The sequence below is a fragment of the Lactuca sativa genome, chromosome 7 (assembly GCF_002870075.4).
Source record: "Lactuca sativa cultivar Salinas chromosome 7, Lsat_Salinas_v11, whole genome shotgun sequence".
NCBI classification, from domain to species: domain Eukaryota; kingdom Viridiplantae; phylum Streptophyta; class Magnoliopsida; order Asterales; family Asteraceae; genus Lactuca; species Lactuca sativa.
In genome coordinates, this window is record NC_056629.2 from 202,618,485 (window position 1) to 202,690,573 (window position 72,089).

At 41.6% G+C, this 72,089-nt stretch overlaps 1 protein-coding gene across 1 annotated transcript; it reads left to right on the forward strand.

The window, feature by feature from the left end:
• The first annotated feature begins 4,149 nt into the window (after positions 1-4,149).
• LOC128127409 (uncharacterized) lies at positions 4,150-32,758 on the forward strand. The gene is made up of 2 exons (XM_052765894.1): positions 4,150-4,609; positions 32,484-32,758. Exons 1-2 carry the CDS (start codon positions 4,150-4,152, stop codon positions 32,756-32,758), a joined length of 735 nt encoding a protein of 244 aa, XP_052621854.1.
• The last annotated feature ends 39,331 nt before the right edge of the window (positions 32,759-72,089 follow it).

Consider the following 72,089-nt stretch of genomic DNA (forward strand, 5'->3'; position numbering starts at 1 on the left):
CCTTTCCCTCGCCCTGGCGATCATGGACTCCAGGGTAGGGCAAGCTGAAAAGCTGACATGCTCCCGGATGTCAGCCCGTAGCATATCATGATAACGGGTCCTCCTCATATCCTCGTCACCCGCATACTGGGGTACCAACAAGGCCCTCTCCCGGAACTTGGCGGTGATCTCCGTCACAGTCTCCGTCGTCTGCCTCATATCCAAAAACTCCCTGGCCAGCTGCTGAAGCTCGACAGCCGGCGCAAACTCTGCCCTGAACCTGGTCACAAATTCCGACCAGGTCATAGCCTCGATAGCTCAGGCTCCCAACGAGTCACCCACTGACTCCCACCAATCCCGGGCTCGGTCTCGTAAGCACCCTACTGCATACCTCACCTTCGACCCCTCGGGGCAGAAGCTAGTCAACTGTGCAGACTTGATGTCTGCAATCCATCGCCTGGCAGCAATGGGGTCTTTCACCCCGTGGAAATCCGGCGCACCACTGCCCCTGAAGTCCTTAAAGGACAGTGTGCGAGATCCTGACTGGCCAGATGCCATATCGCTCCTGAACGCCCTGAGGCGATCCTCCATCAACTCGATGATCCCTTCCTTGATCGACCCGAAGATAATGGGAGTCGACTCAAGGATACCCCTGGTGATCTCTGACGCGATGAACTCGCGTAGTCCCTCGTCTACCAGCTCGGAACCTGATCCCTCTCTTGAACCGCCATCTATCGGCCTCGATCGAAGTACCACCATTCTGCAATACATAATAACACACATTAGTGATACTGATATTTCCTGAGGGATCACAACTACTTACAAGTTCCCTGGTCTTATCTTGGCCTTCCTTGGTTCGGGTACGGATCCTCTGCTTTCAGTAGTACGGGCCCATACTACCTTCCACATCTATCCGTACCTTCTTCAAGGACTGCCTCGACTCCACCAGGTCCCTTCCACTGCGGCTGGTCACTACTATACTCATCATAGGCTTGCCCTAGGGAAATCTCAGACTCCACCCTACTAGGTCCTCAGCTGCTGAAGGCCTCTTAGTAGTGCCAATTAACCATTACCTAAACACCATCACATGCGGTTAGGCTCGTATAATCCTTCGAGTAACAGGTTCACCCCTACAACGGTTAGACTCAAACGAGAGCTGCACAATAGGGCCAAATCCAGCACTCTAAGATTATTCAACCCTGATCACATGTGACGTGACGTATTCACCTAATCGCTAACTCCCACCACTCAGAGTCCCACAAAGCACAAAGCAAGCAGCATTCGAACTAAGGGAACAATCTCGTTCAACTCTATCGGCTTACAAGAACTGTACTAGCATATAATGTTAAGCCCATACCATCAGGCATAACCTAATCAGGCTATCCTACTTGCTGTCTACTCAATACTAGCATGCAATTATCATACAACTGAAACACATAAGGCAGGCAAATAAGGCATCACTCCTAGATCCTTAGTCCTACTCTAGCATGTTGTTCTACAAAAGCTGATAAACATAAGATAAACTTGTATGGGTACCTTGGGGAATCCTTACTCGAGCTCGGCCGGTCGCGCACATCACACACTTCGTTCTTTCTCAAAACTCTTTTCTCAATATTTGAAAACATTTTCTTTTAGAAAATCTTTTAATCCCTCGATTTGAGTTTAGACACCCCTGAAGGTGTGTCCGAATCCCTCAAACCAGGGCTCTGATACCAACTTGTAACGACCTAAAATTTCACGTCCAAAAATTTCGTTTATAAAACATTACATAGAAAACGTTAACAATTAAAACATTGTTTAGTTGAACCACTTCACATCGAAAACCAAATTAAAAACCACAACATTCGATCGATCAAAATATCAGAGTATCAATCCCAGAATAAACTCGTAACTACGGAACCAAGAGAGTGTGTGTGACATGTTGCTACCGCACTGGCTCCTTTCCCCTAGCTGAGGAGGTACCTGAAACCAAAACTGAAAACCGTAAGCACGAAGCTTAGTGAGTCCCCCCATAATACCTCATACCATGCAAGCATATAACAAACAACGTTCAGCTAGGAGTTACGGGCCCCGCCCACACTCGGGAAGATACGGGCCCTGCCCACACTTCGCTAGCCGGGAGATACGGGCCTCGCCCACACTTGTGAAGATACGGGCCCTGACCACACTTCGCTAGCCGGGAGATATGGGCCTCGCCCACACTCTAATATCTGGGAGATACGGGCCTAGCCGACACTCCAACCTCGGAGAGATACGGCCCCTGCCCACACTCAACTACTAACCCATAATATACAAGTATCACACAGACAATAAGTATAAGAAACTCTATCATATTGACACATATATCATACTCGACTAAACCCAGAGATACGGGCTTGGCCCACACTCTCGTACTAACATCTCGTCTACACGGGTCGGCCTTGGTGCCTTAGACCCGTTTCTACTGAAAAGGAAACTCACCTCGAAATAGCTGCTAATCTGGTCGAGAACTGATTGCCTATTGCTGCTCTGGAAATCCTCCGGCTGCAAATCCCACAACATACTCAGTCAATCACTGCTAACTGCCCATTGGGTAAAATGACCATTTTACCCTTGATCATGTCATAAGTCAAAGTCAGAGTCAACTTTTAGTTGACCCGACTCGCCGAGTTAGCTCTCCAACTCGTCGAGTCCCTAACCAAACGATTGTCCTGGATCGCGACCCTACTCGTCGAGTTAGGCGTTGCCTCGACGAGTTCTTCTTCTTAACTGAGGTTCAAGTCCTTCATCCTACTCGCCGAGTTGTATGAACAACTCGCCGAGTTCATCTTCATCCGAAGAACATTTTATGCTGTGACTCGCCGAGTTGTATGAACAACTCGCCGAGTCTGTTCTTAATCTAAGGAGATTGCCTTGAACTCGCCGAGTCCGGGCATGGACTCATCGATTTCTTCCATGGATGAGTTTGGCTTCCATCTCACTGATTCACACCCCATGACTCACTACACCCACTCGGCACAACGAAAAGGGGACAACTCGGAGACTCGCGAGCAGACTCACCGAGTCTGATGAACGACTCGCCGAGTCGTCGCCATGCATTCACTATATATGCGATTTTGCTCGATTCCAGTCCATGCCATTTACAGATCTGGGTTCCTAGAGCATGAACTTTACGTGTCGATACTCACCAATGAGGGATTTAGGGCTCAAAATGCCTCAAAAGGGTAGATCTAGGGTGAACAAGCAACATGGGTCCATAAAGGTAACAGATCTGAGCTCCTGGAGCTCAATCTTGCCTAGATCTAAAGGCCAATCAACTTATTACGACTTATTTTGCACATATAAGCTTGGGGATTGGCTCAAGAATGACTTAAATAAAGTAATAAGCATATAAACAGGGGGAAAACGGTTTATACCTCAAAGGAACTGCTGAGAGAGCACAAAGATGCTTGGATTCCTTCCCTTCCTCTTGATCTACTCCCCTTTTACTTCAAAACCTTCAAGAACACACAACAATTTCTTCAAACTCTTAATGAACAAGCTTAGAACGAGGGTTGGGAGCTCTGAGGGTGAATGGGGGCTGGCCTGGGGCGGATAAGACGTTTAAATAGGGTGCAAACCCATGAAACTTAGGGTTTCATCCAACAGCGGTGACTCGCCGAGTCGCCAACTTAAACGTGTCCCGGGTCCCGTATCTACTCGGCGAGTCGGACCTATGACTCGCCGAGTCCAAGGCTACAAAAAAGAATACTCGAATAAGATTTACGTACTAGGAACCAGGTGCTACAAGGGATGTAGGTCAAACCTTCGAGAACATACTTCCACTCTATAGGTGAACGGTCGAAATACATCTAGGTTCAATGATAGCCCTTACTAGGAATTCTTGTTCATCAAGAAGGATTAGTAAGAATGTTATTTGTTATGATTTCCTCACTTATACATTCCCCAGTTATATATAACGAAGACCTGGTAGACAATAGAGTGTGAGATTTCTAACTTAGTTTCTTTTCCTCGTTGGGATGTGAAACTGAAGTAGAATCACACATTTTACTATCCGCCTAGTCTTGGTTATATCATAATGTGTATAAGCTAAGTTTTCATGTATAATAACTTATCTCTTAGTCAAAATCAAAATAATACAGAGCCAACCTTAGTCACTCACAAACTCCTTGTCTTTCGTGTTGCAGAATCATGTCATCATCCGGAAATAGTCAGCCGAACAATGAAGCCCCTATCCTTCATATCGACGCTGCTACATTTCAAGCCGCGGTAACAGTTGTTGTGGCAGCTGTCCTTACAAATCTCAACACTGGCAACGCAATCACGACTGACAAAGGAATTGAAAATTTCGATTGTTGTATCAATCCAGGAAGCCAACAAAGGGCAACAGTCATGGAAGTACAAAGTCGTAAAACCAAGAAGAGGAAACGATATCGCCAAGCTCGAAGGGAGCGTCAACGATCCCAAAGACTTGTCATGCAACAGCAACAAGTGGCAACTCCTGCCCCTTCAGCACCGGCACAACCAATTTCTCAAGCCCCCGACATCGGGACAAACTCTGCACACAAAGGTGGTGGTAAAACCGGACCCCATAAAAGGAAAGTTTCGAAGTGGATGAACGAGGATGTCACAACTAGAAATTTTGTGTCATGTAATTTGTACACTCAAGTACTACAAATAGTCATCAAACAATTGGAAACCCTAGAAGTTCTTGTTTAGGTCCACTTTGGACTAGGACTTCCTTATTGGGCCCAAATGGACCAATAAGCTTCCAATTTGACTATCATGGGCTTAGAACCCTAATTGGGCTCTAATTGGACCCACAGTCATTTATTTTAACATTTTGGGCCATTGTGGGCCTAGAATGAAATGAATTAAAAGCTTTGATCCATAATTAACCTAATCTAGCTTAATGAAGCATAAAAGTCACAATTTTATTTTAAAAGGTCAATGATCACCCAAACTAACTTTAATATTGGGCCTAGAGGCAAAAAGCCCAAAAATCTTTCCTTCCCTCTCTATTTTCGGCCCAAGCCCAAGGATAAAGGAGGAGTTGACTTTGGATTGCCACCTCATTTTTATTCATTGGATATCCATGCATGGAACTCATACTTCCAAGCACCTATCTCATCAAGGATCACTTCTCTTCTTTTCCCTCCCTCACTCTCGGCCGAAACACACACACACACATACACAAATATCTCTCAAACTCTCTCTAGAATACTCAAGAACACATCCTCCCTCTCCACTCAAAGTTCTCGAAATTTAGGAAGCTTTCAAGAGAATATTTCCACAAATTCTTCATCTAAGGTAAGATTATGCTTGGATCTATGACTTAGATTCTTTTTGTTATCAAAATCTTTTCCTAATCCATGCAAAAATCGTGATCTTACATCCTAGAAGCACATCAAACTCGAGATCTTCAAGAAAAGGGTGCTAAGGCCAAAAATCACTAAGTTTTCTTCCATCTTTTCTTCAAAAACCGAAATCACACCCTAAGGTGAGCTTCATACCCCCTATTTTCTGTTTTTACGAGTTTTGTGGGGGGGTGGGAATACAAGTGAAAGTGTAGATCTATATGTGTTTTGTATGCCTTGTATGATTTCTATGCTTATGTGGGTGTTTTTGTGTGTTTATGATGTTGGATCTAGCCATAAACCTCAAAAAAATCGAGATATACTTTATGTTAAATGATACTAGCATCAAATATATTTCTACATACAAAGTGTTCCAAGAAAAATAGCTAAATGGCTTAATAACATTTTCTTTGGGCTAAAAACTCAATTTTTGGACATAAAATGTTAAAAATATAAAGTTAAAGGGCCCAAAATGAAATATTTCGAAATCTGATGGGTGAGATGAGCCAAAACGGTTTCCATAATGTATTTTCTGAAAATATACTTTTTTGGAGGATTAAAAACATAAATTTCAAGCTTAATGGGCTAAAAATGGCATTTTCGGCCCAATAGGGCCCAATATGCGAAAATGTCGGTTTTGGAGGACCAAAACTGTGTTTTTTTGTAAAACAGTGGACTACTAGTGTTCCAAGTACTTTTCAAAGGTTTAAAATGCTTTTCAAATTTAAAAAGGACCAAAATTGCAAAAATTTTCCAATTTGGGCCAAAATTGTAAAAACTGCGAAAAAGAGGGGTTATAACCGAGAAAACTGTATTTTCAGGGACTCAAACTGTTTTCCACCTAAAATATGCTGAAAAATATCAATTTCAATAAGTTTTGGTGTTAAAATGTCAAGAAAAATGGTTTAAGGACCAAACCGGAAATTTATTTAATTAAAGGGTTGAAAAAGTAAATTTACAAAATAAAGAGGGGCTGAAAACAGAAATTTTTCAAGGCTAATTCAATACACCCAACGTGATCAAATATTGGCACCGCGACTACCGACGAACTACAATACACAACAATACCAAAAATCGTTGTTAAACGAATTGATTCGGTCTCGAATCAATAACAACCCGAAACTACTAACACGGCGATAACTCGATTCACACAAGTAACATTTGGGAATTTAATACACACGTGAGAGTGCACAGACGTCTACGCACCATCTTTGGGCCCCAAAGTGTAAAATCTTGTTTGTTGGGCCTAGCTAGCCCAATGACCTGATCTTAAGGCCCGAAGACTTCTACCTTACGAGTTGTTGGGTCTTACATGATCTAACACAGCGTAAAAGGACTTTCAATGGCTTTTATACTATTGGTCCCCAAGGGTCCTATGGTATTGCTAGTAAAGTCGGTATTTTATGCGAGGCGGGTCAAGGGCCCCTCGTACCTTTTTTTATCCCCTACCGGTTAATGGAGTCATCGGGGTCTTCGTGTCCTCTTTCTCTTCGGATGTGGGATTACTCGAAGTCAGGGCGGTTGGATAACGTGATTAGTACGGACGACGCCTATGGGATCGTTAGTAAAGTTATAAACAGGTCGTTAGTGTAACGCGTGTTTATAGCAATTAATCATGCGCAAAAATAATCCGACGTCGCCTGGAATTAATGACTTCACGCGCTGCAATGGTTTTATTTTTAACTTCATGGAATTCAAAGAATTAGGAAAACATCGGGTTTTCCTAGGGTTTTTCAATACACACGGTTTTCAAAAATGTACAAAATTTTGATGAACATTTTTCTTACAACTATAGAAACAAGCAAGCATACTTATGGATCTTCACAAATGTTTTCAAAAGCTCTTTTCAGAAAATATCGGATTTTCTGGTGGTTTTCAAAATGATACAAAACATTGCCTTTCAAATACCGCTTATGAACTCACCAACACTTCACATGTTGACGTTTTTCAAAATACTTGTATTCTCAGGTAACCAGTGAATCAAAGGAAAATGTACTCAGTGATGGCTTGCAGTTTAACTTATTAACGAATCGAACAATTTATTTTGGGAATGTAATGTTTAAACAACGTACTTCATGTAAACTTTATCGGTTGTACTATATTAATGCATGGTGACGAATGTTGTTACGTTTCATATATATTCAATGTTATGGTATTCAATTAAGTCACGACAGCCCTCGGACGTTTCCGCCGTCTGGTTCGGGGGTGTGACAGAGGAAGGCACCCGTGTCCACGTAACTCTGACTAAACACCTCACTTCCACCACCAATGCCAGTGCAAGCCAGATATGTCACCAATGTGGCGAGAGTGGACACCTCAGAAAGGACTGTCCAATCATAAAGAACTCTGGCGCAGACGGGAGGATACTAAGGATCACTGCCGCAGGAGAAACTACTCCGGACCTCGTTAAAAATATCTAAAGCATTCGTTGTATCGGACTCATAAACTGCTTAAAACTAGTGCAACTAGAGTCTTATCTTTTGCGAGACCCCGTCAGTGAAGGGACCCTCGTGCTGCGTATACTTGTCTTTTGTAGTATACCTAGTTCGCAGCAATAGTCTTGTAGTAAATCTATAGTGCTATAACTCTGTTAAAAGTTGCACAGTGGTGTCTTGTCTGTAACGCCTTTATGATCAAATCTAGTGCCTTTATTACCAAGTGACTTCGATTTTTTTTTATCATACGACTAGAATGCCAACCAAGGACCTGGATTCACTTGAGAGCGTGAGAATCAATCGATTAAGAAGTATCCCCACTTTTTGGCTCGATTATTCATGCCTACTCCTTGTCTAAATTCAAATTTCGGGACGAAATTCCCTCTAACGGGGGGATGATGTGACAAACGTCAATTTCCGATCAAGTCAAAGTCAACTGAAGTCAACAAGTCAAACCAGTCAACTCAACTAACCCTTGTGTACTAGGGCTTACGTTATGTAATTACTAAACAACTCGCTATTCTAATAAGGAATCATAAATCGAAAAGTACGTACATCTAGATCTCCTTAACCTAAAACTGTGGTGAGTGACGAGCCAAACCGATAATACAATGTTGCATACTCATCGGGAGTGTGTAAGATCCTTAAGCAAGGCTTAACGGGGTTTACGGACCTTGCATTGCGAAGCCGGACACTCAAAAAGGTCACAAATGAAACCTCTTTCAATCGTTTCCACTCTATCTCTTCTTATCGAGAGTCTCTCCCAAATCTCTCTAAGTATGTGGAATCTCTCCCAAATATCTCTTTGTATGTGAAATCTATCCAAGAATGTCAAATCCCTCCCAAATCTCTCTAAGTATGTGAAATCTCTCCCAAATATCTCTTGGTATGAGAAATCTCTGCAAGCATGTCAAATCTCTCCCAAATCTCTCTAAGTATGTGAAATCTCTCCCAAGTATCTCTTTGTATGAGAAATCTCTCCAAGCATGTCAAATCTCTCCCAAATCTCTCTAAGTATGTGAAATCTCTCCTAAATATCTCTTTGTATGAGAAATCTCTCCAAGCATGTCAAATCTCTCCCAAATCTCTCTAACTATGTGAAATCTCTCCCAAATCTCTCTCAAAAGTTTACGTAACTTTTTGAAGTCATTCGGGTCATTCCGACCCTTAACCGGTCAAAAACGGCTTAAAACGGACAAAAAGGGCTTAAGGACCCGAAACCTCTCTTAGGACCCGAAGCCTCTCTTAGGACCCGAAAGTCCTCTTAGGGACCGAAACCAAGAAGACCCGAACCCGAAGGTCCTCTTAGGGCCGAACCTCGCTCAAGGGAACCGAACCCGAAGGGTCCTCTCGGGCCTGAACCTTGCATGCCACACCCGAACCCGAACCTTCGGTCCATTTCGGATTCTGATGCCTTCGGACCTAGCCTTCGCTTCTCGCTTCCTCGCCTCCCTTCGTTTCGGACCTAGCCTCAGGAGGACCGAACCTCCGACCCCTTTCCGAGAAGCCTCGCAGGAAGTGCTTTTCTTCCCGGTTTTCGACTACGACTTCATTTTAGCTTCGTTTTTAATTGTTTTAACGCGAGATTTTCACCCAAAACTTTATTTTAACATATAAGGACCCGTAATTAATTATTTATCATGTTTTTCAGGACAAAACCTTATCCAAAAAGAGTTGGTGAAGTACAAGAGGTGGAGTGTTGACTTTCCTTTATTTTATGACACAAGCAACCTCCCATACCCACTCCATGTCACTATTCCCCATCAGCCCTTACCTAGTCACTTCATTGTACTTTCCCCACCTTTTTCCAACCACACAATTGGTCAACGGCTAGAAAAGTCTCCTCTCTCCTCACTTCTCTCATTTTCTCTCTTTTCACCAAAAAGATCAAACTCTTTTCTCTCTCACTTCCTCTCTCTAGAATTCTAGAATTCGAGATTCAAGGGCTGATCTTGGATTTTTCCTCCACATTTGGTAAGCAAAATCCATTCTCCTTATGATTATTTCACTTCTTTCTACTCAAATCATGGATATCTTACACAAACTCCATCATAATTGTGTTAGATCTTCGAATCTTCAAGTGTTCTTGGGTTGAACACTTCTCTTCTTCAACACTCATCTTCTGAAATCACTCAAGGTGAGTTCATACCCCTACATTTTCATGTTTTCTCAAGTTTTTAGGGGGGGGGGGGGGGGGAATACAAGTTAAAACACCAAGATCATAACTAAACTTTTCTAACAGCCTTCATCAGAAAAGTTCAACTCTATTCACGGACTGTTTTGGACCACTTAAACATTTTTGTTTTCAAAACTGTTTTAGGTGTAAGTAGTTCCAGTTCTTAGCTTTAAAATGACTACTTGCACATCTCCATACGATTTTTTTACAATTTATGGTGATTTTTACAAAACTGTCTATCATTGCAAACATCAATCTGGACCAGTCTGTGATTATGGACTTTTTCATACAAGTAAGAGGTCATTAAAATTTATAATAAAAATTATGAACAAACTAGACTCATTTTCCAAACTCTCAGAATTTACGGATTCTGATATGCACCTTTAGTTATTTTTCTATGAATTTTCGAAAAACAGAATAGAAATGGCAATACTAGAAAAATGTTTTCAATTTCATATACACCTTGTAACTTGTTGAGCAAGGTGTGTACCTTCATGTGATGATATGCTATTACCATATATGTCATCTTATCTTATTATATGGACATACATCAGAAAACAAATGGATTCTTACCTCCATAAGTATGGTAAATATATAAATGATATTACAAGGCTATATCCATTAAAATATAAACATTGGTAAACTATGACAAGTAACCCAAACAAAGTGATAAACTATAATAGGTATAGTTTAGGGTTCTTTTACATAAAAAACACACTATTAAAGGTGTTACACATACAAAAGAGTTATTACCACTATGAATAATTATGATAAACTATAATAAGTATAGTTAAGCCATTGTACCCCCCCCCCCCAACCGGACACGCTAGTTATAATCGGTATAGTTATGGCATTCATATATTACAAACAAAGTGATAAACTATAATAGGTATAGTTTATGTTTCATCTACACTACGAACTTAATTACAAGAAAGGAATTCACCATCACCACCACTTTTGATAAGCTATAATATGCATAGTTCATGTTCACTACCACTATCACTATTTGATGAACTATGATATGTATAGGTTATATTCACCATCACCACCACTTTTGGTAAACTATAATATGCATAGTTCATGTTCACTAGTTAGTATCACTGTCCGATGAACTATGATATGTATAGTTTATGTTCACAGTCACTATTACTATTTCGTACACTACACTAGGGTTTGGTTCCGGTTTTTGGATTTAAGTCCACATTCAATTTTCGCATTGTTAGACTTCAACTATAATCGTTGAGTGTATATAATTGAGTCATATAAGAATTTAGTCTTGATTGGCTTAGAATTGGTGGTGCCCGCCTCATCTCCTGTTCCTCGTTGGGTTGTGGACATAGGGCAGACCCACTATATTCAACGTTTTATCTAACCTAAATCTTATATAACTCATATACGTTGGACGATTATAGGGGAAATCTACGGGTCATTCTAGGGTTCATTAACGCATCATATAGAAATATTCTATTCATACTTAACTATGAAAATATTGGATTTTCTGGAAATCAAACTCTATCGATTTTACAAGGAAAATGGTTTCTACTTCAAACAAAACTCTTATGAACTCACCAACTTAATTGTTGACACTTTTTCAAAACTACTTGTATTCTCAGGAAATCAGTGAAATAGGAAAACTTCAGCGCTTTGAGGATGGGACGTTAAACCGTCAACAATTTATTTTTGTCATCATAATGTAATTGATTTTGAAACATGTAAACATATACTTTGGTGTAACTTTTTCAATTATATTTATGATGGTTGTATCTACTTTGAGCACTATTATACACGTTGTTGTGATACTGTACATGAAGTCCTCCACCCCCGGACGTTTCCGCCATCCTTGGTTTGGGGGTGTGACATAACAGAATTATGAGATTCTTTTACATGTTTTACATTTGGATTCTTATCTAGAAGTGAAATATATTATGATTTTTTGTATTTCATATTCTTGGAATTGAATATCCTTTTATTGTCTCTAGAATATAAGAGTCATCCATGTTTGCCCCAATCACTTTAGATGGTCCTTCCTAATTTGGGCCTAACTGTCCCATATTGATAACTCTATTTGACTTATGTAACCTCTAGAACTTTAGGTATAAATTTTGAGTCGTGCAACTTTGAATTTTTGGAGATATCCCGACTGCATGGTGTGGTGGAGTGTCTACCACATCACAAAATTCATTAAACCCCTGCGGCGCGGAATACCTTCCACCACGACACGGTGAAGGTTGGGGTTCAAATCATAGAGCTTGATCCTTAAGCCTTATTTAAAGGCTCTAACTTCTAGGGTTTCCTCATTTGGCAACCCCAACCTCTGAAAATGTTATCCTCAGAAATCCTAGCCTCTATACTTGCGTTTTAAGTTTATCCTCTTGGTTTTGTGAAGCTTAAGGATAAAGGAAGTACTTTGTGGTGCAAGGAAACGAGTAACAAGCCTAGATCCATCGTGTATTCCATATATCTGAGTTATTTGAGGTATAAAGTTCATCCCTTGACCATTATATTTCTAGATCTATGTTTGTGTTCATTTTTGTGTTGTTTTGAGTCCTTTTCTTGATTATCTTTGGAGTTAAGCAACTCTTTGGCCTTTAAGTGGCCCAAAAAGGGCTTTTGGACCTAATTGTGAGATGAAATTTTCAATTTGCATGTGTTCTCTTGAAGTTATCTAGTGCTTGGTTTATTTGAAAGTTAGGTCGGTGGTTAGCCCCGGTGTGGTGGCTGACTGATGACCTGATTTTTGACTTTAACCATTGATCACTGACTTTTTGACTAGGTTGACTTTTAGTTAAAATGATAGTTTTGGTTGGTAGACTAAGGCTTCACCCTCTATGTTTCATTAAGTGGTGTGTAATACCATTTTTTTTGTCTTTGTAAGTTGTGATTTAGTCTACTCTGATTAGCGCAGTGAGTCTTCTCACTATACTGTGAAGAATGTTAGATTGTTTTTGTGACTCTTGCATGTATGTTGGGCAGGGCCAGTTATGTATGTTGGGTAGGACCAGTTATGTATGTTGGGTGTCTCCCATTATGCATGTTGGGTAGGGCTCATTATATATGTTGAGCGGGGCCAGTTATGTATACCAGGCAAGGCATGTTATGTATGTTGGGCACATCCTGTATTGGTATGTGGTATTTTGGGAAACTCACTAAGATTCATACTTACGATTTAAAGTTTAATTGATTTAGGTACTTCAATTAGCAAGGGAACGGATCCGGTTTGATTATATTTTATCCACCAATGGTTTTCCATACCTTATGATCTTGGGATTACTTTGATTTCTCACAAAATTGTAAACTCATGTTTTGGATTTCTCGATTTATGGTATTATGGAATGGTTTTTAGTGCTTTAAAAATGAAATTTTTTCTTAATGTTTTAGGGATGTTTCAAGTTGGTATTAGAGACTTGTTTTAAGTGATTTGGGCTATCTCGCAGTGCGTTCGGACTTAAACTAAGGAATTGTGAAACTTGTTTACAAGAAAATGATTTAAAAAAAAGGATTTTCAAGAGAAAAGGGGTGTAATGCATGCAATCAACCATGGATCAAGTAAGTTTTCCTAGAATACCTATATGTTAATGTTAAGTATGTTTTTATATTAATTGCATGTTAGAAGTTAGGCTAGGGATCTACTCAGGTTGAATCCTAGGATGCCATCTTAGGAGACATGCATTTCTGCTTGCTATGTGTTTAGATGCATAAGTTTATGTTGATTATGAAAGATTATTCGATGAATGAGCTAGGGTGCTACATATTTTGACTAAATATCCATAGAATGGTTGTGTAGAACCTGGCTCCAGGTACGTACTCCTTGTTATTAATATTTTAATTTTATGCATTTTTTCTTTGGACTCGGCGAGTCGAAGGACCAACTCGCCGATTAGGAGCGGGATAAGGCACGAGGTTTGAACTTTGTACTCGGCGAGTCGGTCGCTGGACTCGGCGAGTAGACCCTGTTTGGACAAAAACCCTAATCTGGGCGTTTTCACCCTATTTAAACGCTCTAACTTGGCCTCCTTAGTCCCTAACACTTCCAGAGAGCTGTATAGAGAAACCCTAGCCCCCATATTGTTCTTGAGAGTGATTTTGGCCTTGTGGAGAAGGTTTGGAGTTTAGAGGAAGGAAGAGGAGGTTGAAGTGTGCAAGGAGGGGAGGTAGATCCGGAATCTACATTCTGAGAAGCTTCCATTCACGTAGAAAAGTTCTTACCTTGATCATTAGTTCATTAGATCCCCTTTTGTCCCAAATTAGTGGTTTCAAGCCCTAAAACCTCAAACTCCATGTGTTTGTGCTTAATGATCTGAAAGGACTTCAGATCTAGACCTTATGGACGTGTTAGAAGCATAAAGTTGTTGTGGTTGAAGTGATTGAGGACCCCCATGGAGTGCATGACCTCTTAAAGAGATTGGAATTGCATTTTTGAGCTTATAGGGCCATGCATGCACGTAAAGTTTGCAACTTCAAATGTTAAGCATTCCCTAGGAACATAGATCTGTGGTTTTGAAGAGTTTCATGACTCAGATTTCGCTCATATGGGAAATGGGTCAAGGGACTCGGCGAGTTCTATGAAGATGGCCGTAGACTCAGCGAGTTGGATGAACAACTCAGTGAGTCCTATGAAGATTGAAGATTGCCTGGTACTCGACGAGTTGTTCTTCAAGCTCGGCGAGTCGTATGAACTGTTACTGTGTACGAAGGGTTTAAGTGTCAGAAGTCCAACCCTTCGTGTTTGCACGTAGAATTAGCAATCTAACGTGTTCCGATAGTCCCAGAAACTCAAATCCTCATGAAGGATGTTCAGATGAGGATCTGGAAGCGAGTGGGAAGTCTACTCGCATGGACTCGGCGAGTTGCTCCTCGACTCGGCTAGTCGGATCGCGAGCCGGTCCTATAGTCCCGAGTAGTGAGTTAAGGACGACTCAGTGAGTGGGAAGAGGGGACTTGTAGAGTGGGACCGGGTTAGTGGGAGAAGGACTCGGCGAGTCGGTGTCATGACTCGGCGAGTCCAGTCAACTGGAAGTTAACCTTGACCAAGGAGTTGACCTTGGACTAAGGGTGGGGCAGTCATCTGACCAAAGGGTATGTATGAGAGGCTAATCTATGTTTATGATTTATAGCCGGAGGATTTCCGATTCAGCAGTCAGGTGCTTAGCAAACAGACATCAGCAGCTACTCTCGAGGTGAGTTACCTTCCAGTAGCGGTGGGTCTACGGTCACAATGCCGGCCCACCAGTAAGAGTTGTATGACGGATGATTGTCTCTATGATATTCATCTAGGGTTGCTACTACCTGTGATATGTTATTGTGCTTGTTTGATATGATGCTATGTGTTATGTGGTAGTAGTAAGGGTGAAATAGTCCCCAGTACCCGGTCGTGAGGACCGAAGGGGAGACCAGCACCGAGAAATGCTAGTCAGTATCCGGTCGAGAGGACCGAAGGGGAGGCAAGCTCCCAGATATACTGGTTGGTATCCAGTCGAGAGGACCGAAGGGGAGGCCAGCTCCCAGATATACTAGACAGTATCCGGTCGAGAGGACCGAAGCGGTAGGTCGGGCACCCAGATATGCCTGACAATATATGCATGTTATGTGATTGTATGGTATGTGGTACGTTGGGGTAACTCACTAAACTTCATGCTTACAGTTTTCAGTTTTGGTTTCAGGTACCTCTTCTTCGAAGGGGAAGGAGCTGGCGCGGTAGCGGCCAATCACACACATGCCTTGTATTCCGCACTATGAGATCCTCCTGGGAGTTTGTACTCTAACATTATTATGTTTTTATAAAATGTTTTTCAAGACACGCGATAACTTTTATGAAATGATATGATTGGTGAACTTTTATTTCTAATGTTTGTTAAGTATATGTTTTAAAAATGAAATTTTTGGCTCGTATTTTTGGGTCGTTACAAGTTTGTATCAGAGCCTTGGTTTGAGGGATTCGGACACACCTTCGGGGGTGTCTGAACTCAAATCGAGGGATTAAAAGATTTTAAAGAATAAAATATTTTCTAAAAAGCTAAGTAAAGAGTTTTAAGAAGGAACGAAGTGTGTGATGTGCACGACCGACCGAGCTCAAGTAAGTATTCCCCAAAGTACCCATACAAGCTTATGTTATGTTTATCAGTTTCAGTAGAACAACATGCTAGAATAGGACTAAGGATCTAGGAGTGATGCCTTATGTTCCTGCTTTATGTGCTTCAGTGTATGAAAATTGCATGCTAGAATTGAGAAGACAGCAGTAGGATAGCCTGTTTAGGTTATGCCTGATAGTATGAGTTTAACATTGTATGCTTGTCAGTTTCTCTTTATGAGGACGGATTTGCTTGAGATTGTTTCATGATGTCTGAATGCTGCTTGCTTTGTGCTTCGTGGGACTCTGAGTGATGGGAGTTAGACATTAGGTGAATACGTCACGTCACATGTGATCAGGGTTGAATTTGGCCCTATTGCGCAGCTCTTGTCTGAGTCTAACCGTTGTAGGTCCAAATCTGTTACTCGAAGGATTATCTGAGCCTCACCACATGTGATGGTATTCAGGTAATGGCTAAATGACATTACAAGGAGACCTTCAGCAGCTGAGGACCGGGTAGGGTAGAGTTAGAGATTTTCCTGGGGCAAGCCCAGGATGTGTATAGCAGTGATCAGCGGTAGTGAAAGGGACCTGGTGGAGTCAAGGTAGTCCTTGGAAAAGGTACAGATAGATGTGGAAGGTAGTATGGGCCCGTACTACTGAAAGCATAGAATCCGTACCCGAACCGAGGAAGGCCAAGATAAGACCAGGGAACTTGTAGTAGGTGTGATCCCTCCAGAGGTATCCGTATCACTAACAGTTATTATTTATGTATTTCAGAATGGTGGTACTACGCTCGAGGCCAGCAGTTGGTAGTACAGGAGAGGGATCGGGTTTCGAGCCAGTAGATGAGGGGCTACGCGAGTTCATCGCGTCAGAGATCACCAGAGGCATCCTTGAGTCGACTCCCATTATCTTTGGGTTGATCAAGGAAGGGATATTGGAGTTGATGGAGGATCACCTCAGGGCATTCAGGTGCGACATGGCATCTGGCCAGTCAAGATATCGCACACTGTCCTTCAAGGACTTCTGGGGCAGTGGTGCGCCGGATTTTCACGGGGCGAAGGACCCCATAGCTGCCAGGCGATGGATTGCAGACATTGAGTCTGCACAGTTGACTAGCTTCTACCCTGAGGGGTCGAAGGTGAGATATGCAGCAGGATGTTTGAGAGATCGAGCTAGGGATTGGTGGGAGTCCATTAGTGACTCGTTGGGAGCCTCGGCTGTTGAGGCTATGACCTGGTCGGACTTCGTGACCAAGTTCAGGTCAGAGTTTGCACCGGCTGTCGAGCTTCAGCAGCTGGCCAGGGAGTTCCTAGATATAAGACAGACGACGGAGACTTTGGCGGAGAGGGCATTGCTGGTGCCCCAGTACGCGGGTGATAAGGATATGAGGAGGACCCGCTATCATGACATGCTACGAGCTGATATTCAGGAGCATGTCAGTTTTTCAGCTTGCCCTACCCTGGACTCTATGATTACCAGGGCAAGGGAGAGGGAGATAGATCTGGAGCACATCCGGAAGAGGAAGGCGGAGGAGGGGCATGTTATGGGGGCTTCAGGGAAGAAGCCCAAGGGACCAGATGCGGGGCCGAAAGGCCAACAGGGGCGGGGCCGCTGCAGGAAATGTGGCAAGACGCACGAGGGAGCGTGAAAGTTGGGATCGTCAGGCTACTACAAGTGCGGCAAGTTAGGGCACTTCAGCAGGGATTGTACCGCCCCTGCACCTGTGATACAGACATCGGAGTTGCTGTGTTTCCACTGCAACCAGAGGGGCCACAAGAAGGCCAATTGCCCCCAGTTGACAGCATCAACGCCGGTTAAGGCGCCAGCTCCAGCTACCCTACGGATTACAGATGGCCGGCAGGGCAAGGCAGAGGCTCCAGTGGTGAGGAGCCGGGCGTTTCAGCTGACTACCGAGGAGGCACGCGCCACACCCGATGTGGTGACGGGTATGATTCTTTCCCTCTATCTTATTTTTATGATGTTATGATATTGATATGTGCTCTGTGCATATGCGTTAGGATCGTTCCATGTGAACGGTATCCCTGTTCAGGTGTTGTTTGACTCGGGTGCCACCCGATCATTTGTTTCCCTTGCGCTTAGCAAGAGGTTTACTGAGTCTTCGGGCATGTTGGATTGCCCTTTAGAGGTAGAGATTACCGATGATCGATCGGTGCGAGCGTTAGCAGTATGCAGGGATTGTGTTCTAAGGTTATTTGAGGAGTGCTATTTGGTGGATTTGTTTCCCATCCCATTGCGGGGGAACAAAGTGATTATAGGCATGGATTGGTTGAGCCCTAATGGGCGGTGATAGATGCGCACAACAGCCAGTGCGGATCAGGACCCCAAGTGGGGGAGAGTTGGTGATCCACGGCGAGAGGCCACAGCATGGACCCACAGTATGTTCAGCAGCAAGGGCTAGGCGATACCTTCAGCAGGGTTGCGCGGGATATGTCGCATACGTTACGGATACCCGGGAGGTGGGTAAGGCGACGGTGAGCGAGTTTCCATTGGTGCGAGACTACGCTGATGTGTTCCTGGAGGAGCTTCCTGGAATACCTCTGGAGCATCAAGTAGAGTTCAGGATCGACCTAGTTCCTGGTGCGGCCTCGATAGCCAAGGCACCCTATCGGTTGGCTCCTCCCGAGATGCAAGAGCTGTCTACGCAGCTGCAGGAGCTGCTAGACAAGGGATTTATTCGACCGAGCAGTTCACCCTGGGGAGCCCTGATCCTGTTTGTGAAGAAGAAGGACGGGTCGCATCGGATGTGTATAGATTACTGGGAGCTGAATAAGGTAACGGTGAAGAACCGTTTCCCACTCCCGAGGATTGATGACCTCTTTGATCAGTTGCAGGGAGCATCTTGGTTCTCCAAGATCGATTTGCATTCAATTTATCATCAGATGAGGGTCAGAAAGGAGGATGTACAGAACACTGCGTTTCGGACGCGTTATGGCCATTATGAGTTCGTGGTGATGCCGTTCGAGCTCACCAATGCTCCTGCCGTGTTCATGGACCTCATGAACCGCGTGTGTAGACCAATGCTGGATCGGTCTGTGTTAGTTTTCATTGATGACATCTTGGTTTATTCCAAGACGCAGGAGGAGCACGAGGAGCATCTGAGAGAGGTTTTGGAGACCTTGAGGAGGGAGAGTTTGTACGCCAAGTTCTCCAAATGTGAGTTTTGGTTGCGCGAGGTGCAGTTTCTTGGACACCTCGTCAACCAGAACGGGATTTCAGTAGACCCGGCCAAGGTGGAGGCCGTGATGAGATGGGAGGTTCCGAAGTCTCCATTCGAAATTTGGAGTTTCCTAGGATTAGCAGGCTACTATCGGAGCTTCATTCAGGATTTCTCCAAGATAATCGTACCCCTGACATGGTTGACTAGGAATGTCGTGGTCTTTCGATGGGGGCCTGAGCAGCAGGCAGCGTTCAAGATTCTGAGGCAGAGATTGTGCGAGGCGCCAATCTTAGCCCTGCCCGAGGGCGTAGAGGATTTTTTGGTATACTGTGATGCGTCGATCTCAGGCTTAGGCGCAGTATTGATGCAGAGGGGGCATATCATTGCTTATGCCTCGAGGCAGCTGAAGCCTCACGATGCAAACTACCCGACGCATGATTTAGAGTTGGGGGCGGTGGTTTTCGCCCTCAAGATTTGGCAGCATTACCTCTACGGGGTTCGATGTACCATTTACATGGACCACAAGAGTTTGAGGTACCTCATGGATCAGCCGAATCTGAACATGAGGCAGCGTCGGTGGTTGGACGTGGTGAAGGATTATGATTGCGAGATCCTTTATCACCCGGGGAAGGCCAATGTGGTGGCCGATGCGCTTAGCCGCAAGGTAGCGCCGATCAGGGATATTTGCATGCGGATGACAGTGGTGACTCCGCTTTTGTAGCGGATTCGGAGGCCCAGCAGGAGGCCATGAAGGAGGAACATCGGAAGAGTGAGCGCATAGTGGGTCAGGTTTCCTCCTTTGACTATGATAGCAGGGGATTATTGACATTACACCACAGGGTATGGGTACCGTACCTCGGAGGAATGCGCCAGGTCTTGATGGAGGAGGCACACAAATCACGATTCTCCATTCATCCCGGGGCGACGAAGATGTATAGGAATCTTCGTCTGGACTATTGGTGGCCCTACATGAAGCGGGATGTGGCTTGGTACGTCGAGCGGAGCTTGACCTGCAAGAAGGTCAAGGCCGAGCATCAGAGACCGCATGGCAAGATGCAGCCGTTGGATATCCCGTTGTGGAAATGGGAAGATATTACGATGGACTTTATCACGAAGCTACCCAGGACCGCGCGGGGAGTGGATTCTATATGGGTCATCGTGGACCGATTGACCAAGAGCGCCCATTTTATCCCAATTCAGGAGAGCATCTCGGCCGAAAAGTTGGCCGACATCTATATCAGGGAGATAGTGGCGCGGCACGGGGTGCCCGTATCAGTGATTTCAGATAGAGATGTGTGATTTACTTCCAGGTTTTGGAAGAAGTTCCATGACGAGTTGGGTACTCGTCTACATTTCAACACTGCTTTTCACCCGCAGACGGATGGTCATAGCAAGCGGACCATCCAAACGTTAGAGGATATGTTGCGGGCATGTGTTTTGGATTTCGGAGGTAGTTGGGATACCTACCTCCCGTAGGCGGAGTTCTCGTATAATAATAGCTATCATGCGAGCATCGACCGTCCTCCCTTCGAGATATTGTATGGAAGGAGGTGCAGGACCCCGATATGTTGGGGAGAGGTTGGCCAGAGGGTCATGGGAAGCACCGAAGTGGTGCTACAGACTATAGAGAAGATCCAGCAGGTCCGAAGTAGGCTCCAGACTGCTCAAATTCGGCAGAAAAGTAATGCCGACAAGCGCCGTTTAGACTTGGAATTCCAAGTCGGGTATATGGTTCTCCTGAAGGTGTCGCCGTGGAAAGGCGTCATCCGATTCAGGAAGTGAGGCAAGTTGGGCCCAAGGTTCATCGGGCCATTCAAGGTTGTAGCCTAGGTGGGCTAGGTGGCGTATAGGTTGGATCTGCCACCCGAACTCAGCCATATCCACAACACTTTCCATGTCTCTCAATTGCGGAAATGTTTGGTAGATGACTCGGCAGTGGTGCCTTTGGAGGATATTCAGGTCGATGACAGCCTGAATTACATCGAGCGGCCTATGGCAATCCTCGACAGGAAGTCGAAGGATCTAAGGAACAAGAGGGTGGAACTCGTGAAGGTGCAATGGCAGCACCGAAAGGGATCAGAGTGGACTTGGGAGCCGGTGGAAGAGATGATGGAGCATTACCCCGAGCTGTTTCAAGATCGAGCAGCAGACTTAGAGGACGAAGTCTGAAATAAGTGGGGGAGATTTGTAGCACCTGGTTCCTGGTACGTATTCCTTGTGATTAATATTTTAATTTTATGCATTTTTGCCTTGGACTCGGCGAGTCGAAGGACCAACTCACCGAGTAGGAGCGGGATAAGGCACGGGGTTTGAACTTTGTACTCGGCGAGTCGGTCCCTGGACTCGGCGAGTAGACCCTGTTTGGACAAAAACCCTAATCCGGGCGTTTGCACCCTATTTAAACGCTTTAACTCGGCTTCCTTAGTCCCTAACACTTCCGGAGAGTTGTAGAGAGAAACCCTAGCCCCGATATTGTTCTTGAGAGTGATTTTGGCCTTGTGGAGAAGGTTTGGAGCTTAGAGGAAGGAAGAGGAGGTTGAAGTGTACAAGGAGGGGAGGTAGATCCGGAATCTACATTCTGAGAAGCTTCCATTTAGGTAGAAAAGTTCTTACCTTGATCATTAGTTCATTAGATCCCCCTTTTGTCCCAAATTAGTGGTTTCAAGCCCTAAAACCTCAAACTCCGTGTGTTTGTGCTTAATCATCCGAAAGGACTTCAGATCTAGACCTTATGGACGTGTTAGAAGCATAAGTTGTTGTGGTTGAAGTGATTGAGGACCCCCATGGAGTGCATGACCTCTTAAAGAGCTTGGAATTGTATTTTTGAGCTTATAGGGCCATGCATGCACGTAAAGTTTGCAGCTTTACGTGTTAAGCATGCCCTAGGAACATAGATCTGTGGTTTCGAAGAGTTTCATGTCTCAGATTTGGCTCATATAGGAAATGGGTCAAGGGACTCGGCGAGTTCTATGAAGATGGCCTTAGACTCGGCGAGTTGGATGAACAACTCGGTGAGTCCTATGAAGATTGCCTGGTACTCGACGAGTTGTTCTTCAAACTCGGCGAGTCGTATGAACTGTTACTGTGTACGAAGGGTTTAAGTGTCAGAAGTGCAGCCCTTCGTGTTTGCACGTAGAATTAGCAATCTAATGTGTTCCGATAGTCCCAGAAACCCAAATCCTCATGAAGGATGTTCAGATGAGGATCTGGGAGCGAGTGGGAAGTCTGATCGCATGGACTCGGCGAGTTGCTCCTGGACTCGGCGAGTCGAATCGCGATCCGGTCCTATCGTCCCGAGTAGTGAGTTAAGGACGACTCAGTGAGTGGGAATAGGGGACTTGTAGAGTGGGACCGGGTTAGTGGGAAAAGGACTCAGCGAGTCGGTGCCATGACTCGATAACTGGAAGTTGACCTTGACCAAGGAGTTGACCTTGGACTAAGGGTGGGTCAGTCATCTGACCAAAGGGTATGTATGAGAGGATAATCTATGTTTATGATTTATAGCCAGAGGATTTCCCATTCAGCGGTCAGGTGCTTAGCAAACAAACATCAGCAGCTACTCTCGAGGTGAGTTACCTTCCAGTAGCGGTGGGTCTACGGCCACAATGTCGGCCCACCAATAGGAGTTGTATGATGGATGATTGTCTCTGTGATATTAATCTAGGGTTGCTACTACCTGTGATATGTTATTTTGCTAGTTTGATATGATGCTATGTGTTATGTGGTAGTAGTAGGGGGTGAAATAGTCCCCAGTACCCGGTCGAGAGGACCAAAGGGGAGACCAGCACCGAGAAACGCTAGTCAGTATCCGGTCGAGAGGACCGAAGGGGAGGCAAGCTCCCAGATATACTGGTCAGTATTCGGTTGAGAGGACCGAAGGGGAGGCCAGCTCCCAGATATACTAGACAGTATCCGGTCGAGAGGACCGAAAGGGTAGGTCGGGCACACAGATATGCCTGACAATATATGTATGTTATGTGATTGTATGGTATGTGGTACGTTGGGGGAACTCACTATGCTTCGTGCTTATAGTTTTCAGTTTTGGTTTCAGGTACCTCTTCTTCGAAGGGGAAGGAGCTGGCGCAGTAGCGGCCAATCACACACGTGCCTTGTATTCCGCACTATGAGATCCTCCTGGGAATTTGTACTATGACATTATTATGTTTTTATAAAATGTTTTTCAAGACACGCGATAACTTTTATGAAATGATATGATTGGTGAACTTTTATTTCTAATGTTTGCTAAGTATATGTTTTAAAAATGAAAATTTTGGCTCATATTTTTGGGACGTTACAGGTTGAATCAACCTTATTTCCTATTCTTTTTTTATGAAGGTCGTAGGGCATATACATTTATTCGATTGTCTATTTTAACTTAAGTAGATACGACCGACATTCATGAGGTAATTTTCAGTATCAGGAGAGATCTTTTAACACATGTGGAAATGGAATCCTATGGGAGCTTAGGACATGTTTGAATGTTCTATTATGTGCGGCAGCCAATGTGTGTGACTATAAGGAAGTGACTTAGGATATTTGAAATGATTCTTGAGAGAAGTATGAATAGATGTGGAAGGTAGTATGGTCCCATACTACTGAAAGCACATGACCCATAGTCGAATCATGGAAAGTCAAAGAGATTCTAAGGATCTTGTAGTATGAGTGTTTTAAATAGTGTGTTGTGACCTTCTGTTGTGTTATTTTGAGAATGGTGATGACCTAATGTGTGAGACTGTAAGGAAGTGACTTACGTGAGTTGATTTCCAGTGAGGTATTTTCAGTCCTTCAAGACAACATTCCTGACATGTTTGGTATGGTTAAGGGGGGATTGATTGATATGATAAATGAGCATATGTGGATTCTCCGAGCGAAGCTGTCAACTGGTCAGTTTGGGGAACACACTCTCACCTTCTAAAATTTTTATGCTTGTGGAGCTCCCGAGTTCTTCAAGAAGAAGGAACCCATTGACAACATGCACTTGAATGTGAATATGGAGTATGCTTTTCAGTCTAGTTTCTACCCTTAGGGGTCGAATACTAGATTTGCTACATGTTTGATGAAAGATGGAGCTCGTGACTGGTGGGAAGGGTGGGCCATACTCTGGGAGTAGAGGTCATCGAGGTGATGATCTGGTAGGACTTTAGCATATAGTCCAGGGCAAAGTTTGTTCTTATTATTGAGGTTCAGTTGTTGGCTAGAGATTTCCAGAATCTCTTGCAGACAACGATGGATATGGTAGAGATCACTACCAGATTTAGAGAGAGGGTTTTGCTAGTTTTGTAGTATGTTTCAAATGAAAAGATTAAGAAGACGATGTATCATGACATGTTGAGGGAACATATCTGGGATTTCGTCAACATATCCAGTTATGATACCTTGGAGAGCATGATTGACAGAGCCCGGGAGCAGGAGATTGAGTTGGAGCTTTAGAAGAAGTGGAAGGCACCTCACGTTCAGACTGCAGTAGTTGTTGGATTAGGTGTCTAAGCCCATAACTATAATTGGTATGTACTTAACTCGATAGTAGCATTGTCCTTTTGGGTTGCCTTCACCGGAGCAATTTGATAGGATGGATATTTGAGAAAGAGGTTATTTGTGATATATTAATATATTATATGAATAATATATTAATTGAGAAATCATATTATTTAATTGGTATTGATCAAAAATTAATTTGGAACTAATTTAGTGATCAAAAGAGACTGATTAAATTTACAAGGATTGATTAGTTAAATCAGTAATATTTATAGTTTAAGCTAGTGATCCATGTTGATTAGGGATGGACTAAATCTAAGTGAGAGTCCATGAAGAGTTAGTCTAAAGGGCCTATCATATGGATCATTGGAATACTTAAACGCTTAAGTAAAGTAGGGTTTTATGTAAGAAACCCTAAGGATTCCACACTATAAATTGAACCCCTAGCTTCCCAAAATCGGCTAATCTATTCCAAGGTGAAACCCTAGCCAATTTTGGTGCTTCCTAACCTCTCTCTCACAAGCCACCTCTTGCTTTTGATATTTGTGACTCATTTGAGGTATCACATTTGAGGTACTAAGCTCTTGAAAGTCCAAGAACTACAAGCTACAAAAAAGAGGTATTCATCTAACCTATTTTTTGTTGTGAATCTCAACACTGCATGCTAGTTAGGGTTCATGCTTTGGATAAATAAAAATTGCATGTATAACTTGAGAAAACCTAGATCCAAAGCATTAGGGTTGTATGTGCGCCATAGGATTGTTATAGTGCTCAAAACTCATCAGTAGTATCAAATCCTAGGGTGTTTTCTGTTATATTCATGCAGTTGTATTGTTTTCAAAGCTAGAAAATTTTCATTTTTGGCCTCTGACTGCTAGACTCGACGAGTCCTATGAAGGAACTCAAGGAGTAGAGCCAACTCAACGAGTTCATTGCCTGACTCGACGAGTTGGATAATCTGTTTGCATAATTTTTGAGTTTTTGGCCAGATTTGGATTAGGATCATTACCACAAAACTATTTTGACTCATAAAATTCGATTTTACTAATAAGGTAATGATTATACTCATCCAATTGAATGATGATTGTCAAATTTTAAGATAATTACTTGATTTTGTGTAAAACTAATTATTTATAGAATTGGATTTGAATCATATTACTATATGAAATTAGATTAGGTCAATTTTGTGATATAGTTAATTATATGATTAATTTAATAGTTTTCAAATTGATCAAAGAGTTTTGAAAAGTTTCAAAATATTCCCTCAAGTTTTGGAATTTAAAAGTTGATTAAAAGGTTTTAATTTTGAAATATTTAAATTCTAAACCCTAGAGCTTTAAAAGTGTAAAATTCAACCCTTTATACTATTATAATATTAAAAGCTTAATAGTTATATATATATATATATATATATATATATATATATATATATATATATATATATATATACATATATAATTATATATATATATATATATATATATAACCGTCAATCTTACCGTTAGTTGGCCTCATTCACGAAGCTGGTCTATAAGGAGGGTATAAGCGTCGTTAGCCGAACGAGTAGGATAAGACATTAATTCTCATTAAAAAGTATAATGATAATTATAGAAGTAACTAAATGTTTTACATAAATTCTCAATCGTAATTACTTTAGGAAAAATGTGAAAATGGTGTTATTCCATGAAATTACACTTTGTACCTTCCTAAGCCGTTAGTGGAGTGTGTATGGTTAACCGACACACTAATATGGACTAACAAGGGTGGAAAAGGGTAGCTCGAGAATTTTCATAGATCAATGGAGCGTGTGTTGTAACGCCCGTGTTTCTAGGCTAGGCATTAATGATGATGTAATAGTCTGGGTTAACATTTGTAACTCGTTTTGAAATAATAAGAATGTATTATTTGAGTATTATGTGTTTATTGATTTATTGTGTGATTTAAATGAATTAAAGATAAAAATACGCGAGAAACAAAATATTAGATAAACCCAATATCTATTCATGAAGTTGTAGTGGTCGTGGCAAGGTTTCTGAAAATATAAAGAATGCCGAAATTCGAGTTATAATGAAGAAGTTATGACCCGTTAAAGTTTTGCGACAGAAATGGTACAACACTGCGTGATGTAAATAGTGTATTTACGATAAAGCGATATTTAGCCTTAGTGATTTAAACGGAAGTCGTAGAATACGTTAAACTGTGAACGTGCATAGAAAGAATGTCGAAATCTGACTTCGTATGAGGAAGTTATGATTTTTCGAAGTTTCGACTTAGCAGTATGCAACCCGAAGTTCGAATATGAGATCGAGTGGTTTCTAGCCAGAACAATCTAAACGAGAATCGAAGATCTCGTCGATAGTAGTCCAACGGTAAAAAGACAGACGAAAACGGACGTCGGATGAAGAAGTTATGAATTTCTAACAGAGTTTTCCTATCCCGGCCTGTAAAAATAATATAATAGAAATAAATTCAAAATTAGCTGGCGGAGTCTAAATGAGAGTTGTAGAGCATAATCTCACCTACGTGTGGATATAAAGAACGTTGAAAACCGATCGTATGCGAGAGTTATGATTTTCTGAAGTTCGAGGCATGCATCCTAAAGAGGGAACGCCCCGCGTTCAATTGGCAAACGCCCTGCGTTCAGTGCTTGGCTCCGGATTAGCCACGTTGATGCTGACTCAACGAATAAGGGATAGGATCGGAACCCCGCTCCTATGCGCCGCGTTCGAAGGGAATGCTAGTGTTCAGGGAATGCCTACGTTCCTTTGGGGAACGCCATGTATTCGAGACCAACTTCAACCCTATAAATAGATCACAAAGCCAGCCAAATTTGGTTGCTCAATCTCATCTCTCTCACTCCTTATTATCTCGATTTATGTGCAAATTATACTCCCGAAGCCCCGGTATCATCCCGAATCCCCGAAGATCCGGAGAAACAAAGTTCCCGACCCGAAACTTTGCACGCGAGAAGCCCGGTTTTTGTGAAGATCTCCTAGTTTGACCGAAGAATACTGCTTTTTGAGTCGTAGTGTTGTCCGATAATCATCTTATCAAGTGAGTGTATATTCCTTTTCTTCTAACACATGGATACGAAGTATTCTCTACAAAGTACGTGTTATGTGTTTGTATATTATTTGCTTATTTAAAATAATTGTTGAATGAATGATTTACACTGGTTTTACGTTGTATATAAATGTATATATTTTTATCTACTAATATGTTGGGTAGAACATGGGTAGGCAGTTGTTGTGTGATGGAATAAAATGATGAGAGGCCTCGTTGTTGTTGTTGTTGATCTAGTCATCTAGCGGAGTATGGATGACGACCACAGACTGTTTCTAGACAGCCCAGTGGAACGCTGACAGGTTCATAACATGTAGGTGTTGTGAACGATGTGTTCACCGGTGTACTATCCCCTCATGGTTACCTTTAGGACATCTATTTTTGAGGAAACCCCTTTGCAGTAATGTCCATCCCGATGAAAAATCCTAGATTAGGTCCCTTGTGATAGTTGTTGTTTTAGGGACGTAAAGTGAGGATAACGGGAATGGGTAATCGGGTTATTATTGGTTGGTGAAAATTAAATATAATTATTTATTGTGGGTTGAAAACCCTATATGCTCACCAGGCTCCCAAGCCTGACCCACTCAGTTTTTTTGTATTACAGGAAGTGGCGCGAGAGCATAAGTTGGATAAATTTGTGAAGATATTTTGTTTATAGGCCAGTAGTTGTATATAACTGTTGTAAGGATTATAATGTGTCGTTTATGCTTTTGATCTATATCGGAACATGACATCCCGACTTTTGTTATATATGAACATACATTTCTTTAAGGAATGCTTTGATAAATTTTATTTATCATATTTTGTTTTGGGAACAAATTCTGTAACTCTTTTAACTCAAAGGATTACTCTGAAAATTATTTTAAAAACATAAATTAAATCTGCCTTTTCTGGCCGTGATTTTGGGGGTGTTGTGACAACTGTAAATTTCTAGTCAAGTCAAAGTCAAATAAAGTCAACAAGTCAAACCGGTCAACTCATTTAACCCTTGTATATTAGGGTTTACATTGTGTTTACTATAGTACAACACACTATCTTTATGCAAAGTATCACTTCGAGTGTTCACGTGTTCAGAAAATCTAAACCCTAATCGGGGTAAGTGATGGAACGACTCGATAAAAGGTTAATTCATACCCCTCTGGGGCGTATAACATTCATAACGAGGCTTAACGGTGTTTACAAACCTTGCGTTGGGAAGTTGATGTCACAACTGACATTTTAGCTAGGAAATTATATTCCTGTGTAACCATTCAATTATTATAAAACTTATATTCTAAGTAAATCTCACTCAATGCACCTTTAGATTCACCATTCATGTTCATCAAAGAGTCTGAAGCCCTAAGATCCATGGTTTAAGTCCATGGTGGACTAGGAGTTCCTTATTGGGCCTAATGGACCAATAAGTACCCAATTCAACCTCATTGGACTTAGAAGCCCTAATTGGATCCTAATTGGACCCAATTCATAAATCTAAAACATTTTGGACCACTTGGGTCAAGAATGACTCATTCTAACCCTAATGGGCCTTATTGAGCCATAACTAATCCAATTAACCTTAGTGAGCCATAAGCCCATTCCTATACTCTAATTGGGCCGTGAATGCTTCGAAGAGCCCAATAGGCCAAAAATTTAATGTTTAGGATCCAAATATCCTAGCTAAAGTTAATGGGCCCAATCTTCTCCAATTCTTCTTCTTGGCCCAAAAATATCGGCCCATGTATAAAAAAACGAAAAAAAAAGAGAAGATTTAAGGCGGGGATTGCCTTTGGAGTGCCACCTCCATAATATCCAACATATTATCAAGGTGAATACCTCCCATGCATCCATGCTTGTCACCTCACCTCTCTCTCTCTCTCTCTCTCTCTCCCCTCTCTTCTTTTTCTTCTCGGCCGAATGCAACTCACACACACCCACACTACACCAATTCTCTCCATTCTCTCAAGGATCATCCATCTTCTTCCTCCAAAATTCTCAAGATTTTGCTTAGGTTTCAAGATAATTTTCACAAGATAATCATCATTTTTGGTAAGCCTTTATACATACAAGCTTTATAATTCCATCTTCATGATAAATCACTTTTTAAACAAAGTTTTTGGTGATCATACTCCTAGAAACCTTCTTAAGTTCGAGATCTACTCAAGGGAGTTGCTAGGGCTGAAAATCACTTCATCTTTCCACTTCTTCTTCCAAAAACCGAAACATCAAGCAAAGGTGAGTTCATACCCCCTTGTTTTCGGTTTTCATAAGATTTTTGGGGGAGAATACAAGTAAAATGTGTAGATCTATGTGTTATATGCATGTTTTGTGTGAATACTTGTTTTATTTGGTAATAATGGGTTAGATCCTAGAAAATTTCGAAATTTAAGTATTATCTAGCAAGGATCTATGAACTATTACATTATACATATCATATTACCAAGCCAAAGAAGAACACATGTTTAAGATACAAAAGAATTCAACAAAAATCTTGTTAAGGGTCAAAATTGTCAAGAAAACCAAAGATAACGGTAAAAAAGCGAAAATTGTGTTTTAAAATGGGCCAAACAGGTCCTATATGTATAAAAAGATATTTTTATGCTAAACATACTTTTACAAGGGTCAAAAATGCAAATTTAAGCTTATTGGGCCAAACTTTTGGGCCTCACGGCTTTTTGGCCCAATTTGCAAAAATCATGAACTTTTAAGGTTTAAAATGTTATTTGGCCAAAGTTGGAGTCATGAATGTAAATAAACCAAATTTGGAGGTGAAAATAACATTTATTTTCAAAATGGACCAAAAATGTAAAACTTTCCAAAATTGGGCCGAAAATGTAAACTTTTACAAACAAAGGGCTAAAAATGCACTATATTATGCAAAACAATGTTCTAAATGCGAAAATATAACTTTTTGGGCTAAAACCATAAGTTTTTAGACATTTGGGACAACGCTGCAACTTTTTATAACTTATGGACTAAAATGTCATTTTTACAAAACTTTGGGCCTTAACTAAAAATTTGAGAATTATTGGGTAAAAAATTCATTTTTACAAAAAGAAAACTCTTAACGTCAATCTAGTAAACCCTTAGCTAAAACAAACCACGAAACAAAAACGAACGAACAAATGATGTCGATAATCAATTATTGGGCTTAGTATTCACGATATCTGGCGACCAACTAAGTGTATATTGAACCTAATGTGTTCCATGACTTGTTTAGTGGGCCTTGCGACCCCACTTACATGTTAATTTGAGCCTAAATTATGGACTATATGTTTATTGGGCTTTTCTGGCCCATATACATGTCTATTGGGCCCAAGTTACCTTCTTACATGTTATTGGGCCTTCGTGGTCCATTTACATGGTAATTGGGCTTAGAATGGAATCCATGTGCTTGTGATCAAAACTATACCGTTGCGTAATAATTTAACGTCTTATACTTATATAAAAATGTACCTTTTGAATCCAAAACCTACAACATATGTGTAAACATTAAACATAGTTCAAAAAAGGAGTTGAGAATCTAGTGAGACATGTCGGTTGGCACCACTGAGTGTACAATCATAGCTTGTAGTTATAATCAGAGTTTCCTGGATTGAAAGTGGGATTTTGTGTATAGATCTATACGGGGTGACCCCCCACGCCTTAGCTGCTCGCTACAGCTAGACTAGGCCAGTCTAGGGCGACAACATCCTTAGCAAGACCGACATTTGGAAAAATACCAAGACGGGCGCCCTAGTCATTATCATGCACGATTATAACGGCTCATATAGGGATTTGATACCAAAAGATTAACCTTTTGAAGATAAATTCTTTAATTGGGTCAATGCAAAACGACTTATCTAGCGATACAAAAATCTACACGATGTATTAAAACAGAAAATATCGGATTTTCTGGGGAGATTATTCATATACACTTATCATTTATTCAAAATACAATGTACCTAAACTTCACTCATACAAGTTTTTAACTATTAAATTCACACATGCATTTATACTTGATTTTCACATCATTTTTTTGACATGTTACAGAAAATATCTGATTTTCTGGGTTTTTATGAAAGATACAAAGACTTTTGCTCAAATATACTTACGAACTCACAAACATTATATATGTTGACCGTTTTCAAAATAACTTGTATTCTCAGGTAATCGTTAAGCTGGAAGATATGCAAGTGTGTTTGGTTTTGTTTATGTAACACCACTTATCGTACTTTGAACAATTAGAATTTATGTATTTTAACAATGTACTTGATGTGAACAATGTTGGTTGTATTATGTAATGTTGGTGATGAATGTGTTATGTTTCATGTATATTAATTGTTATGATTACTCAATTGTTAGTCACACGAGCCTCCGGACGTTTGCGCCATCTAGTTCGGGGGTGTGACAGGTTGGTATCAGAGCAATGTATATAGTGAACTAGCATATCTAACCATACATGATATGCAACTATAAACACAATGGGACCAAATAACTCTGAACAAAACAAAACTTCACACTTATGTGCGTATATTAGGATAATAACCTAACAATATTTAATAGAAGCTTCTGGAGGAAATTGAACACTATGATTAACCCTGTGCAATTATATAGTCATACTAAGGATAAATATAGTCTGATCAACTATATTTATTCAGAATATGACCAACATGTGTCCAGGAGTAATCGTAGCGGGAAATGAATCCAACAACCTACCCCACTCTCCAATAACTCTAGGGATCCAAACACAAACAATTAAAAATACTATGATAGTAATTAAAATATGACTTATATATGCACTCTTATGTAGTTCGTATGGCTGGTTTCCACCACCCTGGAGATCCCTACTTTCCTAATCAGGGAAATAACGGATTGCTAGAGGAATCCAACAAGGACCCTAGAGAGGAACCTGAAGAGGACCTAGAAGAGGACCCTGAGGAAGAGGAAGAAGAAATTGAAGAGGAACCTGCGGAACCCGTGGCAGATGATGGTGAAGAAGAGTCTGGTGACGACATCGATGATGATTCGGACGCAGAGTCCGAAGTCATCAACCCACCATACCCAGTGAGGGTACCGGCTCACTGAATGGGTCCAAGTGGCCCTATACCTCCCTGGGGTATCGACATTTGGAGGTGGAGCAGGCAACAGGGACAGCGCCCCCCGTTTGGACCGGCTGATCGAGCACTTCCAGTCGTGGTGATACGATTGTGGGATATTGGCGATCTAGCTCAGAGCACTGTCGATCAGATGCACCTGATGCGGACTAGGGTTGAGCATGCGGAGCAGGAAATGCGAGATGTTATCCGAGAGTTCCACATGAAGTAGGTAACGTGGGAGACTCGACTCCGAGATGTGGAGCGACAGGTGGATCGCCTTCAGGGAGCATCCACTTCCTCAACACCACCCCCCGGCACATCCCATGATGACTAGGACTAGCCATATCTATCATTAGTATGATGCTTATGTGATCTATGATATGTACTATCAACTATATGTTTAAGTGATTACACTTCTCATAGGGTCGTTATGTTGCCGGATTTTATATTTCCATGTACTGTATGCCTTCTGGAAAATTTTCATGTATCAAAACCATTAGTATTAATGAAAACGCTTATTGTTTTATCATGATATTGTTATCTGCTATGTGTTTTACTTCCTTGTTTTATGTCAAAGTGTGAAATTACTTAAGTACATGTCATACCCCTAGACTATAAGATCATAACTCGCAAAAACCATAGGTACTTAACATCTTTCCGTTCCATGACATAAAGATGCCTCAAAGACCCAACCGTGGAAACAACACAACACCAACCCCGCCGGAAATAAACTCGGTTGCATTCCAGGCAGTAGTGTCCGCTGCAGTCACTGCAGCACTTGCGCAGATTCGCAATGGAAACAACGGAGAAGGCAACGGGCAGTGTAACGCTCGTGTTTCTAGGCTAGGCATTAATATTGACATAACGGTCTAGGTTAACCTTTGTAACTCATTTAGAAGAAATGAAAAGGAATTATGTGAATTTTATGAGAATCATGTGTTTGATGCTTAATTATTAGGATTTAATCAATTAAGAATAAAAATAAGCGTCAAAAATTAAATTTTTGATAAAGCTGATATCTATTAAGAAACTTGCAGTGGGCGTGACAAGGATTACAGATATATAAAGAATGTCGAAATCCGAGTTATAACGAAGAAGTTATGACCTGTCGAAGTTTCGTGACAAGCCGGCTCAGTGCCGAATGTCATAAAAAGTGAGTTTTTGATAAACCACTTTTAGCCTTAGTAATCTAAACGAAACTCGTAGTGCTCGTTAAACCGAGAGTATGTATAAAAATAACGCCCAAATCTGACTTCGTATGAGGATGTTATGATTTTTCGAAGTTTCAGCTTAGCAGTAGACAACTAAACACTCGAATTTTAGATCGAGTGATTTTTAGCAAAGACAACCTAAACGAGAATCGAAGGTCTCGTCATTAGCTTTACAACGGTAAAAAGTCTGACGAAAACGGACATCGAATGAAGAAGTTATGATTTTTTAACGGATTTCCTGTCCCGGTCTGTTAAAAATAATAATATAAAAATTAAACTCAAAATTAGCCGACGAAGTCTAAACGAAAGTTGTAAAGCATAATTTTACCTACGCGTGCATATAAAGAACGTCAAAAATGAAGCTCGTATGCAAAAGTTATGGATTTTAGAAGTTTTTGCACAAAAACCGAGAAAATTCGCATAGTCACGTTTTTGCCACGTCACCCTCGCTCAAAACGCGCCACGTGTCTGAAATCTGCTGAGTCATCCGAGTTGCTGAGTCATCTGAAGGGGTCCACTAGGAGTCCGACGCGTGTCCCATTCCTCGTGTCCGCGTCTCGCAGGAGGAGCCACGTCCGAAGCCTCGGACTAGACCGCGGTCCAATCAGGAGGCGACAGCGAGCCCCTCGCATGCGCAGATCACGTGCGAGCCACCTGCTCACCCTCGCCCAGCTACTGCCGCGTGGCCTTCGCTCCTGATGCTACCTACCCTCGCATGTTGACTCCTCTCCTCCTTAAGCCGACTTGGGAACCCTATAAATAGAAGGGTATGCAAGCCTTCTCGGTAACTTTTGGAGTTTTGTCACTGTTAGCCCCTTTCTTTATATTTTCTTCATTTTAACATTCCCCAAAGCCCCGATATCGATTATAACCCCCGGAATACGCCACGAAGTGCCCGTGAAGCCCGGAAAATTTATCTTTTTAGTTTCAAAACCCGACCCTCGCAGAGCCCGGTTTCTCAATAAAACTCCTGGTTTTATTAGAAATGATCGTTTTAGGAAACGAATTGTTGCCCGATTTTCATTAAATCGGGTGAGTGTAGTTACTTTCACCTAACACATAGATATGAAGTATTTTACGTAAAATACGTGTTGTGTGAATATATATTGTTTGTTTATTTGAGATGGTTGTTAACGGAATGATTTATACAGGTTTTTAAATAATTTAAACTGTATATGTATTTTTATCTACGAAAAATGTTGGGTAAAACATGTGTAACGCCCGCGTTTCTAGGCAAGGCATTTTCGTTGATGTAATAGTCTAGGTTAACCCTTGTAACTTTTTTTTGAAGTATTAATGATGAAATATTTGAGTATTATGTGTATTTGTGTGCTTATTACTTAATTATAAAGATATAATTAATAAAGGATAAAAATAAACGTCAAAATTAAAGTGTGAGATAAGCCCGATATCTTTACATAAAGTTGTAATGGTTGAAACAAGGATTCTGGAGATATAAAGAACGCCGAAATCCAAGTTATAACGAAGAAGTTATGACTTGTCAAAGTTTCGTGACAGAACCGGCCCGACGCTTAATGACGTAAAAATATGAATTTAAGATAGAGCGATATCTAGCCTTATTGATCTAAACGAAAGTCGTAGGGTTCATTAAACCGAGAGCGTGCATAAAAAGAATGCCCAAATCTGACTTCGTATGAGGAAGTTATGATTTTCCGAAGTTTTGACTTAGCAGTATGCAGCCCGAAACCTCGATTTGAGATTGAATGATTTTTATCCGAAACAATCTAAATGATAATCGAAGATCTCATCGATAGTAGTGAAACGATAAAAAGATAGGCGAAAACGGACTTCGGATGAAGAAGTTATGATTTTCTAACGGAGTTTTCCTGTCCCGGCCTATTAAAAATAATATTTTAATAATATATTAAAATTAAAAGTCAAAATTAGCCAATGGAGTCTAAACGAGAGTTGTAGAGCATAATCTCACCTACGCGTGGATATAAAGAACGTCAAAAATGGAGCTCGTATGCGAAAGTTATGAATTTATGAAGTTCGGGGTGCGAAACCCAAGTTGGTGTCAGAACTCACGAGGTGAGAATTGAAATACTCACGAGGTGAGTAGTTGACGGACATATTCTAGGGCAAGTGGCCATGACGAACGCAATGACGTGTCGAGCTCACGAGGTGAGAATTAAAAACTCACGAGATGAAAAAAAACTCACGAGATGAGAAAAACTCACGAGGTGAGCCCGAAATTTTTGCCCTATAAATAGAATTCAAGGGGCAGCCGATTTTGGTTGCTCCATCTCTTCTCGCCCACTCCCGATACTCTCTCTAAGCCCTATTTTAACCCCCCGAAGCCCCAGTGTTCATCCTGAGACCCGAAGCAAGTACCGAAGCTCGAAGATCCCGCGAAGAAAAGAGTTTCCGAGCCATTACTCTGACCGCGAGAAGCCCGGTGTGAGAAGTGATCTCGATTTCACCGAAGAATACTACTTCTACAAGCCATAGTGCTCTCTGATCATCTTATGATCAAGTGAGTGTGTGGTTACTTTCTCCTAATACAGAAATACGAAGTATTTACTATGAAATGCGTGTTATGTGTTTATATATTGGTGTTGATTTGAAGGGGGTACATAATCTCTTTCAAATGCACGATTTTATACAAGTATCGATTTAACGTACTAAGTATATGTGTTATGTGAGTGTATCAATGTTATCTTCTAATCTCATAGATATGATTTATTCTCTATGAAATACATGTTATGTTTATGTGCCTCATCTTTTATCTGGAATGTGTTTTGAATGAACATATTATACAGGTTTTAAACTATGTATAAAAATCTATATTTTATCTACTAAAATGTTGGGTAGAACATGGGTAGATAGTTGTCTTGTGATAAAAAGATGAGAGGCCTCGATGTTTTTGATTTAGTCATCTAGCAGAGTTTAGATGACGACCACAGACTTTTCTAGACAGTCCTGTGGAACGCTAGCAGGTTCGCCACCTGTAGGTGTTAATGAACTTGGGTGTTCATTCGTTGTACTCCATCCCCCACATGGTTGCCTTATTTGCCTTATATTGCTGAGGAACCCCCGAAGCATGTGTTGTTGCGCCGATGAAATATTCTTAGACTAGGTCCCTTATGTTAGTTGTCTTAGGGACGTAAAGTGAGAATAACAGGAATGGGTAATTGGGTTATTGTTGGTTGGAGGAATTAAATATAATTATTTATTGTGGGTTGAAAACCCTATATGCTCACCAGGCTCCCAAGCCTGACCCACTCAGTTTCTTTGTATTACAGGTAGTGGCGCCATAGCATAAGTTGGATGACTTGTCAAGTTATTTTTGGATTATAAACCTGTTGTTTTATATAACTGTTGTAAGATCCGTATTGAAATGTTATGTTTTTGGTCTGTTTATCAGAACATGACATCCCGAGTATTGTAATATAATGAAAAATACATTTCTTTAAGAAATGCTTTGGTAAATGTTATCTTTATCATATTTCTTTTTGGGAACAAATTCCGCAACTGTTTTAATCAAAGGATTACTCTGAAATTATTTTAAAAGCATAAATTAAACCGGTCTTTTCTGGCCGTGATTTTGGCGATGTCACAGTTGGTATCAGAGCATTAGTTTAAGCGAACTAGGAATTTATAGGCTTTCTAGACTTAAACTTAGAATGCTAAGTGAAATTTTGGGATGTGTGTCTCTTATATTTTAGACACGAGGACTAGTTTATTTTAGGAAAATTCCCTAAAATGCTTTTATGTGCTAAATGTTATATGTTTGCCATATATGATAGTATTTGTTCGGATCTAAGCGTACGTCTACGAATTTAGAACTAGCATGTAAACGTTTTGGAGTGATAAGGATGATTTGAAGTGAGGATAACTCACTTGAAATGGCTGACTAAAAAGATAAGACCAAGCTGCTCCGACCTCCGGCACGATCGCCGCCATTGAACACTACCAAAGAACCAATTCTATAAATACCAATATTACCAAAGTACCCTTGGAAGTCAAGCTGGTCAACTCTTGGTCAAGGTCAAAGTCCTCAGTCAAAGTCAACCTTCCTAGTTGACTCTACTCGCCGAGTCACCCCATCGACTCGCCGAGTTCCCTTACCCAGAAAACTCTCATAACACAACTTAACTCGCCGAGTTGCCCCAAGACTCGTCGAGTCCAATGATCTCTAAGTCCCATACTGTCCAACTCACTGGGTCGCCAACCGATTCACTAATCCAAGGCTTTAACCAAAAGTGGTTGGGGTTCTGCGACCTGACTCACCGAGTCCAAGAACATACTCGTCGAGTCCAAGGCAATCTTCAACAGACTCGCCGAGTTGTTCTTCCAACTCGTCGAGTCCATCCACGTGTTCATACAATTCGTCGAGTACACCTATGTGACTCGCCAATTCTCTCCAGTTCTCAATCCATTCAGAGGCTTTTTGAGCCATGCTGAGGCTCCAATCCGTAGATCCACCCTTCTACAATCATTCCTCACATAAAGTTGCAAACTTTAAGTGAAACCAAAGAGATATAGGCCCAAAACACACTAGGGCTTGGGTTTTAGACAAAATGGATTCACCAACAATTCAATAACTGATGCTTTATGACTTTCTGGACCAATACAAGTCTAGATCTGAAGTAGCAAATCTCAAATTTGGACTCCAAACCCGAAGTGGATCTCAGTCATACCAAAATGGCCCTAAATCTCATTCAAGAATAAATCTAGAAGCAACAAAGGAAAGGTAACAACTCATTACCTCCAAGAGGTGCCCAAAAGTGCAGTAGATTCTGGATCTGCACTACTTTCTTGATGCAAACCCTTTTGATCTTCAAGTTTCTTCCACTAGAACACCTCTCAAAGCTTCAATCTCCCTCCGATGGCCTTATACACACAAGCTAGGGTTTACTGGATCTCAAAGGGGGCTAAGGGAGCCGAGGGGAGGACATTAAGTCCTTTAAATAGGGTGCAAACCCTAAGATTAGGGTTTCTCTCATTCTAACACCAACTCGTCGAGTCCAACTTCCGACTCGGCGAGTTGGTCACTTATTCGCGACCCAAACCCGCTCCGACTCGGCAAGTAAACGTATCTACTCATCGAGTCACTTCTTCGAAATTACACTTTAAACTCTTAAATTGTACTTCTGAAATTCTGGATGTTACACTAATACTAGCAATCAACCTGAGTATAAGACTCCTGTTGAACTAGTTGACAGGTCTGTACCTCTGAGACGTTCCAGTAGAGTTAGTGTTCCACCTGTGTTGTATGGTTTTCATATAACAAGTGAAGGTGATACGTTTATCAGTGATAGCACATTGATAAATTTGGATGAACCTAACAACTACAAGGAAGCCATGGCGGACCAAGAGTCTGAAAAATGGAAAGAGGCAATGGACAACGATATTCAGTCCATGTATGACAATAAACTTTGGAACTTGGTTGACAATGTACCAGGTCGTAAGACGGTCGGGTGCAAGTGGATCTTCAAGAAAAAGTCTGACATGGATGGGAAAGTACACACGTATAAGGCGCGATTGGTTGTGAAGGGCTTTAATCAAACTCCTGGAGTTGACTATGACGAGATCTTCTCACTAGTAGCGAACATCAAATCTATAGGGGTTATGCTAGCCATAGCTGTTATAACGTCCCAAAATTCAAGACTTAAAATTTCTTTTAATAAAACATTACTTAAAACAAAATCATCAATCCAAAACATAATCAGAGTATTAATTTCTAAAACACATGTTCGTTATCAGAGTAAAACATTCCCAGGCTGTCTAATCTATGGTGTGTGCTATGTGATCACCCCGAGCTCTTCCCTCCGCTACCGGAAGTACCTGAAACCAAAACTGAAAATCGTAAGCACGAAGCTTAGTGAGTTCCCCACCCTACCACATACCATGGATAACCACATACTACACATACTGGGCCACACCCGATATCCTGGGCCTCGCCCGCTACAACGACCCCGCTGCTCCAGGCCCCGCCTGGCTTCGAGCCCCGCTCGGATACAGATCTGTTTCACTTAGGCCTCGCCTGTCACTGGGCCTCGCCCGCTAATGTATAATAGCACATAAAAATATCACAACACACATGCTAACGGATCCTGTACTGAGGCCTCGCATATCTTGGGCCTCGCCCTTGTGCTGCTACTGATGAGTCATGGAACCCCGTCCATGCTCCTGTTGATAGTGAGATACGGGCCCAGCCCACACTCACTCCTTCCCTAACTTGGCACATACATGTATCACACAGACAACAAGTATAAAACTATCATATAAACCATTCCTTGGGCACCCGCCCGCTATCATAGGACCTCGTCCTGAATATCATACTAGCATATTATGCCTAGGGCTAACCCCCGGGTCTTCTACTCATAACTACATGGGCTGACATTGTGACCTTAGACCCATTCACACAAAGGGAAACTCACCTCGAACTCCTGAACATGCTGATAACTTTCTAGATGCTGACCCATAATTCTCTGAACCGCTGCTCCGCTAGCTCCCCGAGCTACCAATATCAATACAACACTTAGCCTAACCGACTTCTCAAAAGTCAACCAAGTCAACTCCGGTCAAATTCAAAGTCCTGGTCAAGGTCAACCTTCCAGGTCACCCCTACTCGCCGAGTTTACCTACTGAATCGCCGAGTTCATATGCTCAAAGTCCTTCTATTCGTGACTCGACTCGACGAGTCAGCCCATGACTCGCCGAGTCCACCGATTTCCGAGTCCTGTCCAACTCATTGAGTCTCCACCCGACTCACTGATTCGAGTCTCAACTCAAAGGGTTCGGGGTTTCGCGACCTGACTCGCCGAGTCCAAGGTAATCTTCATCCGACTCGATGAGTTGTTCATCCCACTCATCGAGTTCCTCCTAATCTTCATGTTACTCGCCGAGTCCACTCAAAGGACTCGCCGAGTCCATTCAGATCTTCATACATGCAGAGGACTTTTGAGTCATGCATGGACTCCATACTGTAGAACTACCCTTCCCAAGCCTATTCCTCACGTAAAGTTGCAAACTTTACGTGTAGAGAAGGACATCTAGGCTAAACACACCATAAACTAGGGTTTAAGGCAAGGAGGCTCTATAATCAACTCAAGGGCAGTTACTTTATGCTTCACAAGGCCAAAATGTGTTTAGATCCAAAGTAGCAACTTCAGATCTGGTTTCTAACTCAAATGGATATCTAAACATGGCTTAAAAGCCCCAAAACTCATAACTAGAATAGATCTAAATGAAGGAAACGACTTAGTACCTTGAATAACTCCGAAAGGTTCCACAAACTCTGGATCTAAGGCCAATCCTTGAAGCTTCAATTATTTCCCTCTTCCTTCTCCATTCAAATCACCTAAAAATGGCTTGGAAGCTTAAATGAGCAACAATGGGGCTTAGGGTTCGGTGTTCTGGGTTAGAGAGGCAGTAAAGGAACCCTAGGGAAGGGAATGAGACGCTTAAATAGGCTCCAAGTCCCGGATTTAGTGTTTTCCTCGTTCAAACCAGACTCGTCGAGTCTCCTTAGCCGACTCGTCGAGTCGGTCACTTACTCTATGACCCGGATCCCACTCGGACTCGCTGAGTTCCTCCTTGGACTCGACGAGTCGGCCCTTTAACTTAGGGTTTCCTTTCCTTTCTTGGCCTTCCTGATTTAGGTGTTACAGTTGCATTTCATGATTATGAAATATGGAGAATGGATGTCAAAACGGCTTTCCTTAATGGGAAGTTGGCTGAGGATGTTTACATGAGTAAGCCAGAGGGTTTTGTAGATGCAAAGTACCCAAATAAAGTGTGTAAGCTTGAGAAATCCATTTATGGATTAAAGGAAACATCTCGCAGATGGAATCTTTGTTTTGATGAGAAAGTCAAAAATTTTGGATTTTCGAAAAGCGAGGATGAGTCCTGCGTATATGTCAAGGCTAGTGGGGGTATAATTAGCTTTCTGGTATTGTATGTGGATGACATACTAGTCATAGGAAATGATGTTCCAACCTTGTAGGAAATTAAGTCCTGGCTTGGGAAGTGTTTCGCTATGAAGGACCTCGGGGAAGCTGCTTACATTCTAGGGATAAGGATAATGATAAATAAGAGTAAAAGACTAATAGGACTTAGTTAAAGTACCTACTTGGACAAGGTGTTGAAACGTTTCAATATGGAGAATTCCAAGAAAGGAGAATTGCCTATCCAGAGCAATACCAAACTGAGTAAGACTCAGAGTCTGAGTACCGATGTCGAAATAGCAGAAATGAGTCGAGTACCATATGCTTTTGATGTTGGCTCGATCATGGGTGCTATGACATGTACTCGCCCTGATGTGGCTTTTGCTTTGAGCATGGTTAGTCGATATCAAGGGAATCCTGGTAGAGCACACTGGATTGCAGTAAAGAACATTCTTAAGTACTTGCAGAGGACTAAGGACTAGATCCTTACCCTTGGTGGGAGTGATGACTTGAGAGTGACAAGGTATAGTGACGCCGACTTTCAGACTGACAGAGATAATTTCCGCTCTCTGTCGGGCATGGTATTTACCCTAAATGGAGGAGCAGTAACATGGAAAAGTTCCAAAATAGGAGACTGTTGTTGATTCAACGTGCGAATCAGAGTACATAGCAGCAAGCGAATCGTCGAAGGAGGCGATAATGCTAAATAACTTCATCGGAGACCTTAGAGTTGTACCGGCTGTAAAGGAGCCAATGGAGATTTTTTGTGACAACGAGGGTGCGGTTGCCTTAACCAAGGAACCGAGGGATCATGGCAGATCCAGGCACATCACCAGAAAATATCACTTCATAAGACATCGAGTAGAAGAGGGACTCCTTGTAGTGAAGAGAGTATTGTTAGAGGATAACCCAGCAGATCCCCTTACAAAGGGACTGAGTAGGGTTAAGCATTTGCAGCATGCTAGGAGCATTGGGCTAAGGGACGATATTAGTTTTAGAGATTAGATAGGCAGTTAGAAACTTGTAATAAATAAATGTAATTGACATTTGATGATTAAATAATAAATGTTCTATTTTTTACACTTTTATGGAGCCTTCTCCTGTTACATGTTTTAATCCTCCATTAGCGGCTTGAATAACCAATTGTTTTGGAGGGTACAATGTTGTAAGATTTTAGAATTTTTTGTCATATCGTCGGTCGCGCCTGTATCGATTACCCACTTGCTATTACTATTTCGAGTATGGTTGTGAAATAACATACCGGAGTGGGCGAAAGTTTGAGCTGCCATTGGTGTGGTTACTTCTTGAGGTTTTGAGGAAGTGACCACAGTTGCTTGACTAATTTTCTTCATTGGTTTCTTTATAAAATCCCACCAATCCAGGCACCCAATGATCTCATAACATTGAAGCTTAAAGTGCCCGTCTTCCCCACAATGAGTATACGTAAGAGTGCTTCCTTTCCCATTTGAGTTCTTTCCTTTCTGTGGCCGACTTCGAGAGGCCATATGAACCATGCTATGCAGTTCCTGTTTTTGCTCCTCCATTGTTTGTCATTGGTTTTGGTCTTTTCGAATATATGCATTACATGACTCCAAATCCAAAGGTGGGTCTTTCCTTAGTATTTCACTCCTTGCTTGATTAAAATCAACATCCAATCTCGCCAAGAAAATATGAACACAAAAACGAAAGATCGTTTTATTCAGAGCAACGGTCTGCTCTATAGTATCTTCTTATGTCATCAAATGGGTGTCAATTTCTTGGAATATGCTCACCAATTCGTTGTAGTAGGATGGAATAGACCTTCCATTATGTCTAGTGGTGAACGGTCTTCTGTTTAACTCGGAGAGTTGAGTTTCATCAGTTCCATATTAAAATGTTTTTGCAACAGCCTCCCATATTTTAGCTGTCGTTTGGAGACGAATGAAATGGCATATTAGGGTTGGGCTCATTTAGTCGATAAGCCAACTTTTCACTTTGTTATTGTCGATCAGCCAAACTTCGATTTGCTTTTCATTAGTTGTGGGTTTCGAGATTATACCATTAATAAATCCAAACTTGTTCCTTGCTTCGATTCACATTTCAATTAGCTGAGACCACAAAGGGTAGTTCGTATCATCGACAATGACACTTGTGGGGAATGGTGTTTCTTGTACATTTTGGACGATGACTTGTGAGGGATTCAAGGGGTTTCCTTCGTCGCTCATTGTACGAGATGAGGTTTACGATCTTCAGAGAATAGTTGTATGCTTTGATACCATGTAGAAACAACAAACTAATATGGAGGAATACGATTCTAGTTTTTCTATATATTCAATATGGGTTATATATACATGTATTTTTACAATCAAAGAGGATAACAATAGCAATCTAAAATACAACCTAACATTCAGGAAGGAGATAAGGATGCATAGCAGTGACCTTTAATCTTGTTTTTGCCAACACATATGATATTAATATTGTTTAATGAGATTTTAAAACTTTGGATATAAAACATGACATATAAAGGAAAAATTAATCTCTTATACACTATTTAATGATCATCATAAAGATTAGCAGAAAAAAACTATGCAGTATTTGTCGAGGAAGACAATCATACATTTTCAACTTAGTCATCAAAATTCCACATTAAAAAGTGGACTAAAAAATGTATTTCTTTAATATATTGGTGATTCAATAATATAATTTCAATCTATAAATTAAATATTTAGGTTAAAATGAATATGTTAAGGTAGTCTAATGATATATAAGCATGGGTTTAACTCATATTGTGAAAGTGAAAAAGACATGTCTATATGTCTACACATATATGCATATAGTATATACTGATTTATGTATGGATTTATAGTTAGTGCCTAGTGGTGTTCACTGACAATTTTGTCATTTTAAAATTGATTTTTGTAATTAACACAAACGTTGATATTTGGTTGATGTGGGTGGGGCCTTTCCTCTTGATATTCCTTTCACATCATGTGATATGATATGATATGGTGATGGTGTATTGGTTGGATGGTAGTGGTGCCATGATGGACCATGCATGACCCTTCAAATGGTGTGAATAACAACACAAATGTTTCAATGGACTTGCACGTGACCCACGCGTGATCCGTGGCTTTTCCCTAACCTTTTCCTGTTTGTTTTCCAATTTCTTGTCTATATATATCCTACGTTATGTCAAAAAAGTTGAACATTATGCAAAAAGATTGAAAAAACTTCACTACTAGAGAAAAAAAAAAAAAAAGACTGACATTGTTGGAAAATCCAAAAAAAAAAAGGCGTTAAATAGGACGAAATATATATGTTGTTAATGAGTCGAATTGACATTTATGAGGCAGTTTAGCCATAGAAACTAAGATTAAAGTGAAAAAATCATTTGCTAATCTGTCGTTGATTTTGAAACGAAACATTATTAGCGACAGAAGAAATTGTCGCTATTAATTGCCTTATCAATGGATTTACTTATTTCAAAAATAAGTTTTTAATTAGTTCTTAAAAGTAGTTCGAATCAATTTGATATCAATAAAGTCTTGTTTGGTTATGTTATTGAAAAACTAGTATTAACTTATAAATTAATTTATCAATAAACTATTTTAAACTTGCTTATAAGCTTAAATTAAAGAACAAAAATAAAAAACAAAACATCATCTTAAAGAATAATTTTAAGATGGATCAACCCTTTCGGATCTAACCTATTTCAGCTCACCCTAAAATATTATCGGTTTGACCCATTTGGATAAATGTTATATTATTCCTTGGGTTGTTAGCACCTCATTTTTTTGTGATGAAAGATTCCAAAGATAGCACGTCTTCAGGGTTATGAATCACGAATATTTATGTAAACAATGTGGCCTTGGTGTTGATGAGTCTTATAAAATACTATATAACAAACTCATCAGATATGAGGTAAAACGATAATAACACGCCAACAACTTTATTTAATAAATTAAAGATCGTTTAATAAAAAAACGCAAATTATTGTGGTTGTACTTATATTTTTTTTTATAACGTATTTATCTGAGTTTGGATTTTTTATTTTCTCGATATTAGATATGGTTTTTAAATTAAATTTATTTAACTATTATGATGGTTTAGATTCTTGAAGTTTTCACTTAGTCAAGTCTCTGAGTGTTAAACGCGGTTAAACTTTTGACTTTGAATTTAGACCTCGTGGTATATGTTTAAAACTTAAAAGTGTGGTCTTGCATTAGGAAGAAAAGTTTTAGTTTCAATCAACGACGAAAATAGTTTATTAGCTTTTAGCTAATAAACTAAAATAGTGTTTGTATTTAAAAAAAAATTTTTAAAACATCTCTTTGGATAGGAAAAATAAGACTTTCAAAAGCTGAAAAATCCTAATTTTTCTTATCCAAATACTTTTTAAAATCCGATTTTCCTGAAAGCCAATAAACAATTTTTTTGAAAATCACATTTGTGATAAAAAAAAAGTTAACCCAAACACACCTAATGGTCGTCGAAAACATGGTCTTCAAATGAATTAGAACCAAAAGTCTTTTTAAAGGTCTAATGACATATTACTTCCAGGGACGGTTCCACTATGGTGCTCATAGTGGCACCGGCAACCCCTTATTTTTCTGGATACAGTATAAAATTTTCGAATTTTTGTTTTTTTTTTACATTAGTGCCACTACGTAAAAGGAAAAATGTGTCATCGGCAACACCTACGTGCCATCGGTAACAACTACTATGAAATCTTGAATCCGTCCTTAATTAATTCTTTTTCTTGAAACGGTGTTGACTGCCTTTTACCATTGGTAATATTATGTGACATGTGTTGCCAATGGCGTTTGCCACCTTTTTTTGCTGTAAGTAAATTTCATCGATGCATATATGCAATTTGGGAACTCATCGGTAATAACCAACAATCAATAAGGAAGAGACAATTAAACACTATTTTTATTTAACACCCATTTTTATTGGAGAAAAACAATGGTACCACACCTTACTCATAAGTGAATGTTCACAAGAATGGTAAAACTAATGTGACGCTTATGTGATACTCAATTTTCATAGGTAAAAACATCACGACGCCCTTTAGTCCAAATTGTTGGTCAGGACAAAAACAAAGTATGAATTACAAGTTACATTCAAAGAAGATGGGAGCAACACCAATTTGACAAACTAAGCAACCCATTTCTTTCTCCTAACTTTATACCCACTGTACACCATAGATATGATGTTATCCACCAACATGGTAGGGGAATAAGAATTTTATTAAACACTTGTCATTTTTTTGCCTTCCATGTATCTCAAAGCAATATGCAACAAATTGGTATGAACATTTTCCTCTTTTTTCGGGCAATGACACCAAGTTAGGACACTCACAAAATAGTTCGAGTCCTTATAAATAGAGCAAATTATAAAGTCAAGAAACGAAATAGCCAAAACACCCGGCAAACCAACTTCCTCGACTTCGCCATCTTATACAAAAAAAGTACTTATCAAAGTACTACCAATAGCAAGTAGATATGATGAAGAAATCAACAACATAACAAACATAAAAAAGGATGGATACCACCAACAATTGAATACCTACACGAAGGGACATCACCGGCAGATGAAAATGAAGAAAAGAAAACCATAATTAAAGGACCAAAGCATGCCATGTGTAATGATACCTTGTTAAAATAGGAGATATATATTACACTGGTTGAGATGTATTAGAAATGATGAAGCAGATCATATTATTTGATCAGCTCGTCTTACAATAACAAGGTTCCATGCATTGAACAAAAGAATTGTTCAGGTCCAATAATGTAGAATTATGCAACGCAAACAGTTTATTGTTATTTTAGAGAGGTTGTATCAAGTTATTGGGTGTGGATAACAAATTATTACATGTTATCACACAAAAAATGTCCTCCTTATCATCCTAGTTACACTTTTGGTGTTATAACACCTAATATGAAAATGAATTAATAAAAAAAAACATATAAATTAATAAAAACGACATTACAAAGGAAGAAAAAAACATATGAGAGTCTTAATAATTTTAAAAACATAAAACTGATACACTATTCTTCGCCTAAATATCTCCGCTCGATCTCCGCCTTCATTTTTCGGAGCACTTCCGCCTATCTCGGTGACATATTATCCACGCTAGCTAGAAGAATTGACAAATCATTCGTCATGCGATCTTCCTCAGCTTCTCGGCAAAGGAACTTCAAATGCTCACGTTGCAACTCATATTTTTTAAGTGTGATTTCGTTGTGGATGTCAACTTTCTGTTTCATTTCCATTTGCTTGAAGTCTTCTTTCGCTTTCCCTTGCATGTCGTTGAGCCCCCTCGCTTTGTCGTGCCCTATCGGTCGTTGAGGCGGGGAGATCTCGTCGATGTCATTGAGGCCGTCTGGTAGCTCATCCGTGTTTGCATTGAGGTCGATGTTCGTGCATGCGTTCGAAACGTCGACCGAACACGAGCCGAAAGACCTTTTGGATTGTTGTTCTGAAAATGTGTTCGTTTTAATCCATTTTGGGTAGTCCTTAACAGTCTCCCAAATCTTTTCGTGCTCGAAAACGTGACCCGTCTCGACATGATATTGGTCCTTTGCTGCTCTATAAACATCAAAATCGGTCGCACCACTTTGCTTGTGTAAGGAAAGTTTGTTGTAGATGGAATTGAACTTGGTGCACTTCCTACTTATTTGAGTCCACTTGCTACTCAACATATCATGATTGCGATAAATTTCATCCTTCTTCAAAATAATCCGAAATTTTTTGACCACAACTTCCCAAAAAGCGACTTTTCTAATATCGTTTACCTGAGTTGGATTTTTTGATGTCCCGCATCACGAAACCGCCAACGCGTATTCTTCCTCCGCAGTCCACCATGTTGGAGGTTCTTCTTCCGATTGCTCCACCACGACTGATTTCCCTTTCCTTCTTGCTCTCCCTTTGTTGGTCGTTTTTTCCGACCCCCCCCCCCCCCTCTTGCATCTTGGGAATCATTTCTTGCATGGGTGGTGGTTGTGTGGTACTTTGTTGCATGGTAGCGAATGTGTTTGAAAATGCTTTGTTGTTATTGTGAGTAAATATTGAAAAAAAAATGTTTTTTATTTTTTATTTTATTTTCTTACATTTCGACTGTTTTCAACGGATCTTTTTGACTGATACCAAAAAATGAAGCGATTCCTCCCGTTGCCACACTAACGAGCCATAACGTAACGCCAAAAAATGGGGACCATGGGTGGTGTTCTGCCCGTTGTAACATCGTTATTAGGTCGCTACGCTGGAAAAACGGAAACCCTCGTTGCCCATTGTAACATTTTCGATGATAAGGTATTTTCAATTTTAACCCTAAGTATGAAGGTAATCGCATTTTAGCCCTTGTGTATGAAAAATGTTGCAAAAAGGCCTATAGTGGCTTTTTTTTTTTATTTTAAGCCAAAGCACACGTACGCTGGGCATATATTCTAGAGCCTCAAACCCTAATTTTTAGGGTTTGGACCCTCTATAAACATCATTAACTCTCTAAGGCTCATTCCCTCATCAGCCTCTAACGCACTTTTGTCCCCAAGTAAACCCTAATCCATTCTAGAGCTTACTTGAGAATTTTGTGTAACGCCCCGATTCCCGTGTATCAATTTGTGGTGATAATTTCTCATGATTTCAAGGTCTAGTCGACGAGTCGGTTTCCTGACTCGCCGAGTAGCAGCGGGCTGATCCACGTGTTTAAGTGACCTACTCGGCAAGTCCATGGAGGGACTCAACGAGTAGGAACTGGTAGATGAAACCCTAAATTTCGGGGTTTTGCACCCTATTTAAGGAACCATTAGCCTCCCTTAGTCCCTTACAGCCTCTAGAGAGTCCAGAAAACCCTATTTCATGAGAGAGCTTCATTTGAGAGTGTTTTTGAGCTTTGGAAGGTGGAACTTGTGAAGGGAGCTTAAGGGTCAAGTAGCTAGCAGCAAGGGACTCGTGTGGATCTGAAAAATCTATCTCAGTTAGCTTCATTTGAGGGATCAATTCATGATCTTGGCCTTATTCCTTTCTAGATCTCTTTGGATGAAATTAGGGCTTCTTGGCTTGGTTATGAAGCTATTCTTGGGTATGAGCTCAAATCTGAAGTTGTAACTTTAGATCTGAACTCTCCATGATTTGTAAGTCCATAAAGTTATCAACATTGGCAAGTATGAACCCATCCTTAAGTGTAAAACCCCATTTCAAGCTTAGTTTTGGCATTTTGGGTCATTAGAGCCTTGTATGCACATAAAGTTTGCAACTTTACGTGATAAGCATGCCTTGGGAAGTTGGATCTGCAGTATGGAGCCTTAGCATGGCTTAGAAAGAATCTGTATGGATGAAGGACTAAAGGGACTCGGCGAGTCGCATGGTAGACTCGGCGAGTCATATGAAGATGGTCATGATCTCGATGGGTTGGATGAACAACTCGGCGAGTCTGATGAAGATTACCTTGGGCTCGGCGAGTGACATGGTGACTCGGCGAGTTGGCAAGTTATGCAAGGAACTCGGCGAGTAGCTGAGGGTACTCAACGAGTTGAGATCAACATGGATTGTTAACCTTGATATTTGACTTTGACTTTGACCAAGGGTTGACCGTTTTGACTTTTGAGGATAATTGGTAAGCGGGTATTTATAAATTGGATCATTGATGGTTATAGGTGTTGGAGTTTGGGGCAGTGTTTTGGGAGCGTGATTTCGTGGTTCATTCCGGCATTGCAAGGTGAGGTATCCTCACTATATCAATAGGGTCTAAGGCACCAACGTTGGCCCTTTCTCGAATTGTATACTTGTATTTGTTTGATATGCTTATTGATCTGTTAGATCGGCGTCCTGGTAATTAGGACGGTATTATGTTTAGTGACCTGGTTTAGGTCGGTATCCTGGTAAATAGGATGATGCTATGTTAATGACCTGGTTTAGGTCGGTATCCTGTTATATAAGATGATGCTATGTTAGTGACTTGGTTTAGGTCGGTATCCTGGTATATAGGATGATGCTATGTTAGTGACCAGTTAGGTCAGTATCCTGGTTAGGGTGTTGCTATACTATATGATTTGCTAGATCGGTTTGTTCGTCTATGGATTGTTATGTGATTATGTATTATATGTGCACATGGTTGTTTGTTTGGGGGTTGGGTTGAGGCGGGTTCTGTTTTGTGTTGTAGGCCCACATACCCAGGGCGAACCGGATAGACTGCAGGCCCAGGAGGGCACCTAGTCAGGTCGAAGGCCGGCGAGCGGTCCGGATAGGCTGAAGGCCCCGAGAGGGTGGTACAGACGTGCCGAGGCTCGGAGAGTGGGCCAGATAGACTGAAGGCCCAGTGCGGGCAGTCCAGTCATACTGTCGACTCAAAGAGTGGACTAGGTGGACTGAAGGCCTGGTGCGGGCGGACCAGTCACACTATAGACTTGAGATGCATGGTTGTTATGTATTTGTTGATATGATACGATTATGGTTATATGAGGTTGGTATTTTGGGGGTAACTCACTAAGCTTTCGATCTTACAGTTTCAGTTTATTGTTTCAGGTTAATCGGATGGTCGCGGGTAGGTGAAGGCGTGACCATACACTTCCTCGATTGATGATTATGATTTCTGGTAACTCTGATGTATAAACTATTTTGAAAACTAATTGTAATAAGCGAATGGTTTTAAATTGGCTCGAATTGTATGGATGTTACAATTTCGTATCAGAGCCTTGGTTTGAGTGAATTGGAGGAACATTTGTGTGAATCCAGTCTCAAATCTAGGAAAGATTTTCAAAACAATTTTTAAATGGTTTTCAAATTAAGTAAAAGAGGATGCGAAGTGTACGATCAGCCGGAGCCAGTAAGTAGATCCCAAAATACCATACAATTATTTGATTATGTGATATGTTTGAATAACATGCTAGTACTAGGCTAGGGATCTTCAGGAATTGCATGATAGAATTGCCTGATTACATGATGCCTGTTAGCCTAGGGATTCCTTTATATGAAATTGACATCATTAATGTAGTTGCTTAGTGTATGCATCATGGTTATACATAATTAAGCCCTTATAGCATGAGAATGTTTGATTTGGCCTTATGTTATGTTCTTGTCTGATTGGGAGCTTAGGGTAGGATTGGATATTCGAAAGTCTATGGGGTCTAGCGTTATGTATGGCTAGTATACACTAGTGTTGCAGGGTTGGTGGAAGTTTCATGGATGGGTGGGTTGTGCGAGGCCAATAGGCCAGTTATGAGATATTTAGCATTTCCTCTAGGAGTGAGGATTAAACGCTCGCTATAATTGTGGGTATTGTTAGGGCGTTGTGATGATACTTGGGACAAATATGGGTAGGTGTGGAAGGTAGTATGGGCTCGTACTACTGAAAGCACAAGACCCATACGCGTATCAAGGAAGTCATAACCCTAGGGTTTTGGTTGAGAGTTGGTTCCCGGGTTGTTATGAGGAGTGTCTGATATCTTTTCGGTATGTTTTCAGTATGATGGTTACACAATGACTCGTGAATGGATCCAGGTTAGGACCAGGAGAGGACGGACAGGAGGCGCCGGTAGCGCCCGAGACTGTCAGCCAGATGATGGCAGACGAGATGGATGACAAGATCCAGGAGATCTGGCATGATGAGGTTGCTGATATGTTCTGGGATCAGTTACCAAAGATGTTTGGGTCTATCAAGACCGCCATGGTCGAGTACTTTGATGAGTGCTATGCAGCTCTTGCAAAGGCGGCTGTCGCGGCAGCTACTGCAGCTGTATCAGCGGCAGGGGTAGGATCCAGTCGGGCTTTCCAGTATCAGGACATTCACAACACGAAGCCCCCGACTTTCGATGGGATTCAGGACCCTATCATAGCCATGAGGTGGCTATTGGACATCGAGGGATGCTTTTTCACATGTTCCTACCCGGCTAACCAAAAGGTCAGGTGTGCCCTGAACATGTTGAGGTCCGGGGCGAAGGATTGGTGGAGGTTGATGACGGGGTCTTATTCAGATGAGCAGAGAGTTGCAGTTTCTTAGGTTCAGTTTAGGGAGATGTTCTACTCCCGTTACATTCTTTGAGTCAAACGTGAGCGGCTAGCTCAAGAGTTCTTGGAGTTAAGACAGGGTGCAGAGTCGGTGATGGAGATCACCCATATGTTCACTGAGAGGGCGATGTTCTGCCCGGAGTTTTCTTCCGAGCAGGCTCAGATGATGCGTTATTTGTGCATGCTCAAGACTGACATTAGATAGTTTGTTGCTACCCAACGATGTGATAGTTACTGGATTTACAGGAGACCGCCAGGCGGTGGGAGCTGGAGATTGAGTTGCAGTTGCGAGAGCAGAGGCAGGCCCCGGTGCAGTCTCAGTCGGCGCCGAAGCTGTCAAAGACTGCTGATTCTAGGGTTGGAGAACAAAGCAGCCGCATTTGTGCGAAGTGCGGGAAGGGTCATACCGGAGTTTTCAAGTCCGGTGGTGTGTGTCGCAAGTGCGGAAGGGATGGGCACTATGCGAGGGATTGTCGACAGTTGGCCCCGGTTCATGGCATGAGGATTTGTGATCACTGCCATCAGGTTGGTCACGTGAAGACCAACTGTCCATAGCTAGTCGCTAGACCGGTGTAGGCTCCAACGTCTGCTTCTTTGAGGATTACTGACGGGGGTCAGGGTAGAGCAGAGCCCCCAAGGGCTCAGGGACGTGCCTTCCAGCTTACAGCAAAAGAGGCCAGGACAGCGCCAGATGCAACTGCTGGTATGTTTCTATCTGTATCTTATTGTTTATAATTATATTGTGAATATTCCATGCCTTCTACATATGGCATAGGATAGTTTGAGGAATTTAGTAGCAAGGGTTATAGACGGTTAGTATCCAGGGGTGTTGGTGATCAGATGTTAGGATATAGGATCACCATTCCAGGGCCATATAATGTGAATTAGAGGTGCAGAAGTGTCACCGGGATTCGGGTTCCTTCTGGAGTTCAGTTGCTCCATGTCAGGAGGGTCGTTGTGTGTAGATTATTCGTTCCAGGATTCACCGTTCTATGGTGAAGTGTGGAAATGTTTGGTTAGGGAGATTAAGTAGTGTTTTGATTTCGCCACTAGTAGGTAGTGGTTAGTGTCCCAAGTGGGGGAGAATTAAGAATTTTTGGATTGAGCATCAGTTGTTGAGGATTTTGTTAGCTACCAGGGCTCGGCGGTACATTCAACTTGAGTATGCGGTTTATTTAGCATGAGTGGTAGACACGTGGGTTAGGGAACAGACCACGGACTTCCGAGAGGGTGGAAGATCAACATGAGGCCTAGGGTTAGGCTAGGGGGATGGTCCACAGAGTAGATCCGGAGTTCGAAGCCCCAAGTGGGTGAGAACAGGATGCATAGGAGAGAGCATCAGGAGGGGGTCCAGGGAGGTGCTCAACAGTTTATAGCGGCCCGAATAGACTGAAGGCCAGTGGGGCGTACCAGTCAGACCGAAGGCTCGGGGAACGGTCCAAACAAGCTGAAGGCCCAGAGAGGTGGTCCAGACATGCTGAAGGTTCTGAGAGTGGTCCAGATAGACTAAAGGCCTGGTACGGCGTTCCAGTCATGTTGAAGACTTTGTATATGTTTGTAGATCTATGTCCGGGTATTGAGTGGGATGCTATGCTATAACAATCAATAGGTTTGTTCCAAGTATTGAACATGATGCTGGAGTAGGTTGAGGACTCCGGTGTATTTTGTTTGATCGTAAGTTGTTATTAGTGGTCGGACGGAGTTCAAAGGATCTTAGTGATCTCATCAGTTCGGAGTGTCACCGAGGTTTCATCTTCTTGGATCGAGTAATACTCCAGTTAGGGACTAAGAGTGGATCTGAATGGGTATTCATCAGTTTTGGGAAGGTTGGATAGGGTTGAGGCGGTCCTGCTCTATGCAGTATGACAAGATACCCAGTGCGGGCTGACTGAAAGTCGTAGACACGGAGGCTCAAGAGGAGTGGTAGGGTTGAGGCGGTGAGCCAACAACCCTTAAGGGTTTCAACTTGATGGTTGAATTGATTCGATCGGTTGGTTTTCCAATCTAGGGTATTCCATCCCCAGGATGGTCGGACCCTATGATCAATTGGACTTGGCATATCGGTATTCCAAGCCGAAGGGTGATATAGGATATGTAGGAGTATCGTACTGGTGGTCTAGTAGTGGTAAGTATATTGATGATGGTTCGAGTGTAGCGTGACTTGGGTTGATTCCATCTGTGGAAGAGCCATAGTGTGTCTGAAGTGAGGAGGAGATGGATCGCTGGAGATCAGGTGATAGTGTTGGATAAGGTGTCTAAGTCCATAACTAATTCTGGTATGTACTTGACCCGACCCGACATGGTCCATTTGGGTTGCATGGCACCATGAAATTGGATAGACTAAATGAGAGAAATAACATTTGTGGTTTATTAATATATTATAAGTTCTAATATATGAATAGTATTATTTAACTAGTATTGATCAAGAATTAATTTGGAATTATTTAAGTTATCAAAAGATAACAAATTAAATATATGGGTTGATTATGTAAATCATCCATAACTTGTATAGTGGGCTAAGAGGCTCCATGGATTATCAAGTTGGGTTAAACCCATAGGATGCTCCATGGGAGTTACAAACCCATGGGTCATGGAAATGAAGAGTCATGACACATTAGGGTTTACATGGTGTAACCCTAGATGGGTCAACACTATATAAGGAACCCATTCTCCACCAAAATCGGCTACACATGAACAAGTGAGGGCTAGGCCGATTTTTGCAAGTGTAAGATTCTTTCAAAGTTTACTCCTTTGCATTTGGTGTTGTGTGAAGTATTTGAGGCATCACACTTGGGATGCTAGGCTAACAAGGTTTCAAGGATCATAAGCAACAACAAGGTAAGTTATTCTATCTTTCATTCATGTTAAAAACTGTTCCCCATGTATGCTAGATAGGAATATAACCTTGGAATTCAACTTTGCATGATAATTAGACAAACATAGATCCAAGGTTATTAGGGTTGCATGTACACTTAGGAAGTGTTAGAATGCTCAAAACCCATCAGTGGTATCAGAGCCAGGTTTCTTTGTTTGTTATTTGTGCAAAATTGTTGAAAAAAAGTCGATTTTGTGTTGTCTGCCTGCTGAACTTGCCGGGTCCATGGGGGGACTCGCTGATTTCATGTGTAAATTCATCCTACTCACCGAGTAGGTTCGTGCACTCGACGAGTAAGAGCCTCAAAATGCAGATTTTCGACTTTTGCTGCTGGAAATGGACTAGAAACATTATCCTAAATTGTTTTGGTGTTATAAAACTTGTTTTAGATGGTGTAATGTTTATGCTAATCCATTTACAATGTCTATAATCAAAAATTACAAGTTTACGAGTAATTTATGATTCTTGAAAGTGTTCATATTCATGTTCATGAACTTATGAAGATTAGATGATCATAGGAGTTGTTTGTAACCTTCATGGTAGTTTAATTCATGATCATAATGTGTTTTAATGGAGTCCATAACTTGTCCTCGAGTTATGGAAAATCAAAAGTCACACTTTTATTAAAGCCATTAAAAGAACACAAGAGTTATAAAAATGAAGAGTCTTCATTTTATTACTCAATTAACTCATAAGTTATACGAAATGAAAAGTTTTGAAAGCTTACAAAACTTGCCCTCAAGTTTTGGAACAAGTAAAGTCTTGATTAAAACTTTATTTCCAACCCTTAGAATTTTAAAAGTTAAAACAACCCTTATACTTTATATTATAAGTTAATAATATATATATATATATATATATATATATATATATATATATATATATATATATATATATATAAATAAGATCAAGTCGTTTTACCGCTAGTACGCCTCATTCACGAAGCTGGTCTATAAGGGGGGTATAAGGTTGTTGCCTATAAAATGGAAACTTAATGAGTGTCCACTCTCACCCACCGCTTCCTTGATTGGTGGAGGGCCGTTAGCCGAACTGGTAAGACAAGGACTTATAAATTCTCATTAATAGTATGATGAATATTATAAAGTAACTAAATGTTTTTATTAAATTCCCAATCTTAGTTACTTTAGGAAAAATGAGAATAAGGTGCTAATCCATGAAATTACACTTTACACTTTGTTTAAGTCGTTGGTGGAGCGTGTGTGGTTAACCGGCACACTAACTTGGACTTAACAAGGTAGGTAAAGGGTGACTTAAGGTTTATCATAGTATCGGTGGAGCGTGTGTGATTTACCGGCACATCGATTGAGTGATAAACTTTAAGGGTACCAAGTGATTTGCATGGTTACTTCACACCTCGTTTTGTGATCTTCGGTATCCCAGTCACAAAACTTGGAGGGCACACACGAGATTGAAACATGCCTTTGAAAAGTTCATTGAATCTCAAAAGAATCTGATATTTCTAAGAACCAATTAAAAACCTAATATTTATATTTCATTTTTCATGGTGGAAATTGGTGAATCGTCATTCACCTGCCTTTCAAATATGTTATAGCTTGGATTATGACATACCTCTTCTAAGTTATAATATATTGTGATTGGATCCTAGCCTTAATACTACATTTGGGTGTTTTATTAAGGAATCTCTTAATATCTAAAATAATCTTGTCCTCTTCTTTCAGATGTCTTCAAACATGCTGCTTCTAGCTCTAATCCTAATGGCTCCTTTACCCTTATGAACTTGTGTGGGAAAGTCACTTTTGATGGATCCAACTTCAATGAATGGATCAAAAACATCAGGATGATTACTCGCTACGAGGACAAAGAATATGTCCTTGACAAGGAGCTTAAGGAGATTGATGAGACCACTGCAACTCCCCAGGAGATCGCTGACTTCCAGGCACATGAAAAGGATGCTACCAAAGTGGCATGCATCATGTTGGTCACCATGACAGCGGAACTCCAAAAGTCCTATGAGGACTTCTACCCTTTTGAAATGCACCAAGATCTAATGGAAAAATACTATCAAAGTTCACGACAAGAGAGGTATGCAATCATTTGCTCCATGATAACAACCATGATGAAGGACGGGGAATCCGTCACGAGCCACATGCAGAAAATGCAAAGGTATGTGGATCGGTTGCTGAAGCTTAATGTCAACTTCCCCGAGGAGCTTGCAATAGATATCATTTTGCACTCCTTACCATCGTGTTATGATCAATTCCGCATGACATATCACATGAATAAGGAACAGGTCACACTCAGCAAACTTTAGGGACTCCTCAAGACCGCAGAAACAGGTCTTAAGGGTAAGTCAGTTGTTAACACTCCTACTCCAAACTCCACCCCGGTTTTGGCAATTGGGAAAGGTCGAGGGAAGAAGAGAAAGAGCTCTTCGAAGGGTACCAAGGCTAGGACCCTTGATGTCTCTTCTTCAAGTGGAACCAAGAAAGGTATCGTCACTCCTTCTGACCCAAAAGAGGCTAAATGCTTCTATTGCCATGAAAAGTCACATTGGAAGCAGAACTGCCCAAAATGCCAGCAAGATGTGAAGGATGGGAAAGTTAAACCCAACCATGCAGGTATTTACACTACCTTATATAATAACTCACCCCATTCTAATTCTTGGGTCCTTGATACCGGTTGTGGTATTCAAATATGTTCTGATTTGCAGGGACTAAGAAGAAGTGAGAATGTGGAGCATTGAAGAATAAACTTAATCATGGGGAATAGGAAAGCTTTACCTGTCACCAAGATTGGAGTTTATACTTTATCGCTAAGTAGTGGGTTTAGTTTAGAATTAAATAAGTGTTGTTATTTGCCAGAAATGGCAAGAAACATTATTTCCTTTCATGCATTGTATAAAAAAGGTTTTACCTTTTCATTTGATAACGAAATTGGTTCGATTAATGCTTTCTTTAATAATGTTCGTTATTTTAAAGCATTACCTTGTGATGACGTGTATGCAACTGTTTTTGTGGTTGATAACTTAGGAAATAATGTATTGTGTATTGATTCTGTTAACGATAATAACTTGGATAAAGCATCATTATGGCATTGTCGTCTTGGACATATAAGCAAGAAACGTATAGGCCAACTCCAAAAGGATGGAGTCTTGGAGTCATTTGACCTAAAGTCAGATGATAGCTGTGAATCATGCTTACTTGGAAAAATGACAAAGTCGCCCTTAACAGGTTCTTGTAAGAGCGGTGAAGGTTTGTTGGATCTTATACACACGGATGTGTGTGGACCCTTCAAACATGCCACAAGGGATGCTAATCGTTATTATTTGACGTTTACTAATGATTACAGTAGATATGAATATGTCTACTTAATCAAGCATAAGTCAGAGACTTTCAAAAGGTTTAAAGAATTTAAACAGGAAATCGAGAATCAATTGGGCAGGAACATTAAGATGCTTCGATCCGATCGAGGTGGTGAGTATCTTAGTTCAGAGTTCCTCGACTATCTTAGGGAATGTGGGATTGTCTCACAATTGACACCTCCCAGGACACCGTAGTTGAATGGTGTGGCTGAGAGGCGTAATCGAACCTTGTTGGATATGGTTCGTTCCATGATGAGTCGAGCTTCGCTACCAATCTCATTTTGAGGGTATTCCTTAGAGACTGCCGCCCATATCCTTAATCTAGTCCCTACAAAGAAAGTTTCCAAAACTCCTCATGAGTTGTGGACTGGTAAAGTACCCAAACTAGACCACATTAAGATTTGGGGTTGCGAGGCTTTCGTGAGACGCGAGACTCATGATAAGCTCGAACCTTGAAGCGAGAGGTGTATTTTCATCGGCTACCCACAGCAATCCTTTGGTTACCTCTTCTACAGACCTTGTGAAAATGTGGTCTTTGTAGCTAGGAGGGCTGTCTTTCGAGAGAGAAAGAGAGTTCTTAAGCCAAGGAAACAGTGGGAGGCAAGTTGACCTTGAAGAAATTCAAGAGTCAAGTGGTGAAGGAACTTCAAACCCTAGCACTCAACTTGAGGAGGAAACTCCTGTTGAGCCAATTGACAAGTTTGTACCTCTGAGGTGTTCCACAAGGGTTAGGAATGGACCTGAGCATTACTATCGATTCCATATTACTGCAGAACGTGATACACTTATCAGTGATGAGACACTGATAGGTCTAGATGAACCTAACAGTTACGCGGAATCCATGGCAGGCCCTGAGTCAGCCAAGTGGAAAGAGGCAATGGACAGCGAGATATAGTCCATGTATGACAATCAAGTTTGGAACTTGGTTGAGAATGTACCAGGTCGTAAGACTATAGGGTGCAAATGGATCTTGAAGAAGAAGACTGACATGGATGGTAAGGTACACACTTATAAGGCACGACTGGTTGCGAAGGGTTTCTCACAAACTCTGGGAGTTAATTATGATGAGACCTTTTCTCTAGTGGCCAAGATTAAGTCTATTAGGGTTCTGTTAGCCATAGCCGCATTTCATGATTATGAAATATGGCAAATGGATGTCAAAACCTCTTTCCTTAATGGAAATTTGTCTGAGGATGTTTACATGAGTTAACCAAAGGGTTTTTTCAATACAGAGTACCCTAATAGAGTGTGTAAGCTTGAGAAATCCATTTATGGGTTAAAGCAAGCACCTCGCAGATGGAATCTTTGCTTTGATGAGAAAGTCAAAGAATTTAGCTTTTCTAGAAGTGAAGATGAATCTTGTGTATATTTCAAGGCTAGTGGGAGTATAGTTAACTTTTTGGTGTTGTATGTGGATGACATACTACTCATAGGAAATGACATCCGAACTCTGCAGGAAGTTAAGTCCTGGCTTGGGAAGTGTTTCTCTATGAAGGACCTCGGAGAAGCTGCCTATATTCTAGGGATAAGGATCTTGAGAGACCAGAGTAAAAGACTAATTGGACTTAGTCAGAGTACCTACTTGGATAAGGTGCTGAAGAGATTCGGCATGCAGGACTCCAAGAAAGGAGAGTTACCCATCCAGAGTAACGCCAGATTGAGTAAGACACAAAGCCCTAGTATTGTGGCTGAGATAGCATAAATGAGTCGAATACCTTATGCTTCGGCTATAGGTTCGATCATGTATGCTATGACGTGTACTCGACCTGATGTAGCCTTTGCCTTGAGCATAATTAGCAGGTATCAGGGGAACCCTGGCAAGGCGCACTGGATTGTGGTAAAGAATATCCTCAAGTACCTACGGAGGACTAAGGACTGGGTCCTTACCCTCGGTGGGAGTGATGACTTGAGAGTTGTAGGGTATAGTGATGCTAGCTTTCAGACTGATAGGGATAATTTCGGCTCTCAGTCAGGTTGGGTCTTTACCTTAAACTGAGGAGCAATTTCTTGGAAGAGTTCCAAAGAGATAGTGGTTGATTCAACTTGCGAATCAGAGTATATTGCAGCTAGCGAGGCAGCAAAGGAGGCGATATGGCTGAAGAACTTCATTGGAGACCTTGGAGTTGTACCAGCTATTAAGGAGCCAATGGAAATGTAACACTGTAAATTTCAAAACAATTTTTCTTTTGAAAAATTATAATTCTCAGTACGTATTTCACAAGACATCATTATTAAATCACAAAACATAGCTCCATGTTTAATAAAATGATAATCCAGGATCAACTTAACTCTTTCTCTGGTGTGTACAATCAAGCTGGTGTCGTCCCGCAATTCAAATAAGAAAACCTGAAACACATAACACATAACACGGTAAGCACGAAGCTTAGTGAGTTCCCCAAAATACCACATATAACACATATTAGCCACTCAAGGCTATAACTCTGTGGACCCTCTGGTCCTAACTCTATGTACCTTCCGGTTCTAACTCTATAAACTCTAGAACATACACAACATAAATCACATAGAAATAATGCAGTGTATCACGTCATATAAATAACATACAAAATGCTCTGTCACATAACTCTAATTACCACTCTAGGTAAAATATAGTGAGAAGACTCACCTCGGGTGAAGAACAGCTCCTATAATCACTGCTGCTACGTACCAGACTCTAACTCTGTGCTAAAGCCACAGTAAATCTCAATTAGGAGCTAAGTCCAACCTCTCACTCATTGGGTTTAAAGATAGACTACCTAACAGCCCACTAATACCCTAAGCCCTTTGGGCCCACCAAAGCCCAACACTAAATGGGTCCTCACACGGCCCAATTCCCAACCAAAAAGGAAAGCCCAAACCAAGGGCCCCAAAGCACAAATATACACTCCGCTGGTCCAAGACTCTTTGCATGAAGCCCAAGCTCCAGGCCCAACACTCAAGGCCCAAAACATCACTTAGCCCAAAAGCCCACAGAGGGGTTACGCGGGACGTACCTCCTTTGGTACACTCAGTGTACTTAAGCATGCACAATTCTGATCAGGGACCTCAGCCCAGTACGCGGGACGTACTAGGATTACGCTGGGCGTACTCTCAGTTTTGCTTAAATCAATTTTTGGGTCTTAACCCGTTAAGACCTTAACTCATCTCTTGGATCTGGACTTCCTAACAACTCCTACTCCATAAAGTTATCGACTTTAAGCCTTTGCATGGCTAATAAGGTCACAACACATAAAAACTCTTACTTTCTTAACCCAAAATGCTCATAACTCATGCATGGGTAGATTCACACAATCAAGAACTTATTTTTATGGTTCTCCATGTAACATCCGGATTCCCAGGTACATTATTTATTCTTTATTTTGGAAATTTTGGAGGGACTCGGTGATTTGATGCTTAGACTCGCCGAGTAGAGTCGTGAATTCCATCCGGGTTAATGACCGGACTCGGCGAGTCGAGTAGTGGACTCGGCGATTCTGCGCTGTTTAATGAAGCCCTAATTCCTGGGGATTGAGACCTATTTAAAGGGGCTTATAGCCACCAATTGCGGGTACCAGACCCCTGAGTGAAACCCTAAGCGATCTAGAGCATTTTTGAGGAAGAAGAGGCTATTTTTGATCCTTGTGTGGGTATTTTTGCAAGAAGAAGGTGACCAAGGCAAGAGGGAGCTGAAGATGGTGCTATTCTGTGGATTTTAGAGCCTAAGGAATTCATATTTAGGTATATTTTTGATCCTTCTTCTGTTTTGAGTGTTAATTCCTTGAGAGTTAGGGTTTCTAGCCCATTTAGAGTGTGAATGATGGTGCAATTGGTCCCTTCCTGTGTTGAGGCTTCAGATCTGGATCCAAAGAGGTCCAGAGACCTTAACTCCCTGATCTTTATGGGGTGACATTGGTTAATATGAGCTTAGGGTGACATATTGAGGCCATTTCTTCAAATAGAGCCATTGGGTCTTTGCATGGGCATCAAGATCCAGACTTTACGTGTTTATATTGCTTAAGGAGGCCAGATCTATGGGTTAGAGGAACGGATCTGACCTCAGGAGGTCATTTGAGCTTGAGCATGGCATGAACTCGCCGAGTCCCAAGAATAGACTTGACGAGTAGGGCTAGGGTTTTCCTATAGTTCACTCAGTCAGTAACTTGCCGAGTTGGGAGAATGACTTGGTGAGTCAGAGGGAAATAGAGGACTGGAGTTCAAGGCGGAACTCACCGAGTTCATAATGGGACTCGGCGAGTTGAGTTGGGGTGGCCCCGCGATTCATGCCAGGTGTAACCCATCGAGCATGGGAAAGACTCGACGTGTTATGCGAGACTAGAAGGATAGTGGACACGCGTAGACTCGCCGAGTCGCCCAAGTGCACTCAGCGAGTCGGGTTAAAGTTTGACTGTTGACTTTGTTGACTTTGAGGGTTTGGTCAACAATTGGGTCTTTGTGTCAAGAGAGGGGTAAAATGGTTTTTTTACCCTTCTGAGGGTGCCAAGAGACGGTTGAGTCTAGTCTCGAGAGTTATATTTATGAGATTAATTACTTTATGTGATTAGGCGGAGGCTAGACCATATTTTTACCAAGTCAGAGATTTACCGAGACATCTGAGGTGAGTCTTCTCACTATACTTTACCTAGAGTGGTAACAGAGTTATGTGCTAGTGTACTGTTGAGTTATGTGTCAGTGTATTTGTATGCTATGTATGTGTTATTGTGGTATGTGATATGTATGATTCAAAGTTTCTAGAGATAGGACCAGTGGGTCCATAGAGTTAGGGCTAGAGGGCCCACAGAGAGTTGGGACTGGACGGTCCCACTGAGACACACTGACCAGAGGGTCAACAGAATTATAGCCTTGAGTGGCTAATATGTGTTAGAGTGGTATTTTGGGGAACTCACTAAGCTTTTATGCTTACAGTGTTATGTGTTACGTGTTTCAGGTACCAGTGATGATCGCGGGAAGGCGCCGGCATGATCTGTATACACATCCGCAGAGTTTATTATGATTTGATCTTGGGATTTGTAATGAGATAATGGTGATACATTGTTTTCTTGAAAGTAATTATGAAGGAATTTATATGTTTTTAAAAAGTGAAAAATTGTTTGAAATTTTACGGTGTTACAACTTGGCATCAGAGCCTTGGTTTGAGGGATTCGGATGCATCTTCGGGCGTATCTGAACTCAAACTGAGGATTTGAGAAAAATTTTGATAACAAAACAATTTTAAAAGAGTGAAAAGAGTTTTGAGACAAACGGAGTAGAGTCGTGTGTACGATCAGCCAGCGCCCGAACGGTGATTTCCCAAAATTCCCTTGCAATAAGTGTTATGAGATATATTATGTTACGTTATATGATGAGTTATACTATGCATGCTTGAGTAGACTAGGTATTCTTATTAGGACTATAGTGGCCTGATATGTGATGCCTTAGTCTAGGAGTTTTGCTGCTAGGGATGCTTGAGAGTGTTTAGATAGCAGCGAGGAGCTTAGGAGAGATCTGCTAGCGAGTAGCATATGATTAAAGAGAGTAGAGTACTTGGGAGTTGGGACTCTGGGAGGAGGACTTAGGATGAATGCTGATGCGGTGTGGATGGTAGTATTGGGCCCGTACTACTGAAGACACCGGGTCAGTGCGCAGTCAAAGTAAGAATCCTTAGAGTAATAAGGAACACGTTGGGTGGAGTCATCGAGTGTGGGTATAGTGGAGCGAGTCCCTAATATTCTTATGTCGTATTTCAGAGGAAAGTCATGGTTGGGACACGCCACACACCATGGAGCAGCGGTACTAGTGATGAGGAGATCCGTAGGATCATTTATGAGGAGGTGGCTGCGGCCATCAGGGCAGAGATACCAGAGATGTTCGGGTCTATCAAGACCACACTGATAGAGACATTTGACGAGAGATATGCTAGTCTTTCTGAGGCTGCGGTTGCTGCGGCCACTGCAGCTATATTTGCGACTAGGCCGCAGGGTGGTGATGTGTTGCTGTTCCGGGAGTTCAGCAACACAAAACCACCGGAGTTTGATGGGACCCAGGACCCGATTACAGTGATGAGGTGGATTTCAGACATCGAGGGGTGTTTCTTTACTTGCTCATCTCCAGAGCATTTGAGAGTCTGGTTCGCATTGAACCATCTTCGCTTGGGAGCGAAGGACTGGTGGAAGTTTGTGACGGCGCACTATTCGCCTGCTGAGCTTGTTGCAGTGACCTTGGAGAGGTTCACTGCTATGTTCCGAGATGAGTACGTTCCCCGGGTGGAGAGGAAGTTTGTGACGACGCACTATTCGCTCACTTCCTTGCTATCAATGAGAGCTCTTCCGCTGAGAGGTTGGCAGAGTTGTACATGAGGGACGTGGTATCACGGCATGGAGTGCCGATCTCGATCGTCTCAGATCGAGATGTGCGTTCCACTTCCAAGTTCTGGAAGAAATTTTGATGTGTGTGAAACAAACTAGTTTTAATCCTACTAACTTAGACACAAAATAAACACACGAAAGGCAGTGTACCTATCGATTAGTAATATAGTTCAAGCAAGTAGGGTATCGAACACAGGGAACGACAAATTAAAATCAAAAACTAATTTTACCTAAGTTACTTAATAAGTAGGGGTTTTCTCTAGTTTTACAAGACTAGAAACTTACTAACTATTACTAATTTAAGAACTAGAAAATAAAGACTTAACTAGATTCAATAAATGGAAGGAAACTTCTGTTTAGTTCAACTTAGTTGATTCTATGGTTGATTTCAAGGTAATGGTGCAATGGATTAACTCTTTCGTTGGTTACCGATTCAAGTGATTAGATTCGTATTCACTACCCTAATCCTTAGCAAATAAACTAACTTAAACAGTGGCCAGTTGTCTAATTTAATTAAATTTACTAGATTAATTATTCGGATTAATTTAGACTTGCAATAGTTAACTAATTTATTCTTTTAATTAACTTCTTGTTTGATGGTCATCTTACAAGCTTGCACATGAATTTACTCAATTTTCTTATTAATTCTAGTTTCATATTCATTATTCCTAGACATATTGCATAGTGATCACATAGCATATGAGGTTAATAATCAATAGATGTTCATGCTAATTAATTATCTTCCTATTAACAGAAAATTAATTATTATTCACACACAAGGTTCTTTAGCAAGCTAAAATAACAAAAATTCACCAACTTAGAATTAATCCTACCAATCAATCAAACCATATTGTCAACTTTGTATCCCCAAACATAAGTCTAAATGTTTTAGCTCATAATTGAAGTAAATAACAGCAAACAAACAAAGTCAAATTACTTAACCATAATGATAAAACAAAAGAATAAGTGGAATGATGAAATTTTGCGTCAATTATCCTTCGGGATTGAATTCTAGCTTCTCTCGTCGTCTTCTAGGGTTTTTCTGCCTTCTCAATCGCAGCTAAACTCTTCTGAATCATTTCAGAATTCTCCCATATCGTTCTGAGAAGTTATCTTTATATATACGAATCGACTCATCGAGTCCATCTCTCAGTCCCCGTATTGTGATAAGTCTCTAGGATCCCGAGTCATTATCTTCTCGATTCTTCGATCGGACTCGCCGAGTAGTCGACCCTACTCGCCGAGTAGGTGTTATTTTTGGTGTTTTTCTTCTTTATTCCATTCTTGATCTCTCAACCGCTTCTCCTGCTTCCTTCTGCTTCCGAGCTTCATTTTTTGGACTGAAAATATAATTCAAACACTTTTAAGTACCTTTTGTCCATAAAATGCAATAATTTAGCTAATAAATGAATAAAAATCAATACTTAATATGAACTAAATATGCACATATCAAATTTCATGAGAAATTGGGTACGAGGTTGCATTTTAGTACCGCATACCACCCACAGACAGACAGACAGAGCGAGCGGACGATTCAGACGCTTGAGGACATGCTTCGGGCATGTGTATTCGACTTCGGAGGGAGTTGGGACATGTCGGACTCCCATTTGCTGGGGAGAGGTAGGGCAATGTGTGATAAGTAGTACAGAGATTGTGCTTCAGACGACCGAGCAGATTCAGCAGGTCAGACAGAGGTTACTGACGGCCCAAAGCCGTTAGAAGAGTTATGCGGATAGATGACGGTCAGAGCTTGAGTTGCAGGTCGGTGACTTCGTACTCCTGAAGGTATCTCCTTGGAAAGGAGTGATCCAGTTTAGAAAGAGGGGCAAGCTGGGACCTCGGTATATTGGTCCTTTCAGGGTGACCGCTAGGGTGGGTAGGGTAGCGTACCGTTTGGAGCTACCTGCGGAGATGAGTCAGATTGATGATACCTTCCACGTGTCTCAGTTGAGGAAGTGTATTGCCGACGAGTCGGCATGGTACCATTAGAGGATATTCAGGCGGATGCGAGCCTGAACTATGTTAAGAGACCGGTGGCGATTATGGATCGGTAGATCAAGGTTCTGAGGAACAAGGAAGTGCCCCTGGTGCAGATCCAGTGGAAACATCGGAAAGGGTTCTAGCTGACTTGGGAGCTGGAGCGAGAGATGCGTGAGCAGTATCCAAGGCTATTTTCAGAGTGAGACTTCGAGGACGAAGTCTGATTCTAGTGGGGGAGAATTGTAACATCCGGATCCTAGGTACATTATTTATTCTTTATTTTGGAGATTTTGGAGGGACTCGGCGAGTTGATGCTTAGACTCGCCGAGTAGAGTCGCGAATTCCATCCGGGTTAATGACCGGACTCGGCTAGTCGAGTAGTGGACTTGGCGAGTCCGCGCTGTTTAAAGAAACCATAATTCCCGGGGATTGAGACCTATTTAAAGGGGCTTATAGCCACCAATTGCGGCTACCAGACCCCTGAGTGAAACCCTAAGCGATCTAGAGCGTTTGTGAGGAAGAAGAGGCAATTTTTTATCCTTGTGTGGGTATTTTTGCAAGAAGAAGGTGACCAAGGCCAGAGGGAGCTGAAGAGGGTGTTATTATATGGATTTCAGAGCCTAAGGACTTCATATTAAGGTATATTTTCGATCCTTCTTCAATTTTGGGTGTTAATCCTTGAGAGTTAGGGTTTCTAGCCCATTTAGTGTATGAATGATGGTGCAATTGGTCCCTTCTTGTGTTGAGGCTTCGGATCTGGATCCAAAGAGGTCCAGAGACCTTAACTCCCTGATCTTTATGGGGTGACATTGTGTAATATGAGCTTAGGGTGACATACTGTGGCCATTTCTTCAAATAGACCCATTGGGTCTTTGCATGGGCATCAAGATCCAGACTTTACGTGTTTATATTGCTTAAGGAGGCCAGATCTATGGGTTAGAGGAACGGATCTGACCTCAGGAGGTCATTTGAGCTTGAGCATGGCATGAACTCGCCGAGTCCCAAGAACAGACTCGACGAGTAGGGCTAGGGTTTTCCCATAGCTCACTCAGTGGGTAACTTGCCAAGTTGGGGGAATGACTCGGTAATTCAAAGGGAAATAGAGGACTGGAGTTCAAGGTGAAACTCGCCGAGTTCATAATGGGACTCGGCGAGTTAAGTCGGGGTGGCCCCGCGATTCATGCCAGGTGTAACCCATCGAGCAGGGGAAAGACTCGACGTGTCATGCGAGACTAGAGGGATAGTGGACACGCGTAGACTCGCCGAGTCGCCCAAGTGCACTCGGCGAGTCGGGTCAAAGTTTGACCTTTGACTTTGTTGACTTTGAGGGTTTGGTCAACAATGGGGTCTTTGTGTCAAGAGAGGGGTAAAATGGTCTTTTACCCTTCTGAGGGAGCCAAGATAGGGTTGAGTCTAGTCTCGAGAGTTATATTTATGAGAGTAATTACTTTATGTGATTAGGCGGAGGCTAGACCATATTTCTACCAAGTCATAGATTTACCGAGACATCTGAGGTGAGTCTTCTAACTATACTTTACCTAGAGTAGTAATAGAGTTATGTGCTAGTGTACTGTTGAGTTATGTGTCAGTGTATTTGTATGCTATGTATGTGTTATTGTGATATGTGATATGCATGATTCAGAGTTTCCAGAGATAGGACTAGTGGGTCCACAGAGTTAGGGCTAGAGGACCCATAGAGAGTTGGGACTGGATGGTCCCACTGAGACACACTGACCAGAGGCTCAACAGACTTATAGCCTTGAGTGGCTAATATGTGTTAGAATGGGATTTTGGGAACTCACTAAGCTTTTATGCTTACAGTGTTATGTGTTACGTGTTTCAGGTACCAGTGATGATCGCAGGAAGGCGCCGACATCATCTGTACACACATCCGCAGAGTTTATTATGATTTGATATTAGGATTTGTAATGTGATAATGTTGATACATTGTTTTCTTGAAAGTAATTATGAACGAATTTATATGTTTTTAAAAAGTGAAAATTGATTTAAATTTTATGGTGTTACACTCCACCACTAGAAACACTTAAAAGGACAGGTTATTAATCACTGGAGTGCATCAACTCATAAAGCCTCAAGCTTGGGACCAAAAACCCTGAAATGGACCCTAATATGCACAAAACAAAAAGAGAGGGAAAGATTGGAGCTTTATACCTTCAAATGGTGTTGTAGCCCCAAGAAAGCTCAGATCCACAGCCCGGTCTTCAACTTCACTCCCTTCCATGCTCCTTCTTAACTCTTAAAAGTCCACAAGAACACAAACAATCTCATCATGGCCACTACAAGCTTCAAGAACGGATATTAGGGTTTGAGAGGGTTTAATAACTGAGGAAGGTGGCCAGAAATGAGACCATCTCTTTCTTTTTATACGGACACTTCAGTTAATTAGGGTTTCCTTTTGTGCCTAGTATGCCCAGCGTACCTCCCTGGTACGCCCAGCATACTAGGTGGCTCTTGCTTAAGAAACACACGCATCTGTACGCTAAGCGTACGCATACGTACACCCAGCGTACTTTGCTGCCACACTTCTCCACTTTAGGGACTCATCTTGCCACATCTTTAAAATTCCATAGCTTCTTTGATATAACTCCAATTCCAAAGATCCTCATACCTACAGAAAGGTGATGAGATGCTTTACGATTCCAGAAACTCGCCACAACCCGAGACTTCCTCATGCCCGGCTCGTGGCCCACGAACCCTAATCATGGACCATCCGAATTAGGATGTTACAATTCTCCCCCACTTAATCAGATTTCGCCCTCTAAATCGCTTCTTATTGAAACCAAACCCAAGAGGCACCAATAAAAAGGACCTCATAACCCACCACTATCTTTCCATGGATGCCTGAGTCCAAACAGGAACTCCCAAATCCAGAACCAAAATCGAACTCTCTGCCGCTAAGATACCCCCTTTTTGACCTTCCCAAAATCGGGAACTCCAGTCGCTTGGCCCGCCGCCAAACCGTCCACGCATGTTATCACCATGATAGTCACCCCTTGAACCTCAAACTCTGATAACTCATTGCTCCTCTGTCTTCACAAGAAAAAATTCAACAATCGGCTATCGGTCAATCATACCAATGCACGAAACAATCTGGGTCACACCCCAAAGAACAGAAGGGTTCACATCCCACCAGGGCTCATTCAATGAACTGCTATACTAACCCATCCGAATCGTGAATTCTTAACACTCTGCCCTTAGAAACAAGAGAATAATCGTGCTCGCTCAGAAGTGTCCTCAGACACAAAAATAACCATACGCCTCAGCTCCATTTCACATACCCCTTTTTAACACTGGGCACCAGGTCTGAACTCGACCCATCCGTTGAACCTCCAAGGTCCATTGCAGTATCTCAACCTTCTCAATGGCTCCCTTCTCACAATAACTACCTCGATCCATAGTGACACACAAGTCATGAAATTCGCTTTACCCCAAGCGAATGCTATACACCCACTAAAGGTCGACTCAGCACCAACCTATGTCGTTCACTGCTCAAAGTTCCATGCATCTCGCGGTACTTCCCGTATCCGAGTACTGACCTACACAGGTTTAAGACACCAGATGATAAACAATACCCCTCAATATGGAATCCATCTCTGATTCCATAATATCATCTCTTCTATCCAACACGCCACCCAGACTTAACTCAACTCGAGAGTTTGGTACGACCCGAAGTAGGAACCATTTGTCCCAAAGACCCACTCCACTCATGACTCGTGACCCGCAACTCATGCGTACTTCACTTATCCAATTCCTTCGGATTGCGATGCCCATAACTTACTCAGAATACAATGATTCCCGATCATTGAGGAGACCCCGGTCTCACCCCTTGTCCGACCTCCAGGCTCCCAAAAACTCATAAATTAGTGCTACTCAAGCCTAAGACTATTCTGCGTCATGCTCTAAACAAGGGTGCTTCATCATAACAACCTCTCGCTAACTAGTGCGTACTATGGCTCCCCATAGCATCACGACGCCCTCCTCTCTGACTAGTGAATACTACGGCTCCCCGTAGCATCACAACACCCTCTCTCTGACCAGTGAGTACTACGGCTCCCCGTAGCATCAAAACACCCTCTCTCTGACCAGTGAGTACTACGGCTCCCCGTAGCATCACAACACCCTCTCTTTGACCAGTAAGTACTACGGCTCCCCGTAGCATCACAACACCCTTTTTTTCTGACCAGTGAGTACTACAGCTACCCGTAGCATCACAACACCCTCTCTCATCACTAACTCATTGAACTGCAGCTCTTCGCGGTCTCACCCCGCTAACTCTTACTACTTCACAATCTCACTCTCAGATCGACGCCACATTGCAATCATTACTCATGCCTTACGAATCATCCATAGATAGGTGCACGCACACCCATCCAGGCTAAGCAACACTACTTCGGACGAACCACCGTCGCGACAAAACCTCTTTTTCTTGCTGCAATTCACATTCTCAAATAAATCCTTTTGATGTCAAATAGCTGAAGGGCCTCCCACCAAAACCATAGACACTTGATACCCCCACTTTGCATCTCAAGCCCAAAACTCAAAATAATCCGAGATCTAGGACATTGAACTCGGATACCCCGGAATACTCCATCTTCCGAATTAAAACACAGAGAAATTACCAACGACTCAAAACACGTAGATGACAATTCC

Coding starts and splice junctions, on each gene's coding strand:
- LOC128127409 (XM_052765894.1), top strand. CDS start 4,150: ATGTCATCATCCGGAAATAGTCAGCCGAACAATGAAGCCCCTATCCTT. Junction 4,610..32,483: donor AACTAGAAATTTTGTGTCAT/GTAATTTGTACA, acceptor ACTCTTATGTAG/TTCGTATGGCTGGTTTCCAC.